Raw genomic sequence first — 60,948 nt, forward strand, 5'->3', positions numbered from 1 at the left:
GAGGAGGAGGGAAAAAATGGAGGTAATCCCTGCTCTCTAGCTCTCTTGTTTCTCTAATATTATCTTCAAAGCTCTCTACAATCAGAGTGCTAACTTAAGTGTCGGAGAGCCCCCGCCGGGAAAATACCCCCGGGTCCTCTGATTCAGTTCTCGCAGGTCCCTCAACTCCCGCTGCCTACAAAGAGGAGGGACAAAATGGAGGTAATCCCTGCTCTCTAGCTCTCTCGTTTCTCCAATATTATCTTCAAAGCTCTCTGCAATCAGAGTGCTAACTTAAGCGTCGGAGAGCCCCTGCTGGGAAAATACCCCCGGGTCCTCTGATTCAGTTCTTGCAGGTCCCTCAACTCCCGCCGCCTACAAAGAGGAGGAACAGATGGAGTTCTCGTAGGTCCCTCAGCTCCTGCCGCCTACAAAGAGGAGGAAAAGATGGAGTTCTCGCAGGTCCCTCAGCTCCCGCCACTTACAAAAAGGAGGAAAAGATGAAGTTCTCGTAGGTCCCTCAGCTCCCACTGCCTACAAATGAAAGAAGACCACCTCATGCTGTGGGCAGTCGGGTTGTGCTGCACCAGGGAGTTCCACAATTATATAAGTCACAGGCCGTCTAGTAGGGAGTTCGCCACCAGGTAGCTCTCCACCAGGCAGTTCAAGCTCGCCACTAGGCAGTTCACCACCAGGCAGTTCGCCACCAGGCAGTTCGCCACCAAGCAGTTCGCCCCCAGACAGTTCTCCACCAGGCAGTTCGCCACCAAGTAGCTCATCACTAAGGCACATCACCACCGGGTCAAATAATGAGGTACTTAGCCAAAAAATGTTTACATCACAAAACATTGGTACTGGCTAGAAACGACTACATCAATAACAATAAAATAATACTAAAGATAAATTAGGAAAGTTAAAATAAATATTAGTAATAATACTACAACAAATTAAAAGTATTAGTAAATATATATGCATAATATTTTATTTGATATTTTAAATTAGCCAACCTTTTTAGCTGAAATTATTATTGGTATACTGCATCTATATTTAGCTGAAAGTGAATAAAGTCTAATACAAATTGATAAAATTAAAATTCATTTAAAATAATCAAAATTAACCATAGTTTATCTAATCATAATAAATACTTATTAAGAAAATTCCAGATTAATACCCTGTAATTTAAAAGTAGTATCAGTTTAGTACCTAAACTTCCAAAAACTTTCATGACATGTAAAAGGACAAAAATGTCCTTAAGATGTCATCTAATTTTCTTTATCTACCAACTTGAACAAATATTGGGGTCAAACAGCGAATCAATAAGCATCCTTGTTATACATAAAAGGTAATTCAGCTCAGTCGTTTGTAAGTTCGTCTTGTTCCCATCCATTTCCGTCTTGTTTCAAATCCTTAGGGGTTAAAAAGTTTTAATTATTTCAAACCTCCAAACCCACGGAGGAGGCTTCTCCAGTCGACGAACTCCCTACTCAAGCTCCGAGAAGGAAATAAGGAAGGTTGCATCGAAACCTCATTAATAAAGCATGCTTCATCGTGGTATTCTCCTGTGTCCTAGCCTCCTCGTCGTCGTACAGTGCTCAAATCCTCAGGTTTGATCGATTCAAATCCCCGAAGCTTACTCACTTTCTACTTCCGTTATCCGATTGCGAAAGCTCTAATCTTTCTTCTCTTTTGAGCTGAATGGCAGGTCAAATGTAGCAAAACTTGTGTAGCAGACAACTGTAACCATAAGCCCTTTTTCTGGTCTGATTTTGGGTTTCTTAATTTCTAAACTTTTGGTTTCATCATTAGTGAAATGTTTCGATCTTGATATTTTTATTCCTTTTGTATTGAATTTTAGCTGTCGGAATTCCATATGGGAAATTCTGTGGAGTAGGGTGGACGGGTTGTTCTGGAGAAAAGCCGTGAGACGTTCTCGATGCATGCTGTAAGACTCACAATGAATGCGTTGATAGGAAAGGAAGCAAGAAAACAAAGAGGAAATTAAATTCTATTTAATTCATTTTATGTTTTGTTCAAAGAAATCGGCGTCTTTATATGCTCATAAATATATCTAGATTCTGCTTTTTCATTTTGTACTTCCAGCTACATTCTGTCTGGTTAAGTTTCTCCTGCTTGGATGACCTCTTGGACGTTGAACATTTGATTTCAATACGAAACTGGACAAATCTCGAAGGCTACATAATTAGTCTGAGTAAACAGGATTCGTAACGACAACTCCTCTTTCATTTTCTTTGTCCTAGTTCATCTAAGTAATTTAAAACGCCTCCCTTTCTCTCTCTCTCGTTGAATTGGTTTGGATTATTGTTTGGATCAGTAGCCGCTGGATTCCAGCGGACAAGAGATTGAACCAGAGGACTTGTTCGAAGTTTCAAACACAACGGGCCGAGGAGCTGTATTAAGCACAATTGAAGTGGATGGAGAGAATCAAGTATCAAGGTCCCTCTCTTCTAGATCTTAAGTTAAAAGATTATGAATCTCTTATGAGGTACAAAATTATGAACAGTGTTTTCTTTTAAAAACCAGTTTTGACATTTTAAAAGTTAAGTCACACTTGTTATAACTGATGGACTCCTGATAACGGCAGGGACTAAATTGATAATTTTTGAACGTTTTGAAGTTTAAGCTTCCAAAATACAAATACAAATTCATTTTGTATATATTTACACTGTACATATTTGTATTTGGCGTTGGAAGGAGTACAAATGCAAATATGTAGAATGCAAAACCTTATATTTTGTATTATTGTGTATGTATTTATGCTGCTCATATTTGCATTTGTACTGCTTCCAAAACTGAGCCTTAGGTACTAAATTGCAAAGATCCTTAAAATACAAGGTACTAATCTGGAATTAATTTGGCCTTGCCCAATTGAAAACGTCGCAAGGGTGCTTCAACTTATTTATATATATAATAAAGGAAGGTCCTCAGGCTTCAACTTATTTATATATATAATAAAGGAAGGTCCTCAGGCAACAGCCCCCCACCATTCGGACATGCGGCAATATCAATTTAGTGGAAAAAACATATGAGAAGTGGGACGTTCAAATTTTCAAAGATAAAACCAATCCCTTAGACATGTGGCACTGTATAACAGGTGTCACACATTCATTAACAGTTCTTTACAAATAGGTGACAAGGGAAACTCTCATTCTCAATCCATTCCTAAAAAATGCAGAAAATACAAAAACAATTATCCACAACCACTTATACTGCCTACATTCTATCAATCTCAATTAATCAACAACCTTTTGCCTATTATAACAAAAAAAAAGAAGAAAAAAAAAACTGTCCATTCTAATCCAATTTCATAACAAACAGGAAAAATTGTAGATGATAGTGATTAATTTATGGGCATGGCTCGCATGGAGGAAAAACGAAGACCCGTGGAGGCTTATACCACTAAAGAGGTATAAGCCAACCCAAGAAAAAGAGGGCATAAATCATGCCTACCGACCCGACACCCTTGGAGCCTTATATTCACACCATACTGAATATAGTGATGTTACATGATCCATGATCAAGACGAAGATCATGGCTACCAACCCAAGAAAAAAGGGCATAGATGTAGGGGAAAACAAATTTATTGTCCATGGTGGAGGCGGTAATAGTGGGAGATTAATGGTTATGATGGGTTTGGCTTGCTGTTATTCTCAGGGTATTTGCAACGGCTATTATTTCATTGACAGGCTTTGATGGATACGAAGATGAAGGTGCTTCTGACTTAGCTGCTCTCTCTCTCTCTCTCTCTTTTGTGTTATAAAACATGATACCATATTCAATTAAGATTACAATTTTTCAAAAAAAAAAACACAATATGTTTCATGTCCTTCACTACTTGGCTTCTCCCTTCCGTACAAGACTACAAGTCCAATCTATGGATGATGCATGTGCCCTTATTGCATGATGTTTAAATATCGAGGATTAAAAGAAAATATTACTATGACAACCCATTATAATAAGTTAATTAATTATGTTAATAACGTAATAAAATAATAAAATAAATATTAATTAATGCAAATTTAATAAAAAATTAAAAACATAAAAGATATTAGTTACATTATTTTAATAAAAATAATACTTAACAAGTTTTATTAAAATTAATAAATTTATAACAATTAATATCAATTTACAATGTTATTGAAAATGTATTTGACAAATATGACCCAAAATCAATGCTTCCATTGGACTTAATGCCCAAACCCATTTCGGGCATTAAGTCAATGCTTCCATTTGACTAACATTTAATAAATCAAGGGTTTAATTTATATGATGTTGACCCCAATTTTTAGATAAAAAACCCAAAGATATATATATATATATATATATATATATATATATATGGGATACGTGGATGCATTCAACATTGAGAGAATATTATCTCCACGTGTGGATTATGAAGTGAACCGTATGAGGATAATCTGTTATTTTGTGTGTGGCTCCCTTTCCAATGTGTGAGGAGATTTAGCTTCACAGAGGCAGAAAAATTTTTGCACCCTCTCTCTCTCTCTCTTTCTCTTTGTCTCTCCCACTCTCCCTCTCTCTACTCCCCCTCATTCTCTTTGTTTTTTGGTCTTGCAAAGGGTTAGGGTTTCTTTGTTCTATTCTATTTGTAGTTTGTGTTCTGTTTAGCAGAGCTTTGGGGGCTTACTCTTCGGTCTTCGGTTCTCTGGCCATAGGTTTTGCTTCAGTTTTGCTCGCTTGCACTAATGGTGGGTGGTTCTTGCCATCACTTGTGCAAGGGATGCTTGCAGACAACACAGTGAAACTCAGTGACAACATGGTTGTTGATAATCTCAATGGTCAACATGGACTCGACGGCAGCCTTTGACGCCAATTTGATCTCAATTTGAGCCAACTATTCGAGAAAACGGTCAAAGCTTGAACCCATAAAAAAATCCGACATGCTTACGGGCAATAGATGGAGTCTTGAACCAAAGCCATCATCGTAGTAAAGCTCAAAGTTTCCCCTCTTTCCACGACCACCTTCAGTGCCGCCATGTAGGCCTCGGTGGACAATAACGGGGTTAAAAGGTAAACAATCCACCAATGTTCCGTCGGCTGCGATGGAACCCTAGATTCGTACTTTGAATGCCTGCACCTACCGGTTGCATGTGCAAATCAAGGGGGCTCGACGGTTTCCCCAATAAATCCCTCATCGCAATCAGGGCAAAAAATAGTTTTCTCAAGTCAAAACCCTAACAAATCGATTGCGTCTGTAGCACTAGTATGAAGATCCAGCCAAAGCCATCTATATAAGCAAACCTAGAAAAACCTTTTTCTGTAGATTAGGGAAGCATGAGAAAGAAATCTGATAACACATAACCCTATTTCTTTTACAACCCGTTCGATAAGTGAAGAAAAGCAGAACAGAGGGTTGTGCTCCACACAATCACTTCCTTGAAACACTGGACTTCGCCACTAAATCTTACATAGAGATTTGAGAAATCAAGCTATAGAAGCCTTTTAAGTTACCTCACTAATTTTCACAAGAGAAAAGAAAAATCCAAGATTTTCACATCGATGAACAAATTCAGGATATAAATGAAGAAAGAAACCATAAAATTCCTTGTGTATTTATGAGATTATAGGTTTAGCTCAGAGGTTTGATATCAAGAATTTTATCTTATATCAAATAGTAATGTGATTTTGTGTTATTTTATTTCACGAAATTTGACAAAATAACTTAAAAACTAGAGTCTACGATTACAGAAGATTAGCACCCAATAACTTCAATTACCTGAAAACTTAGCAAGAAAATACTTTTCTTTCACAAGACCCTGCAAGCAGGGACCCCTCTGCTAGTATATTCCAAAAAAGGTGGAAGTGGTTAACTCCACTCTCTAAAGAAGGGACAATTTTTTAAACCATTCTGTTTTATTGCAGATAAGCAATTATAAATTTCACAATTGCATCCTAAAATGTAGAAGGCATGTCTCACACTTTCATTTTCTGCCTTTACGTTTTGATAGTAGAAACTGAAAATCTAGAAATAGGTCATACAAATTAATTAATTAAATAAGAACCTAAATCATCAATTAAAAAGTAAACTCAACTTAACTTATCAAATTAATTAAATAAGAAGCGTAAATAAAATTTTCCACATAAGTATTAGTGAATCTCAAACCAATAAAATGGCCTATTAGATAAAATGGTGTGAAACCCATTCTTTCGGTTGTCAAACAAAGCAGATCAAATTAATGGCCCCGAACATGACTACTTATAAAGAAAAGGTATTCACCTCAAAATATGTAGGCCCATAATCTTTCTAATTTATTATTTTTTTAATCTGAATAAAAAAACTCTCAAAGGTGTCTGTTCTAATATTTTTTTTTTTGGTCTGAAATAGGTTGTCAATTATAAATTAAACGTTAAATAACAAATTTAAATTAGATATTCCAAATAAATAGTAAATGTTAAACAAAATTATACCTTATGCTTATGCGGCCTGCCAAACAACATTTATCAAAATATAAGAATAAAAAATTATCAAAATACTAATCATATACTTAGTACGGGGTCATTCTCTAGTAAAGTTTAGGAATTTTCTCCTTTTTATGAATTTTTTATTTTTTTATTCCATGACATTTTTTTAAACAACCAATGATATGTTATCCTTCCCCATAAAAAATTATCTAAATTCTTTATCTCTTTCTCTCTCTCTCTCTCTCTCGCACACGTTTTCAACAATCTCATTTCCTAAAATTTCTCCTAAAATATCTCTCCCACTTTCTACTAAATCATCTCCAATTCCTATTTATCCCCTAACTTATCTCTAATTTACTAGAGAGTTTCTCTCCAAATTATCTCTAAATCCTATTTATCCTCTTACCCACTTTTATCTTTAACTATCTAAATAAATTTTAATTAAAAAATTTAAGAATTATTTAAATATTCTAACGGAATTATATAGTAACTATAAAATATTTATTAAAAACACAAAAATTAATTATAACAGATTTAATAATATTCATATTATTAATAAATTTCTATTTTTACAAAATTCATCATGAAATTATGTACTAACAATATAAAATATTTTCTGGACTATTCAAATTAAATGTTAATCAAATAATAGAAATTTAACATTTAACATTAAAAAATAAAATATTACTTAAATATTTCAACAACTAAATATCATAAATCATAAAATACTAAAAATAGATAAATAATTATATAGAAAAATATTTAATATTCTGTAATAACTTTTAAATAAATAAATTCAAATAATTTTTTTAATGTAGTTGCTCTTCTTCCATGGAGATCAAGCGTGGGCTTCACCAGACTGTCATACAACACCATCCTCGCCAAGTCATGGGGTCCCGTCCCTTCCATTTTCCCCTACTCAACATCGCTTGGAAGAAGCTTTGCTCCATCAACTTTTAGAGGATCAAGAGGGGGAATTGATTACTGATGGAAAACATGGACAGACCCAGTTATTGATCCTTCTCTTGTTCCAATCTTCGCCCAGATTTCTATCCTAAAGGTAAACAAACGATGCCAAACCACCCAAGGAGCACAAGGTCACTTGCAATATGAAGCAGCCTTGCTTCACTGTTATATCCACGAACTCGTCTCCCTTGGGGGCTACATTGAATTTGTCATCAGTGACATATTTTTCTGGCTTCGTCCTTTAGAGCTGCAATTTCTTTGTATTTTCTCTCAGTATCTTCATTTGGATTAGATTAGGGTTTCGTACGATATGTTGCCACGACAGTTCCAAATATGGAGATGCTAAGAATCAATAAATCTTCTACAGAATTTGACATGAACTTATTATGTTCTTCCGGACAGGTTGGAGCCGTCGACCCATTGACAGTTCTGGGTCATGGCGATCCAATTGTCAACCATGATCGAGAGAGAGAAACACATTTTCTTTTAGGGAAGAGTACGAGCAGACCCATTGCAGAAATCTGAACAGCAGGCCAATCCGTACAGAATTTATAATGTTTCTCTAATTCAACTTTTGAAATTATAAGACCGATTCCTACGCCATGTAAGCATCACACTTCTACCTATGTTTTTCCTGTGAGGTGGCAATCCAACTGGGATTCCATGTCACAATAACATTTATTTAAATTTTTATTTTGAAATTTAACTTTAAATTGCAAAGACTAAAATGACCCTGCTAGGGTTGTTCTCTCCCGCCCTCCCTCTTCCCTCTCTTTTGTTGTCTCTCACACTCTCATCTCTGTTCTCTTACTATTTCTTCCTGCGACTGAACTTAGGCTGCTCTCTCTCCTCTGTCACTTTTATTTCTCGTCTTTATTATCACCAAGCTCTACTTACAACTGCACCAAGTACTGTACAGATCCACGAATCTCTCCCTATGTCCCTCCCCCTCTCTCTCTCTCTCCAAGAACATCTTCACATAAAAGAACAAAGCCATAAAAAGAGAAGTTATACTTCTCGCTTTGTATCTACTATTGCATTTTCTGCCACCACCCCATCTCTCTCTGTTATCCATGGTCTCTCTTTCAGATTGGTCGGTATGAATCGCATCTCGAGGTTTGGCCCGAGGGAGGATTGTTCTGGCGGGATCACAACTCCGGAGAGGGCTACTGCCCCTAAAGCTGCAGTTGTTTCTGCATCTGCCCCTGAAGTCGCTGCTACTCCTCAGTATGAAGCTTCCCTTCCCAACAATAATTCGAACCCCCAAAGCGATAGGGCTACAGCATGGACGCCGCAGCAACCCCAAACGTCACTTTCACCCTCACCGTTGCAGTAGGTTCCACCTCCATAGCATGCCAATCTTTCGAATGGTTAGGGAATGAAAAAAGGGTCTTTGGCAATCGTCGATTACACCCAAGATGAAACCACTATGTCTCCCGAAGCTGAGGTATTTGGTTCCTCAATATTTATAACCATATATAGCTTTTAACTTGATTATTTGTTTAATTGAGAACTGAATCATTGGTAAAGAGATCGTTGAGAAATTTAATTTGTAGAAATTTATTTATATTCATGAATTCACCCACTTGAGATTAGAGCAGAAATCATATATGCAATTGTAGAATTGAGCTCCATTTTTAGTGGTTGTGATGTTATTTTGTTCCATAAGAAGTTTAGGATAATTCCTTCTATTTACTTATTGAACTATATTCCTTGTATTTTGTCTTATTTCAACTATTTTTTAAACCTTTAGATGCTAAAGCATCATCCATGATTCTATTTACACTGATCCAAAAGTGTTCAGTTTATAATCTATAATTCTATACATTGAAAAATTTTAATTTACACCAAAAATCAATCCATCTGATCGAATTAACCAACTACAAGAATGATTCATTTTGAACCACTGTTTTCAAAACCAGACCGAACTGGAAAAACCGAGAACTATTTTTTCTCCCAATCTGGAGGACACAACAAAGCTGGAAGACACAAAGAGTTTTAAGGGTTCATGCTAGTAAATGGAGGTTGATTCCTTAAAAGTCAAGCTACTTTTAGAACCATCAACCTGGAGGACACAACAAACCTAGAATTACACAAAATCTTCTCAAATTGGTGGTCAACCAAATTAAATCATCCACCAAAATCTGGTAAGCAGCAATTATATGCTTGCAAAAATTCCTCATTGTGCTTAGACTCATATGGGATTAGATAAATAGGAGCATGCATAACAATGATTGTGTATAGCTAATACAGATTTTAGAGTTAATAAAGTCATATCTCTTCTCTAAGCAACCTCTGTCACAATCCAAAAACCAAACCAAGATATTCTTTTATTGTCAAATGATATTGTTTTTTTTCTATGGTTTTTGCATGCCTTTATATTTAAATTTGTTATTTTAATTCCATCATGGTAAATTTATACCATGTTAGATGATGCTTACCAGGTTTGCACATTTGGCATCGTCTCTGCCAATGGGCCATTAAGATATGTTTTTTTTTTTTTGAAAAATAAAACAAAGTTCATTTGAAAAAAGAATGGCTTAGGATTGTGATAAAGCATCACCCAAAGAGGAAATAAACCCAAGAGCCTCACAAGCATCCCAGTGGTCCCATACTAATACCCCTATAACCGAATGACAAAATTTGATAATCTTTTCTCCAAATGACCTTCATCATAGTCCGATAATACAAATCAATGTATTATTTTATTGTCAAAAGATATTGTTTGTTTCCAAAGGCTTTCGGATGTCTTTATATTAAAACTTGTCATTTTAACTCCATCTTGGTAAATTTTTACCAAGTTAGGTGACGGTTACCAGTTGGGCACATTTGGCACCTTATTTGCCAAGGGGCCATTAAGATTTGTTTTTTTTTTTTTTTTGTTGAAGAATAAGATAAAATTCATTAGGAAAAAGAATACATTAGGATGGTGATAATCCATAAAGAATTCCAAAAGCCCAACATTGATCTCACAGATCCCATACTAATACCCGTAGAACCGAAAGACAAAATCTTATCATATTTTCTCTAAACAACTTTTATCACAATACAGAAAACAAACCAAAATATTCATTTATTGTTACAAGATATTGTTTCTTATCTATGGCTTTTGCATGCCTTTATATTTCAATTTGTCATTTTAATTCTATCCTGGTAAAGTTTTACCAAGTTAGATGATACTTACCAGGTTGGCAAATTTGGAAAAATAATACATTAGGAAGGTGATAAAGCATCACCCAAAGAGGAAATAAACCCAAGAACCCCACAATCATCCCACTGGTCCCATACTAATACCCCTAGAAACGAATGGCAAAATCTAATAAAGTACAACAAGCATGTATATGAATTGCATTGAATGATATCCATTAACATATCAAATTAACTTTCATAACCTAATACTCAGTTGTTACAAACTCATACTCAACCATCACATATCCATATCTATAATATGCCTATGCAAATCCCACCTAAGATGTTTACAAACTCATACTCATATTCATACTTAACCATCACCTTCTATACCGTGTTACCTTTATGTTAAAAAAATCCTTGAGATGATATTAGATGGGTTGTATCTGAAACTAGTCCATAAGATGAAATGTTAGTTGTTTGGTATTGAAGCAAACTTAGCAAATCAACAACTTGGGCTAGTGTGAATAAAGACATGATGGTTTAATGAAAGGCAAGAGATTGAGAGCAAAACATATGATGGTTTTTTGCAACTCTACTAGTATTATAGATGCAACTATCAAAGACATGGAGGTGGGCTGGTCTATGAAAAATTTTAATGAATTTTATCATCTTTTTCAAAAAAAAAAATATCTTAATGGCCCATTGGCAAAGACGGGGCCAAATGTGCCAACCTGGTAAGCATCATCTAACTTGGTAAAACTTTACCAAGATAAAATTAAAATGATAATTTGAAATGTAAAAGCATGCAAAAGCCATAGATAAGAAGCAATATCTTGTGACAATAAAGGAATATTTTGGTTCGTTTTTTGTACTATGATAGATGTTGTTTAGATAAAAGATGATAATATTTTGTCATTCGGTTCTATTGGTATTAGTATGGGATCTGTGAGATCAATGTTGGGCTTTTGGAATTCTTTATAGAGTATCACCATCTTAATGTATTCTTTTTTTTAATAAATTTTATCTTATTCTTCAAAAAAAAAAAAAAAAGCAAAACAGATATTAATGGCCCCTTGGCAAATAAGGTGCCAAATGTGCCAACCTAGTAACCATCACCTAACTTGGTAAAAGTTTACCAAGATGGAGTTAAAATGATAATTTTTAATATAAAGACATTTAAAAGCCTTTTGAAACAAACAATATCTTTTGACAACAAAATAATACATTGGTTTGTATTATCGGACTATGATGGAGGTTATTTGGAGAAAAGGTTATCTAGTTTTGCCATTCGGTTCTAAGGGTATTAGTATGGGACTAGTGAGATGATTGTGGGGTTCTTGGGTTTATTTCCTCTTTGGGTGATGCTTTATCACATTCTTAAGGTATTATTTTTTAAAATGAATTTTATCTTATTTTTCAAAAAAAAAACATATCTTAATATTCCATTGGTAGAGACGGGGCAAATGTGCCAACCTGGTAAGCATCATCTAAATTGGTAAAACTTTACAATGATAGAATTAAAATGACAATTTGAAATATAAAGGCATGCAAAAGCCATAGATAAGAAGCAATATCTTGTGACCAATAAAGGAATATTTTGGTTTATTTTTTGGACTATGATAGAGATTGTTTAAAGAAAATATGATAAGATTTTGTCATTCAGTTTTACGAGTATTAGTATGGGATCTGTGACATCAAAGTTGGGCTTTTAGAATTATTTCCTCTTTGGGTGATGGCTTATCATTGTCCTAATATATTTTTTTCCTAATGAATTTTATCTTATTATTCAACAAAAAAAAAAAAATCTTAATGGCCCCTTGGGAAATATGGTGCCAAATGTGCCAACCTGTTAACCATCTAATAACTTGGTAGAAATTTCTAAGACGGAGTTAAAATGACAATTTTTAATATAAAAGACATCTGAAAGCCATTGCAAATAACCAATATCATTTGACAATAAAATAATACATTGGTTTGTATTATTAGGCTGTGATAGTGGTTGTTTGGAGAAAAGATTATCAGATTTTGTCATTCGGTTTAGGGATATTAGTATGGGACCAATGTGATCAATGTTGGGTGATGCCTTATCACCTTGCTAATGTGTTCTTTTTCGTAATGAAATTTATCTTATTCTTCAAAAAATCTTAATGTAGGGCAAAATGTGCCAACTTGGTAAGCATCATCTAACTTGGTAAAGAATTACCAAGATGCAATTAAAATGACAATTTATAACATAAGGAGTTGTAAAAGCCCTTTCAAACAAGCAATATCAGTTGGCAATAAAGGAATATCTCAATCCATTTTATTAAACTGTGATAAAGGTTATTTGAAGAAAAAATTATAACATTTTGTCATTCGGTTCTACTAGTATTAGTATGGGATCTGTGAGATCAAAGTTGGGCTCTTATGTTTATTTCCACTTTGGGTGATTCTTTATGACCTTCTTAATGTATTCTTTTTATAAATGAATTTTATCTTATTTTTCAAAAAAAATATATCTTAATGGCCCATTGGACTTAAAATGACAATTTTAAATATAAAGGCATGCAAAAGACATTGCAAACAAGTATTGTCATTTGACAATAAATGAATATCTTCATTTGTTTTATTAGATTGTGATAAAGGTTGTTTGAAGAAAAGATTATATGATTTTGTCATTTGGTTCTATGGGTATTAGTATGGGATTTTCGAACAACACAACTTAAACTAGATCTGATCCAGCGGAAGGCCTATCTTCGAGTTGAATTGCCTAATTGAAGACCTCCGCTTACAACCTTGCTTATCAACAAGGGAATCAAAAGACAGTTTAGTTTAAGTGGAAAATTTTAGGAGGGGAATACTCCAGTTAGAACCAATCAAACGCGTCACACTCCCCTCCATATATAGAAGACCTCTAAGGGGTCCAATCACTCAATAAATCATATAAGAAGCTTCATTAGTTTATCAAATTGGTAGAGCATAACCATCAGACATAAAGATTATGACCAAATTGCATTCATGTTCTTCCTTAGGCAACACAAACATTCAAGAGGGAGGAGAAATAGTTATGAAGGTGATGTATACCATTATAGTTTTAGAATAAATAAATTTATAAATTCGATGAAATTGAATAGTGATGAACAAGAAGAAATTGGAACATGTACCCTTGATGTCTTAGTTGTGGAAACTGATCTGATCTGACCAAGGAACTACTTCTTGGAGCCAATAAGGTTGGAGGGGGCTCACTTGTATCTGATGAAGAGAAAAGAGGTGTCTCAAGAGGGGTAAGAAGCCTATTCATGGAAATTGAAGGAAACAAACATTAGTTGTCAAATGCTAGTTTGAGTTCAATTTTCTAATTATACATCATCTATTTAAGGATATACTTACACCTATTTATTAAGGGAAAGAAAAACATATACACAATCATACTTGTCAGTGGTAAGATTATATTATCAAACTCAAAGAATTAGAAACAAAAAAAGTTTGTTTCATTTCCATACTATGTCATTGTGAAAACAAAAGATTCTTTCATAGAAATGTGATTCCAGAACTAGATGAGTACAAAAGGAACTTGCAGAACAAACTCGTTTTGGTTGAGAATTGACTCAGGCCTGTTGGGCTAGGTCAAAAGTTGGTGAATATAAGCTTAACATTAAAAATTTAACCACTGTAGCAGTGCAACTTTATGTGGGTTGGCACTTGGCACCTAAGTCAGTACTGTATTTTGATTCTTACGAGGGATAATCTGTGATCCATGATTTGGATTCTAATTTAGAAATTACTTCTCCTTGGTTTTGCATCAGATGATTATTTATTTGTAAATCTTGAGGTCTAGTCTAGAAATGCTAATAGTCCTAGGAAAAATTGTACAGGCACTAGGTGGAACAATTTTGCTCACTTGACTAGAAATAAGGGGCTTCATACAGTTGAAAAGGAAAAGATACAGGGAATTTCAAAAAATGAATAATGAGAAAATTACAAGCATGCCATTAGAGAAAAAGTAACAATCATATGATTCGGGTAGCTGCTAAGAACTGGATAGACTATTATATATATGGTAGTCTATAGTAGTCCGATGGCATATAAATCACCTTTTCACCAAAATAAAAATTAAATTCTTTCATCTAAGGATTTTTTTTTCATCTGTTAAAATCATATCTATCAACTTCTTACCAACTGTGAACTGAAAAGTAAATGAAAAATAAAAGCTACCCAAGCCACGCTATTTCCTATCTTCATTCCACATTGCGTTTACTTAACAGACCATGTAAACTTTACTATGGTCAAACATTCTATAACTTCATTAAGATCATGGCAATAATGTCAAAGTAACCTATAGCTCTCTTTCATGATTTCTTGAATTTTTTTGGAGATGCTACCTGTTACTGATCTATGAACTTCAAGAGGCTTTTCTTATGGTTCAAAATATGTTTCATATTCTGACCACAATAGGCCTACTCTAGTATTCTAATTGGTTCACTTTTCCTATATTAATTTCATTAGCTGCAGAAATGGCGAACAAATCTTCCTTTACGAGTTAATTTCCTTATTACTGAAGAATCATTTACTGAATGATAAAAGCCAAATGAATTCCCAGGTAGTAGCAATAAGACAACCTCGGAGTGCTATCAACAATTGTTGGGTAGCCTCTCTAGACCAAATAATACGAGTGAGAAACACCGAACAACATTCTCAAGCAAGTAGATCCTAGCACCGTTGGACCTCACACTAACAAATTTTACCATGTTAAGGATCTAGACTTCAAGAGGAATTGAATTCCCATTGTCTCTTATTGGTTAGCACTTAGCTAAATAGAAAATGCAATTAACGAATGGAAGACCACCATGGCTAGCCAGAGAGATGGAGAGAATTTTATTCAATATAGAAAGGAGACTATTAAAGCTAGAAAGCAAGTAAATGACAAACAGTGATCTAAAAACTAACAAGCATACAAATTACGTCAGGGAGAAAATTATGGACAAAACGCATACCAGTCATAATCATTCTTTCCGGCCCCCATCCACTAAACAGAGTAGATCGTCGATTCCATTCCTCGCTAGTTTTACTGGTCCAACTGATAATTCTCCCCAATTTCATCGATACTGAAGACATTCATAACCAGAACTATTAACAAATATGATATTTCTTTTATTAAGAAAATATCAAAATAATAAATTTGACTTTGACTAATTTCTTCTCAAAAATTTATTATTAGGAGGAAATCAAACATTGGCGTTCCTTCTTAAGTATTTAACTAAGCAACTAGAGTTAGAAAGGGCGAAATGACAAGCAAAAAATAATAATGATAAATAAATTGTAGAATCAAATAAAAACAAAAAAATGAGAAAAATATTTAACATCACTCTTAGGCTAGAAAATAATACTATCGTAAATATAAAGTTGTAGCAAAGAAATACGGATGCCCTCTAAATTTGCACAGGTGCACATAGGAACATCAACCTAATCAAAATCAACATCAAATTGGTCAGCTCCTCTGACAATTTCTATCGTCTCGTTGAAATAGCAAGAACAGCCTGCTGGAAGCTGACAAATTTTGAAATTGAAAAAAAAATGAATTTTCTATCGTCTCGCTGAAATAGCAAGAACAACCTGGAGAAGAGATTTAAGTTTTCATCTGTATCTCTCGAGATGATGGTGGTGCTCCGACCTCTCCGGAGTTGCGATCCCGTCGGAACAATCCTCCCTCCGACCAAACCTCGAGATGCGATTCATATCGACCAATCTGAAAGAGAGACAATGGATAACAGAGAGAGATGGGGTGGTGGCAGAAAATGCAATAGTAGATACAAAGCGAGAATTATAGCTTCTCTTTTTATGGCTTTGTTCTTTTATGTGAAGATGTTCTTGGAGAGAGAGAGAGAGAGAGAGAGGGAGGGACATAGGGAGAGAGTCGTGGATCTGTACAGTACTTGGTGCAGTTGTAAGTAAAGCTTGGTGAATTGTCACCTCACAGGAAAAAGGAAGTGTGATGCTTAGATGGCGTGGCTGAAAATCGGTCTTATAATTTCAAAAGTTGAATTCGAGAGTCATTATAAATTCTGTATGGGCTCGTCTGGTGTTCAGATTTCCCTTTCTTTTATTATTGAACGGAATAGAACAAATCTCCTGAATAGTCCAGAGGGCAATTTTATCCTATACGAAATAAATACGAAGTGTGTGTCATAACTCATAAGGTGGAAACACCTCGTGTGTTATGCCTTGAAGTTGACATTCTGAGAGCAGCATTCCCTTTAATGATATTAAGGGTGAAAAGTCACCCTTATCGGCTAGAAAAAGCTCAGTTGGAAAGTTGATAAAGGAGGTTCTGCAGGTAGACGAAGAAAAACTAGTTAGTTTATAAAGCTTATCTGCAGGTTGGAGGAAGTAGAGTGCCGTTTTGGCGTGTTAACATCCACATTCTTGTTTTAATCGCCCTAGGTTTGGATGTTATTTTTGAAAATTTCTCAACACTTCGGTCATCACTGATGCGATCGAGTACTATGATCTTATAACGACTCTTCCGTGTGACTTAAGGTTCTTGGCCGGTGTAAGGCTGTTGGGCTTTTTTCCTCTTTAAAGTCAATAGTTTGGTCTTCAAGGAATCCGACTCATACCGTTGAATGGCATGGATCAGTTAGACTTTGTTCTGCAACCGTTCGTTGAGGTTTCAACCTTTGAATATTTAAAAGCATTCCTTGACCCAACATAGTAGATACGTGATAAATTCATTCCTTCCTCCATCCCTCCAGCCATGTCGGAGTAAGTAATTCAGGGAACAGGTATCGGCAAAACGGTTGTCTGCGTAGTACTCGATGTGCAGACACCAGACATGTCGCAGACTCAAAGACCGTATCTTTTCCTTCCTCTGCTTCTTCTGTTTCTCTTCTCCCTCCCATTGAAGCCCTCTACATCAACAACTACAGAAGCCCAAGCTCTGGTCAAGTGGAAGAATAGTTTAGCTTCCTCTGATGCTCTACGTTCTTGGTCCCTCACCAATATAAGAAGCTCCTGCAATTGGGTCGGCATCGTCTGCAACAAAGCCGGAAGCGTCACCCAGATAAACCTCCCCAGCTCTAGTCTCAACGGGACACTCGACCAACTTAGTTTCGCATCGTTACCCAATCTCACCAGTTTTGATCTCAGCGGTAACTCTCTCGATGGAACAATTCCCTCGGCCATTGCCAACCTCTCCAAGCTCACTCACTTGGACCTGGGCACCAATAATTTCGTTGGTTCCATCCCTCCAGAGATCGGAAGGCTGTCGGAGCTCCTCTATCTCAACCTCTTCAACAATTCTCTCGAGGGTCCAATCCCATATAAGATCAGCAATCTCCAAAAGGTATGGTACCTAGACCTCGGGTCAAACTACTTAGAATCCCCTGACTCATCCAAGTTCTCTGCCATGCCCAACCTTACATATCTTAGTCTTTTCTACAACTCACTGAGTATGGACTTCCCGCCTTTCGTACTCAACTGCCGGAACCTGACTTACCTCGACTTATCGTCGAACAGCCTTTCGGGCCCGATACCAGAACTGTTGGCCACCAATCTGCAGAAGATTGAGTACCTTAATTTTACTAGTAATTTCTTTCAAGGGCCGTTGCCTGTGAACCTGAAGAAGCTTGGTCGGCTGAAAGAGCTACGTCTGGGAGAGAACAGGTTCACTGGTACAATACCCACTTGGATTGGTTCTATTTCTGGACTGCAAATTCTCGAATTACAAAGCAATTCACTGGTTGGGCAGATCCCTTCTTCACTGAGCCAACTCAGGATGCTTCAAAAACTGTATCTCGATGGTAACAGATTGAATTCGACTATTCCTTCCGAGCTCGGCCTTTGTACTAATCTCACCTTCCTAAGCCTTGGGGCGAACTTTCTCACCGGGTTCCTTCCTCCCTCCCTATCCAAACTGACCAAGATATCTGTACTGAATATCTCAGACAACTCGCTATATGGAGAGATTCACCCTTACTTCATTACAAACTGGACCCAATTGACCTCTTTGCAACTCCAGCACAATAGCTTTAGGGGAAAAATTCCTCCTGAGATCGGTAGATTGACAAATCTCACAGTCCTCTTCCTCTTGGATAATCACTTTTCAGGTCTGATACCTCCGGAGATTGGGAACCTGAAAGATTTGGTGCAACTAGACCTATCAAAGAACGCTCTCACAGGTCCTATACCTCGCATATTCGGAAATCTAGCAAAGCTTGAGTTCTTGAACCTTTTCGGAAGCAACTTAAATGGGACAATTCCCCCTGAGATTGGAAACATGTCATCACTACAGATGCTTGATCTCAACTCGAATCAATTGCAAGGAGAGGTGCCAGACACCATATCTCGCCTTGAAAATCTTGAGATGCTCAACTTGGTTAACAACAACTTATCTGGTAGCTTTCCGAGAGAATTTGGACAGAGTAGTCCTTCTTTGAAACATGCCTACTTTTCCAACAACAGCTTTTCTGGTGAGTTACCGCCGGGGTTATGTAATGGCTTTTCCCTAGAACGTTTGACAATCCATACCAATCATTTCACAGGGCCATTGCCCGCCTGCTTGTGGAATTGTTCAAAACTGGTTAGAGTAAGGCTTGAAAAAAACCAGCTCACTGGGAACATATCAAAGGCTTTCGGAGTACACCCAGATCTTCTGTACATAGATCTCAGTGGTAACAGGTTTTCTGGTGAGCTCTCCCCAGAGTGGGGAGAGTGTGCAAATCTTACTTATTTTCACATTGATGGAAATAAAATTTCTGGTGAAATTCCAGCTGAGCTTGGGAAGTTAACCCAATTACAGGATCTAAGCCTGTCTTCAAATGAACTGAGGGGACAAATTCCAACAGAATTAGGGAGTCTGAACAGGTTATTCAAGCTTAATTTGAGCAAAAATCACTTGACAGGAGTGATCCCTCGGAGCATTAGCAATTTAAATGGCCTACAAGTACTTGACTTGTCAGAAAATGTATTAAATGGCAATATACCTTCAGAGATTGGAAAGTGCACCAGCTTGATTAAGTTGAATTTGAGTAACAATGAGTTATTAGGTGAAATACCATCTGAGTTGGGGAATTTAAATGCTTTGCAGTCGTTTCTTGATCTTAGCCAAAATTCATTCTCAGGGTCCATTCCTTTGAACCTGGGGAAGCTGACTGCATTAGAGAATCTCAATCTATCCCATAACAACCTCTCTGGCACAATCCCTAAATTGTTATCTGACATGTCTAGTATACAGCATATAGATTTCTCCTACAATGAATTGACTGGTCCTGTTCCAGATGGCAACATTTTCCTGAAGGCACCTGCTACAGCCTTCATTGGAAATCCAGGTCTGTGTGGAACTGCAAAAGGACTACCCCCTTGTGATACAAGTCCTCCTCGCAGTCATTCCAAGAAGCATAACAGACTCATTATTTCTATCATTGTCCCCATTGTCTGTGTTTTACTTTTGGGAGCTGTAATTACTGGAATTCTAATTCTAAGTAGGAAATCAAGACAACCAGGTGAAGAGATTAGAAGTGTCACAAAGGATGAAACTTCTGGGGAATTGATTTGGGAAAGAGAAGGAAGATTCATATTCAATGATATCATTAGAGCCACAGACAACTTCAATGAGGAGCACTGTATTGGAAAAGGAGGATATGGATCTGTTTACAAAGCAGTGCTTTCAACAGGTCAAATAGTAGCTGTTAAGTGGCTAAATATGTCAGATTCAAGTGACATTCCAGCAATAAATCGACAAAGTTTTGAGAATGAAATCCGTACATTAACAGAAGCTCGGCACCGGAATATAGTTAAGCTGTATGGATTCTGTTCTAGGAAGGGAATCGTGTATTTGGTGTATGAGTATGTAGAGAGAGGTAGTCTGGGAAAGGTTTTGTATGGGAAAGAAGGGGGGAGTGAATTGGACTGGGTGGCAAGGGTGAAAATTATCCAAGGGCTTGCCCATGCAATTGCTTATTTGCACCATGATTGTTCTCCTCCTATTGTGCATCGGGACATATCTGTGAATAATGTTTTGCTTGAGTCAAGCTTTGAAACTCGGCTTTCAGACTTTGGAACAGCTAGATTATTGAGCTCTGATTCATCCAATTGGACTACAGTTGCTGGGTCTTATGGTTACATGGCTCCAGGTATGCTATATTTTGTATCCATTTGTTTTTTTATTCATTTCATTATTCTTACCTGTACGAATTGATGTCTCCTGGTTTAGGATAAGAAATCATCTAATGGTTTAGTAACACTGGAATTAGGGATGAGGACATAGGCAACTGTTCTTTACGGAGCTAACTGTTTCTATTTGGATTCTGGATCATCTTCAATGTGCTCAAGAGATGATTATCTCAATGGACCCAATGTATGACAACACTCATTCATCTACTGTTTTCTGCCTTGTACCTTGTAGGCAAACATGCTTGATGATTCAAATTTTATAAAACAGTGAACCTGTTTTCAGTACTGAATGTCTCTTGGGCAACTGTCATTTACTGTGCTATCTGCTTCTGATTGTATTGTGTATCATCTAAAATGTGCTCAATAGATGATTCTTCCATGTTTCAATGGGTTTGACTTGACCAAAGTAGACCAGGCATGCACATAGTTTACTAATTCATATTGGCAAAACCCTACTCAGCTTCATTAGGTCCACCATTAAGCATCTTTTCGATAGTCTGGGCCTTGTACATGATGTATCTTGCTATGTTGGTACAAGTGTTTGGATCAAGTAAATGAAATATGCACGCAAGATATGGACCTGATCCAGACAATCCTCTATTGGACTAGAAAACATCAGCTGACTAATGTTTTAAGCACTTAGCAGAAGTGACTCGTATTGATAAGTTGGCTACAGGATTCTTCTTTTGAGCTTAAGTTAGAAATCCTTTTATATTATTAGAGGCTTCTGACTTCCTATTTAGTATCTATTTGTTAAATATTCTGCGTCAATAATAGTATTATTATTTCTAACCTACTGCCTAGCTTTTCAAAACTTTGGTCAGATAACCTCAACCTGGTCTGACCTGCGTCCTCCCTAACTAATGATTTTTAGCTCTGTATTGGATGCTCAGCACCTTTCTTTTTGGTCTGACTTTTGGTGCATCATGTAGTGGATAAATATAACAATTTCACCATAAACCATACCATAAATATCTAAGTTCCATTTTCTGTTTAAAAATGAAACCTTAATAAGTTATCTCCTTTGAATTGCAGAGCTTGCATTTACAATGAAGGTCACTGAAAAATGTGATGTTTATAGCTTTGGAGTGGTGTCTTTGGAAGTTGTGATGGGAAGACACCCTGGAGAGCTCATTTCTTCGCTGTCATCACCATCAATTAGTAGTGATTTTGACTTGTTGTTGAAGGATGTTGTAGACCAAAGACTTCCACCACCCACAGGTCAATTGGCAGAGAAGGTGGTGTTTGTAATTAACATGGCACTGGCATGCACACATGCCAATCCTGAGTCACGCCCTACAATGTGTTTTGTTGCACAGGAACTGTCAGCTCGCACCCATGCATTTCTATCAGAACCACTTTGAACAATTACAATGAGCAAACTAATAGGCTATCACAAATAGATCATGTTAGGTAACTGTATTGATTTTTTCCAGTAGAGTCCATGTCCCTTGGATGAATGTATGGAGGAACAGTATTGTATCGATGAATAACCTCATTTTAAATATTTTCTGTTATCTGAGGTGTCTTATCAGGCATATTTCTGAACCATGGGACCACTGCATCTTGATTATCATAGATGACAAAATTTCTATGCATATCACTAACAACAAATCAAGTTGTAATGAAGTTTTCTTCTTTTTTTTTTTTTTTTTTTTTTTTGACATACAAGAGAGGTCCCAATCACCTCATTAGAGCAAGGAAAACTTAAGATGCCACCAATGCCATGCCTATCCATGTAACAATGTCTGTCATTAACTTGTCTAAGGGGATATTGTGCAATTCTTACTGGGGTGATATAATGGTCCCGGAAAGCTCTTGGTGGCTGCAGATTATTAAAAAGTAAAAGGTTACTGAGAAAGGAATATAAAGGCTAGATATGCCAAACCTGAGAAATCGGAATTTGGAACTTGTCCAAGATGAATTGGATGATCCACTAACTGGAATTCAATCTAAAGATGTCTTCACACTGGATTTCCAGCTCACAACTCTCTACCCCCAATCTTGTATTGTGAGATGTGTAGCTGCAATGTATTGTGGGCAGAGAGTTTGGGCAGGAAATCCGGATTGTCTAGTATTCCTTGTGAAAACTCTTTAATGGGTTTTAGGAGATGATATAGACCTTAAAGTCTATCAGGTCATGGACAGTCAAGGAATTCAAGTTTGGATTAAGTTGGCTAGCCTTCTGAAATCACTGATGGACTATTAAACTCAGGTATGAAAACCACATGTTGGACGATGAACTTGTTTGGAAGGAAACTCCAGGATAGTTTGATGTAAAATCTGCTCTACAGGTTTTCTGGCAAAGAGTTAATTTGTCAATAGGTTTCAACATAAATATTTGTTATATGAGATGACAAATTTACAACATCAAGCCCTGGAGTTTCCTTCCAAGTATACATGTACGCCCACAGTCTTGATATTCCACTCCCATTGACTTAATAGTTGTTATAGACTTGGAACAAAACAGAACAGAGATCATTTATTCAGTGCAGGTGACTTTGATAGAGAAGGTAAAAACGTATTAGCTAGCATTGTCTTAAATGCTTCCTCTGTCTCTAATGAGCTCCATATATGATTTATGCATGCTTTGGTTTCAGAAAGTGACATAGGAAAATTATTTAACCTGTTATTGGGCATTACTCCAGCAACTGTAATGCAGCGTTTATTGAATGAATTAAGTTCTCTCAAGTATAAAGAGGCCTGGCGTCATGATGTATCTGAAGCAGGTTGGAAGAAGTAGGGAATTTCTTCTATAAACAAATAGAATAACAGAGAGATGGAAGAATGACTCAGTCAAATTGTGACTAGTCTCTCATGTATTTAAATAGATGGTTGTTACAAAGAGATTGCTATGTACAGTGTTTGAGTTCAAAAAGGAAACTAGTTACAAGATATGATAATGTTAGGTAAGAGATTGGGTTGGGTTGGTTTATCTAAGATAATTATAACCCTGTACATAATCTGCCAAATCAGTTATATATATGTGGGTAACTGAGATTTCTCTAGCATCCCCCCTCAAGCTTAGCGGTCCCTTAGAGATGGTAAGCTTGACTGTGAGCTCATGAAATCTGGTTGAGGGAAGAGGTTTTGTAAGAACATCAGAAATCTGATTGTGACTAGATACATTACTGACAATGAGAGACCCAGCTGCAACCTCCTCTCATATAAAATGAAGATCTAATTTAGTTCGAGCATGGTGAACAGGATTGGATGAGAGAAACTTGGCTCCCAAATTGTCACACCAGATTACCGGAGGTCGAGGAAGCTTCAAACCAAGCTCTCGTAGCAACATCTGGAGCCAAATAATTTCAGTGACAGTGGAGGCAAGGATATGGTACTTTGATTCCGTGCTGGAGTGAGTAACCGTGGACTGCTTACGAGAGCTCCATGAAATTAGATTACAGCCCAAATAAACACAAAACCCTCCTTTGGAGCAGCAATCAACTGGGCAACTAGCCTAATCAACATCTGAAAAGGCCTCTAGATCCAATTCATGAGAGAAACAAAAAAGAATTCCATGATCAATGGTAAAAAAGAGTTCCATGATCAATGGTGGAATTCAGATAATAAAGGATCTGCTTAACAGAACTCCAATGAACATCAGTAAGTTCCTTCATAAATTGGCAAACTTTATTAACAAAGAAACTATTGTCTGACTGAGTGAGAGTAATATACTATAACGCCCCTACCACACTACGGCATTGAGTGGCATCAGAGAGAGATGAACCTTGAGTGACGTCAAGACGGGTAGAAGCAGCCATAGGCGTATAAACAGGTTTAGCTTCATGCGTCTTGGTCTTATATAATGCCCCTACCACACCATCTGCAGTATGCTGGAACTCCAATCCTAAGTAATGGGCAACACGGGCTTTTTTTATCTTTTATCTTTTGTACAGTCAAGACCCCATGCGACACGCGGGCTTTTTTTATGAGCAAAATTGAAGATGGAGTTCTATGACATTTCCAATTAAATGGTGTCCATCTAAGTTCAATTCAAGTTCTCTAAATAAATTTGTATTATTTTTTGTATCTTAATGCTATTTTTTATTAATTTTTTGAAAAAATATTTTTATTGGTTTATTATTATTTTTGTATTATTTTTAGATAAAATTATAAAAATCATCATCTTATAACAATTCTATAAACCAGCTTTGTGCTTGACCTAACAAAGGCCTACCCCATAGTTTTGAGAAAAAAGTGCAAATACCTCCTTTCCCTTGACTCTTCAGTAACAAAAATATTGAAATTATCAAAATACCCTTATCATTGTCAATGCATTATCATACATAACTTAAAGTTTCAACTTTACCTACCACTAATTTATTTTGCTAGACAACTTTCAAAGAATAATTACATTTTTTGGACAAATGTAAAAAGGCTGAAGTGAAGTAAAATTAATGCATTACATCAACATTTTTTAATTTGGAATCCTTACTAAAGGTATTTACACCTTTTTTCAAAACAGTAGGGGAGATTTTTGTTAGGGTCAAAACACTTGGGAGTATCATAGGATTGTTAGAAAACCCAAGGAGGGATTTATAATTTTCTTATTTTAAATGGAATTTAAATTGGTTTTAAAATAATTAAACTATGTTTAAAACTAATACTGATTATTAATTTTTTAAATTAGAAAATTTTGAATTTATTTAAGTATATTACGTTTCTATTAAATTTAAATTCCTTATGAAATTTAATTAACTATATAATTTTTTATTTAATTAACTATATTAATTTTTTATTTAAGTATCTTATTCCTTTTATTAATTAATTTCTTTTTATTATATTGATAAAAATACTTTTTATTAGTAAAAATAATTAATAATTGTTATTATTTTGTTTAAGTAACTTACTAAATTATTTTTATTATGGTTAATTAATTTTTATTATTTTCATATGAAATCAAACGGATTATAATTTTAAATGGAAGTAGATTATTTGGTGCCTAATATATTATTGGATATCTCAATTTCAATGAATATATCATTGGTTTAGGGCAAGATAGATAGATAGATAAATAGATAAAGTTAATGAATTTTGTGCAATTTAATGGAGTAATGGAGATGAGAGAGAATTAGTGGCATGAGTTATTAAAGGAGATGGTTAATGGCATAATTAATGATGTTAATGAGGAGTGTTAAAAGTCTTAAAAGTGATTGGTAACTCATGTTATTTTAATCAATTTTAAAATTAAAAAATTAAAAAAAAACCAGAAAAAAGATATGTGCCTTTGAGAAGAAACCAGAAAAAAAGATAAGTAGTTTGACAATAAACCATAGAGGATGAAAGTGCCAACTTGGCAGATTGCATTTTAATATATAGATATAGATGGAATGAGGTATGCTTGGGATCCCTTTATTTCAATATCAAATCTAAAAGAACCTTAATAAAGAAAAACATCACAAAATAGGAAAGCATTAGAGAAGACAAAGATATATATTGGTTTAGTCTCGCCTATATCAGAGAGACATGTTCTTCACTAGCTATGCCAAAGAATGAGATGCTAATATAAGATATTGGGAGAATGACGGTTCAGCCCAGGGTCAGAATTTTTAGGCCCAAAGTACAGTTGAGGTGGGTGTCAAACTGGAATTGATGTCAAATCACGGGCTGGCATTGGTGTATAGAGTAGGGGTTTTTGACATTTTGAATGTTTATACCTCTGCATTGGAATTCAGAAATCTGCATTGGGCTTGTCTGTACTTTTCTAAAAGATATTTTTGTATGTCATTCTCCCTTCTCTCTCTCTCAAAATACTAGAATAATAAATATTTTATTCTTGTGCAAAAAGTACTGTGAAAAACACTTTTTTTTCTCTCCACATGTAAAATTATGTCTTTTGGTAATTACCATATTTATACCCTTTTAATATAGACAAAAAAAATGCTGACTTTTATAACAAAACCATATATATATATATATATATATATATATATATATATATATGTAACACCACAATGACTTTCCTTTTGGCATGGTTATAATGTACACAACTAAACACAAAAAACAACAATCTTCACCTTATTTTGTAGTTACCTTGAAGGTTTCTTGTTGATGTCTCCAAGGATGCAACTTGGGCAGGCTTGGATTAAGCAATTGAAGGAGACTATTGCTATGTTATTTTCTTGGTGTATGAAAAATAATAGGAATGTAGAATGACTATGTACCAAACTTCAACATCAATATATTAACATGGGCATTTATGAATAGGAGTGCATGTAGGGTTGAGTTAGGTTAGGTTAAGGTCAACCTTACCCAACCCATTCTAAGCCCCCAACCTTAGGGGGTGCACATGGTTTGGTTAACTGAACCAATTTTTTTATTTTTTATTTTTAAACTAAACCAGTCCTTCGATTTTTGTAAAATCTCTAGCCAAAATCAAATAACTGGTTGGTTGGTTTGGCTCTTCTATTTTTTTTTTTATATTTATAATCAATGATTAAAGTATTGATATCGAGAATTATATCAGACAACTCAGATACAAATACAATTTGGAAACACATGCATATGGGTGAAAGATATGAAAATTCTTGGATATACTAGGGAAATGCATACAAATTACTTAAATACGTTAATAACACTAAATCTAAAGCTGAATTCACTATGAATAAGGTATAAATACATGAGAAATGCACACTTCAATAGATTATATGAAGAGAAACATTAAAATCAACAATACCGGGACTTTGGAATATGTACATATCATACAATAATTATCACTCTATTTCAGCTTTTATAATTATAATTTTTAATGTTTATTAATTTTTGGGAAAATTTTTATTTAGTATAGTTATATAAATAATCTTTATTTTTCAAAATAATAAGTATTTTTATTTTTAACAACAATTGTTTATTTTACATATAATTTTAAAATAAATGATATAAATCATTTAAGGTAGATATAATAAAATAAATTATTATTATTATAATTTTCAGTTTTTATTAAAATTTTGGGGAAACTTAACTCTTAAATTATTTGGTTCAGTTTTTATAATTATAATTTAAAATTTTATTAAATTTTTGGGAACTTTTATTTATTTAGAATTTTTATATAAATAATAACTATATTTTTCAGATAATAAATATGTTTTCAATTTTAGCATATAACTTATATGTAAAATAAAACATATAAATCATTTAAGATAAATAAAATAAATTAATTTTTATAAATTTCAGTTCTTATTAAATTTTTGAGGAAAATTAAATCTTAAATCAAGGTTTGAATATGTCATAAAATTAGGGTCCAATACGCTTTTGTATCAGTGAGTGTTGAACCGTATCCATAGATACAATGCGATACATACCAATACAATGGCATATTGTGCTAATATGCACAACTAACAGGATATACACAATGTCGTAGCATATCCTTTGCCGATGAGGATGGATATGAATAACGAATACAATATGCCTTGTATGAGATGAATCGTATTGATACTTTAAACCTTGTTTATAATACATATTATAATATATATATATATATATATATATATATATATATATATATATATATAATATTATAAATAATATTTTTAACCCAATATTTTATAGGGGAGGATGTAGCCCATCTTGTCCCAAACCCTAATCCATTGTGCTCACTGCACTTAGAAAAATAAAAAACCCAAAGCCTATTTACAACGAAGTCTAGGAAGACGTAAAGCACCATAAAACATATGACATGGAAAATAATTGTTGTAATCAAAATGGAGACTTTCAAAGGCATCACAAGCTAAATTTGCTAGACTATATTTGCTCCTGCATTCCCTTCACGAAGAATTGAGAGAATTCAATTTGCTTGTCAACCGCTAACTCTGTGATGTCGTCGATCCAGGAAAAGATGGTCGAAGGGGGTGGGGAGGAGCCTGAAAGGCAAGGACCTGCATTACCATGGTAATCAAAACTGAAGTGGACCAGATGGTTGGACTGGAAAAACTGGGAATCGGTCAGGTAATCGGTTTCATTTTACCCCAGAACCGTTATTTTGCCAAAAACCATTGATTTGGTCAGTAAATCGCTGATTCAAGTGGTTGAACCATTAGAACCATCCAATAATTTTGACCGTTTTTATTTTTTTTAATTTTTTAATTTTTTTGCCAGAATGGGCCCGTCTATTCGGTTTGAATGATCAAACAGTTTGACCCAAGAACCAAACCCCTAACCATTCATTATCTGGTTTGATTTTAAAAACCTTGTGTATTACTACTACCTTGGAATCGCAATAAACAATGAGTCTCGAGATGCCCGGAGACTTGGCATAGAAAATAGCAGCACGGTTTACTCTTTTCTCAGCCACAATGTTGGTTGTAAAACTACAGAGGCAAAAATAAATTGCCCATGTTCATTTCAATATATTATATTATAAATAATATATAATATATATTAAAAATAATATATATATACACCAGTTGATTCAGTTAACTGTCAGTTTTTTAGATTAATTGAGACGAAATTAGTACCTTTAGTTTTTGAAAACTATTGAACCAAAACCAAATTGATTAGTTCAATTAACGGACTTTTGGTTTTTCAGTTTTTGATGAGCACCACTCCTCTAAACAACCCTAATATTAACCCAACCTAAAATCCCTAATCCATACCAACCCGACGTTAACTTTGAGTTAGGTTGGGCTCAAGTTGGGACCAGCCTAACCTCTTAAAATCTCATAAAATTAATATCTTAATTTTTGTTAGCCTTGGAATAAAAGAACTAAACTCAACTTTCACAACCATATATTAACCATATTTTTTATTGGTATTTGTTTGTTTGATGTTTTTATTAGTTATTTAGTATAAATCTGAAAAGAAAAAATGGAATGCTTCAAATGGTTGTTTTTTTGGTAAACATGTTCCAAATAATTAGAGTATTATGAATTATATGATAGGCTTCCTATAAAATCAAGAAATCAGCAATAATAAAACATAAAATTATGGATTGAAAATCACTAATGACAATTAGCTAGATCAAACCGGTAATTTGATACATCATGAGAAAGAAAATTATAAGAAAACAAAACATGCAAAATAAATAAATGAAAAAAAAACAATACTTATAAATCCATAGCCGGATCATATATAATATAAAATATTATATGATATAAGTTTTATTATATAAAACTTAATTAGTAACCTAGGCTCAAAATTCGATCCATGATCACCCTTAGGGATGAATTTGGAGAGGCCAAAGTACAGCAGAGGTTAAAGAATTTGTTAGAAAAAAACAGAGGTGATTTAAGTATTTTACCAAAAACAGTAAAATGCACTATCCCTACACTCCATCATGGAATCTTCAATTTAGTATATTATGATGTATACACAACCAATATGAACTTCTCTTCATAAATAGTCATTGTACAACAATCTGTTGAAAGTATATTTTTATATCATAGAATAAAATTTAGAAACTTTATTCCCAATTCTGAAAATCTTTAGTAAGCTAGATTGATCAAGTTTACTAAAAGGAATAATCAAGTTGTTTTCTTATCTCATGGTAAGATCTTGAATAAAATTCTGATCCCACAATTAAGTAGGGGGTTATTCTTTTAATTGGAGCTAATTATGTCTTATTGAGAAGAAGCAAAGGAATTACTCCCTATACTTTGGAAGCTCAAGAAAAGTTGAGACTTTACTAGTTAATGTTGAAGGAATATTCGTAAGGGGTGACTAAGCCTTCTTTTCAATTAAAGTAGACGTTTTCTTTTCTTAAGGAATCTTAAGATCTTCTAGTCATCTTTTCTATACCAATATAAATTGAAGGAGATTAATTTTCCTATGTCCTTTTCAGGATATTGTGAATGGGGGCATATCTAGAGAATGCGAAAGAGAACTGCAGATTCATTGATCATAGTCATAAACATCTTCTTTGGGCAAATTGGAAGCTCTCTCCTAAGAGATTTAAGTGAGACAATAACAAATCCAATTTAATTGTTTCTCTTTTAGATTTTAAACCATACATTAGGGGAAATGGCCGCTTGTCATTGGCAGCATTAACAACAAAATTTCATCTTATGACCATAACATTGTACGTTCAAAGACTATACAAATCAAAGCCACTCTTTTTCAAGGACATGAAAATTTAAAGAAACAATATCTGACAAGACCAAGAAGAAATAGATAGAAGAAGAGAGGAAGATATGGGTCCCAAGCATTATTAGCACTCCACTCCACATTGTCTAAGAATTGGGCCTGTCTGCTTAGGCAAGAAAGGATCAATCCGCACCCAAACCAAGGAGAAGATTGATGCAAGAAGAATTGACCAGAGCACTACAATGGTAGGTGTTCTGTTCTGCCTTCCCATTAGTCCTTTGAGGAAGGGATAGAGATGAACAATGACCCAAAAGGCAAAAAATAGCTTCCCAAATAGGGGGCCCCATGAGCCATAACCATTGTTAATGGCATCCGATACTCCAGCAACAACTCCAACCATGTTCAAGATAATCAGTGTTGTAGGAGGAATGAGAAGTGTAGTCCATTTGAAGAGGTACAGTTCACCAAACTCTGCATCATCTGCAGCCTTTGAAGTTACAGTGAAGTTGGTGTCAACTCCTGCAAGAACTTTAAGAAGGCCTTGGAAGACGGCAAAAAGATGAGCTGAGACACCTCCTATCACCCAGAATTGTTCATTGCGCCACCAATCCTGAATGCTAACACCGCTCCATCGGAGCTCAAGCACACCAGTGGCTATGATGGACAAGAAGAGGGCGATGAACCATATGCTAGCAAGATTATTCAGCTGTAAATCATGGAATCTGGTTAGAATGGTAATGATGATTTCAACCCCTATATATATAATAGAATTTCTCCAAAAGAGATAACTAGTTTTAGTAGACTGGAAATATGTTCTAACATTACTTACAGTGGGAATGATGAACTTTCCAGTGAGAAGACAGACAGCAGGAATGGTGCAGTAGGCAAGCAAAGGAATGGAAGTTAAAGGGTAAACAATGGTGTTAGTATAGGCCAGCCTCTCTAACCATTTTAGTTTTCCTCCATAGCCATACCATAGAGGGCAATGCCGACTAAGGAATATCTCAACTGATCCAAGAGCCCACCTGAGAACTTGGTGCAGACGATCTGAAAGATTTATAGGAGCCGAACCTTTAAATGCAGCTAGTTTAGGAATACAATACACTGACTTCCATCCTCTGCAGTGCATCTTGAATCCTGTCAATATGTCTTCTGTGACTGAGCCATAAATCCATCCTATCTGTGAAGAAGAAAAATCACAAGCTAACCTCTTAGTAGGAATTACAAACTCTACCAAAGCATGATCATATCATCTTATAGAGCTAGTTTTATAGAAATTGACATATGATTGATCAATCCACTAGATTGGATTCTGATCATATTTTGGTCTTAAGAACTAAATGATCCATAACATTTGGAGTCCTAAAGATAAACAGTACACACCTCTTTTCCCCATTCAGTTTTCTCTTCATAGCCACAGCTAATAACATGAATAGCCTCCTTAATGAGGGTTGTGTTGTTGGTACCCTCAGGAAGACCACCTTCTTCCATAAGTGTTGAAGCAATGAAGACAGGTGACTGTCCAAACCTCTTCTCAAAGTTTTTCTGAGACATGAGAGATGATTTCTCTAGCTCATCGTATCCTTCGAGCCCTTCTTCAATCTCTTCAAGATCAAAGATAGGGGCAGAGCCTTTCTTGGAATAGTTCTTTGTCATCGTTTTCTTCTTCTTGCTGTAAAACCCTCCAAACAAACTTCTTTCTCCCTTCTTTGACTTGAACTTTTTCCTTGATCCACCACAACAACAGCAACACCAAGAAGGCCAGCAATCACAAGTCATCTTTGGTCTTTTTTCAGACACTGGCGGGTCATAGCCATACAATGCTTGCCTGTTGAAGACACAACCAGTTCCAACATAGACTGGTCCTTGAATCCCATCCAAGCCTTTCATGTTGATCTACAACAAAAAGCAAACACTCGGTGCATTATTTTCTTATGAGAGCTTGATCACTTCCAAGGACTACAAATCCATTGATTAATAAGCTAGTATTTGTCTCAAGTTGCATGGATTTGTTTTCAACTCAAATTCTTATTTCTTTGTTGGATAGATCGGTAGAGTTTCTAGTGGCCAAGAAAAAAAAGGTAGTAGGCCAACTTACATCAAAGAACACTATATTGCGATTAGCGTATCTATCATGGCGATCAATACCGTCGAACCTCTGTGGAAACTGGACATAACATAGCTTCTTTCCAAGCTGAGGATCCATCAGAAAGCACATGGCTTCCCTTACAGCCTTGCTGTTGTTGATGTAGTGGTCACAATCCAGGTTCAACATAAAGGGTGCATTTGTTAGCACTGCAGAGACTCGCACCTAGTATTTGTATAAAACAATGCCATAACACAACAAACTTCTGCATCAGTACCCAAGGACCTTCTGTTAATAATTCACACAACGAACTCAGAGAACCCACTCACCAAAGCATTCATGGCACCAGCTTTCTTGTGGTGTTGATATCCAGGGCGTTTCTCTCGTGAGACATACACCAGTCGAGGCAGCTCCTTGCCTTCCACATCTAGTGCACCTTGACTTCCCAAATAAACCTACAAAGTTATTAATTAGCAATGCAATTGCATCAATTCCAATGGTTTAAATTCTCAAGTGACATAGAAAGATTAAAATCAAAGAAAACTCTTTCAAATGAAACCTGAATCATGCCAGGATGATCTCTTGTATTGTTGCCAGGCCACGGTGTTCCATCTTGCATGACCCAACCTTCTTCTGGTTTCTTCTGTGCCTTTGCCACTAGTGCATTAATCCTCACCTTGAACTCCTCATATTCCCTCTGAAAATTCAACACCACAACAAACAACCACTCATGACAACCCAACCTAACAAAAATAAATAAAAAGCTTAAGCTTGAGCCTAGCTCCTCCTAGAGAGCTAGACAATTGAGACAATACGTAGCCAGATTGTGAATGATCTTCTCATAACAAGTAGTCCCAATAAGCCAGATTTGAACCTAGTTGGGGTTTTGACTTTTGCAGCCAGAAGTCAATTAGCCCAAAAACCAATGATCAATCAACCAAGCCTTGGGTTGGGTGGGCTTGACCTGTTCAAGTATGGATTCATTGGTCCCCTGCTAGAGCCTAGAGGTGATTGATAAGGGCCTGGGCCTGGGCCCGGCCCAAATCATCTAGTAATCGTTACAGATTGCTTGCTTACTTTCATAGCTCTACGTTCTTTCACAAAGGTTGGCTGGACCTTGTCCTTCAAGTAGTCAATCTTTTGAGAGAAGTAGAACTCAGGAGCCCGTGGTTCAATGTTGTATTTCTTGCAGAATGGTACCCATCTCCTCGCAAATTCCGCAGTTTCTGATAATGTGTCGAAGAGAAGCATTGAAGCACCATCATCAGACACATAGCAACTCACCTTCTCCACCGGATAGTCCACAGAGAGGATGGATAGGACTGTGTTAGCTGTTATGATGGGTGGTTCCTTAAGTGGATCAACAGTACTCACAAAGACATCAACGGGAGAAAGACGATTGGGCTCGCCTTCTCGCTCGAACCGCAAGGAAAGGCGGTCTAGGTACGTTTCACGGGTAATGGGGAACCACTTGGGGAACTGATCTAGTATCCATGATAAGGCGAACCATATCTCACAGATTACAGAGATGAGCCACAGTGGGTAAGCATCATTTGCTGGGGTCAAGATACGAAACCGCAAGAAGAAGCAGAGTACAATGAGCCTCAGGACAATCACTATGCGGTAGGGGTTGATTTTGCTGGACGGAATTGGGACTTTCCTCCACAATGGTTGCCGGGCTTCAGCCATCCTGGTGGACACAAGGAATATCCAATTCAATTCAATTTGCAAGGCAAAAATAGATTTGTCTATATCCCTATCCCTCTTAAATATATATATATATATATATATATATATATAAAAACTTAAAATTAAATTTTATATGGTCAAGAATATAAATGTATATAGGAGTGCAACTTGGGTGAGGCCAAACCGAGTCTGAACTGACCCAACCCAAAATTTCATATGGTCTGGGATTGAGTTTTTTGTTATCAGACTGGGCCAAGGCCCAACCTGAGCCCAACAGGACTACACAGATACAATAGTTTAGATAAGTTTCTGGCATTAGGCCCAAGTTTCAGTTTCGGGCCTACGCTGGCATTAAACAGGGCCAACGTGACCAAGTTGCACCCTAGTGAATCGAGAATTCGAGATAAAATCAAGTAAGATCTGAATCTGATTTGATTTATAAATGGATCGAATTTCCAATACTTTCTGGTTATCATATTCAAAGGCGATATAAATGAATCAAATTTGATAAATTTGAATCAGATTATCAGATTAAATCGGATCCATTTGCAGCCCTACCCATATGATTAAGATATACATGCAGAAACCCGCATAAACAATGAAGAACAATGAAGAAATTCTTACAGAATGTCGTCTTCATCGTCCTTGTCATTCCCTCCATCATCTTTGCTCACCAAACCTCTCTTTTCTTGCTTGGCTTTCCACTTGTTTACCCTCTCTTTCCATTCCGCATTATTGAAATCCTTCTCTCCTTCAAAATCCTTTCCAACAACTACAAAACAACAATAGAAATCCTGCAATTAATTGTACTGGCTGAAGAACTTACTATATCAAATTTTGAATTTACTTACCACTTCCAGCAATGGAAGAGAAACCCTGCCCATTGGGTTGCCATTGTTGTGGATTGTAGTCCCCATTTTCCTGCAAACGGAGATCTCTAGTTAATTACGACTCAATTTCCGTTGTTCTTTTAGCTTGATTATACTAGAAAACTCGATCGACAAGCTTATTACCAATAGTAAGGTTAGAGATTAGTTTTTAATAAACCGGTTTCAGTTTTCAGATTTTACAATAAGTGGGTTTTATTTACCGAGGGATTAACGACATGATGACGATCTGGGGTGTCTCGGTTATTCTTAATCTGAAATTCATCTTCGAAGTCATCAGCATCGCCATTGCTTTCATCGTCTCCCACAACTCTAGGACAACCTACAACAACAAGAGTTAATTAATTTAGAAGAAGAAGAAGAAGAAGAAGAAGAAGAAGAAGAAGAAGAAGAAGAAGAAGAAGAAGAAGAAGAAGAACCTTTATGACGTTTATAACGAGTGTTGCACTGAGGACAGCACTGGCTCCCTTCACTCCTCTCGTACTCATAGCAAGGCCTGCACACCGGGAATCCACACTCGTGGCAGGCCACGAACAACTCCCCATTCTCTTTTAATCCGATCTCGTCGCCACAAACTCGGCAGATTTTCGAGACTGACTGGCGTATGGCCGGCCGAGGCTGCCGAATTATGCATGAACACGACAATGCAAATGAGATGAAGATATCCGAATACAGATCACAGAGACTGAAAAGATTATCAGTGAAAGATCGAATTAAATACAACGCGCACCTCTTCAACACCATGCATTGCATGGAGCTCATTCCTCTGGTGAGAACCGGCGATTAGGCCGGTCATGGTGTGCAAACGTGAAGCAGAGGCTGAAGAGAATGTGAAGGCGAGAGTCCTGTCTCCTAAGCGGAAGAGAGAGACGGAAGAGATCTTTTTTATGGGTGGTGAAATGTAAGAAATCTTGTTTCTTTCTTTACCAACCGTGAGTTGAGACGTCCCAAGTTGAGTCGAGGAGACGTTAATAGGATGGACTAACACCTAGCTTCGACTCTAAGCCAGGGGTTGGGTGCTTGGAGAGTTGGACCTAACGCTCTTCTGTTCTGCATTTCAATTCCACGCATCCTGACCCCCAAAGCCAAAGGCCCACAAACGGCAAACTCAGACCAAGAGCTTCTGGGTTTTATTTATACCAAATATGGTTGCTAGAGAGAGATTGAACATCCACCAAATGGTGTTTGTTTCTTCAACTCCAATTTATCCTGTAAATAATGTTTTTTGTTTGAAGAAACCCTCAATTTTTATTAAGATTATAGATAATATTTCCATAACTATATTATACATATTTTAGGATATGTTTATATATAGCATAAATATTATATGTATGATATACATATATATATATATATATATATATATATATTAATAATTATTATATAATTTATATTAAATTCTCAGGCCAGGCCAGACCGGCCCGGCAATGTGAGCCCAAGCAGAAAGGTTCAATCTTACCACAGGCACTGTTTTAAAAGGCTTAAGCCTTGAGACGTGAGGTGTATGCCTTAGGAGAGATGCACAGATTTTGTCTATGTGAGGCTTAAGCCTTTACCAAAAATGAGGTGTAAGCCTCAAGCCTCAAGGCATGAGGCATACAAAGGCGCATGCCTCAAATATCAATGATTAATTAGTGATTTAATGTAAAAATATATATTTTTATAATTTAAAACATATAAATAAATACTTCAATAATTATGGACCAAATAAAAAAGTAAAGTGAAAAATTAATAAGGCAAATCAATCACTCTATTAGCTTTTCTTAGTGTTTTAAGATAGTTCAATACAAAAAGGATTAATCAAGTTCTTAGTTTCTTTTAAATAAATCAAATGGGATTATTATTATTATTATTATTTTTATTATTATTATCACCATCATCATCATCATTATTTACATAGATCAAATCAACAAAGTTATTTCCTTTCTTCTAAATTATTTTTTTACATGAAATATAAAATGTTTATTAATTGTTAATTGATTAATTATTATTTTATTTAATGCTTAAATACCAAAACTTATTGCTTATAAACATCTATTTTATAGATATGTGTACCTTCTATCATGTTAATTTAGTATATTATAACTTCTTTTCATAAATTTACAAATTTAATTTTTTTTTTCTTAAACTTTGAAGCTTATGCCTTAAAATCCCTTGAAGCTTAGGTCTCAGCTTTTTGGGTCATTACACCTCAACAAAGCCTTTAGCTTTTTTAAAACCTTGACCACACGGGCAAGTTGTTGTATACTAGACTACTAATAATAGATGTAGCTACTAGGATAATATGCGATTAGTAACTTAATTAATTGATGCATATGAGACCTGATCCGCTCACAACAAAAAAATGTTCTAACGTGATTTGTGTCGCCACATCCACGGTGGATCCTAATCTTATGATGGTTCCAGTTTTATGGTGAGATATGTGAACACATATCATTATGTTAGGACCATATATGTTGGCACAATTTTTGTTGTGAACATATCCCATGCAACTTGGTGCATAGTGGGAGCCCAGATCTACTTAGAGGTGTAAAATGGCCATGCCGGCCCACAGACCATCCCCTAGGATAATTTGGGGGGTTAACCTCGCACAGCCCATGGCCTAAGCCTATGTGGGCCCGTGCAGTGTCGTGGGTCGGGCTGATCTATCGGCTAAGCCTTGGGCCAAGTCGGGTTGTGGATCGGGCCAAAGCTATTTATTTAAAAAATTGAAAAAAAAACTTAAAATTTTAATTTTATATGAATTTGATGTATACAATGCTTATATATACAATAATTAAATAAGTTAGTATAATAAAATTGAAAACAATTGTTTATTTTAATTATATATAAATATATAAAATATATACAAATAATATATATGGGCCATGCTGGGATGTGCCGCGGGCTGGGCCACTCGATCATGTCATGTTTGCCTGACCCATGGATCTAAAACCCTAGACCCAGTATAACCCACACAATTATACCGAGCGTGGCACAGCCTATGGACCATTATGTCGGACCGGTCCAAATTCATACTAAGCCATAGGCAACACGACTCGATTTACACCTCTAAATCTACTGCTCATAATGTAGTTGGGATCCCTTATCAACAGGACACCATAGTTGCACATCAGAAATATCTCCTCATGAATTACAACATAGAAGTATGGGAGTATGCTATGGATACGTCATAGGTGTGGGTAGTGTAACCAATCATGATTGGTTGTATAACTCATTACACAGAACATTGTGAACAGGGTCTACTGGCACAATGTGAACTGCCCACCCTTTTCATTATAGTACAAATGCACCAACAATTATAGTATAGTATCCCTTAATACCTTAACCTTTTCCTCCGGACCATAAGCATAGTATTGGCAAAGCCAATGCTAACCTATACTTGATAAGAGATGACACCTTTTAAAAGTCAAAAGAAGTCAAGAAGCTGAGGCAATCAGATCAAGCCCATGCCAACCCTATTAGAAATATACAACTTTTGAGTGGTGATTAGACGAAGATCAAAAGAGCTTTAGGGTCAATTTGGTTTACAGTTGGAATTGGAACCGAAATCAAATTGGTTATTCCTTTCACCTGTTTGGTTTAGTCTGGAATCGGAATTAGAAGCAAAATTAGTTGCAATGGATCTCATTCCCAAAAAAGAGGAAGGGGAATGGCCATTCCACTAAGGATAAAAATGAAAATGAGATTTCGGTTTCATCCAATCAAACATTAGAGGTGAACCATTCTGATTCCCATTCCAAACTTCTAATTCTCACAAAACCCTTCAAATGTATTGGGTTAAGTTTGGAATCATAGCGTGACGTTCAAAGGTTGGGTTGGGGCTGGGGTCCACACCTTAGCCACAGGTGGGACTAGGGTTAACTTCAGCCTGAACTAACTCAAACAAACTTGGACCCAACTGTAAAGCCTCATAAGATAAAAGGAAAGAGGTCTGCAAAACACGTTTCTATATCTGAAATATAAAATCATAAAATCAGCTAAGAGTGATCATGGCCCAGGCTTTGAGCCAAAACCAAGAAATTTCTAGGCCGGGCTAAAAATGGAATAAAAAATCTGGTGCGAACATAAGTGTGAATATGGCTGAGTAGCCAATCGCATCACATGTTATTCAGTCACCAAACCCTCGGGTGAGACATGACATTTTCTCTAAAATGGTTTTAATCATGTTGGTTCACTCGGTTTTGCATTTGTCACAAATTGGGTAAACTTATTCCTGATTTTCCAGATTTGGTTTTTGCCATAAAATGAATCCAACCAATTAACCGTATATGATCAGGGACGGTTTTTGTCATGCAATCCGGACCGTTCGAATTTATCCCTGTCAATTTTAATTGATGAGCCTCGCGAACTACCTCCTCCTAACCCCGAATGGCTTTTTTTTTTTTTCGTTGGTGATGCTTTGCTTTCAGCTACCATGACCACGCAACAATTAATACACTTTCATGGATTTTGGCTTGACAAGGGCCCATCAGAAAAGCTATAAGCCCATGTAATAATGTTCTGTAAAAATGTGAAAATTTTGGTCCGGAAGGGCTGAGCAGAGGATTCAGCTATGATAATAATCCATCACAAGTGAACCAGTATTGTGTATGATTTTGTCTCTAGACAATCTGTGTATGTGATAGTGGTTCATTTGCACTTGGGACGTAATGGTTGGTTCCATAACTCATAAACATAGTTTTCAAAACTGGATAGAACCGGAAAAACTGGGAATCAGTCACCTGACCGGTTCTGATTTTTCCAAAATCGTTGATTTTGGTCAATAAACCGCTGAATCGGCCGGTTAATCACTCGAACGGTTTTGACTGTTTTTTATTTTTTTTTTTAATTTTAGTTTTAAAATTTTTTATTTTTTTTGTCCAGATGGGTTGACCATTCAGGTCAAAGGTCAGATATTCGACCCGGTAACCGGACCCATGACCGGTTCGGTCACTGAATCGGTTTTAAAAACCATGCTTATAACTGACAAATAAGTAATTTGGACTCTCGGGATTTTTCATCAAACATAACTTATAAGCTGTCCACGAAGGTATTGCACTTCAGAGCTCCCAAACAGACACTTATGATTGCTAGCCAATCGGCTGCTTGGCTGGCTTTTTCTATGAGATTGGATCTGTTGCTCACAGAACGTGTCTCACAGCGCAGGTGTGCATTGAGAACATTTCCCATGGGAAAATGTTCCCAATGCACCGTAAAGATGGTGTGAGGCACTCCTTCCCTACATACATGCACATACTTATATTTAGGGGTGCAACTTTTTCTGGTTAGGGTTAAAATTTTGTCAAAATTTTAATAGGCCCAATCTGAAACCTGAGTCCGAAACAGTATAAACTGTTAAATCGGGTCAACCCGACTTGCACCCCTATCCTACCCTAATCATATGCAGAAGGTCCTCACATCATAAGGGGGAGGATTTCTCTTCAAAAGACATTCAATTATAACTCGAAAGTCTCCTTCAATTTGGATCTACCTGAAACTCTGCAACAAAAGCTGATGAAAAACACACTCCGGCCCCTTACCATTGCTTTGTTGATCCTGCCTCTGAGTCTCTAAAAACTAGTTGCACACCCATTAGCTTGAGCTGTTACAAATTTTGGTCCAGACAAGCCTCTTCCAATAGCTCATTGAAAGCTATATATAACCCAGGTATTACATGATCTTCCCTTTAGTCAAGTCTGCATGCAAATTTACTTGCTGAGGTTACTCAGTAGTGCAATGTTAAAACCTTGAGCTGACAAGTGTGAGAATGAATGTTCGAGTTTAAAAGTGATCACTTTGTAAAGAAAAAAATGAAAAAGAAATTCAAAGTTTAGAATCATATTTAGGGTGGATTCGAGTCAAGCCGAGCCAAATACTTAACTATTCAAGCTTGATTTGCAGGAATAGTATCAAGCTCGAATTCGAGTCCGAGCTTGATTCAAGCTAGAGACTTGAGCTTGAACTCGACTATAAGCCAAGTTTTTTTTTTTTTTGAAAAATAAAAATTATATATATATAACTATTTTTTTATTTTTCAGACAAAAAAATAAGAATTATAAAAATTATTTACTGTTACACATAAAAAATAAAAATATTATATTAATAAAATTATTATTATATATAATAAAATTATTTATTATATATATGTACATATGTATATATATATAACAAAAATTATTTATTTAATACTAGGCTCATGAGCCTCACGAGCTAAGCTTCACTAGGCTCAAGCTCGGGTCAATCAGCAAGCAAACTTATATATCAGGCTTGAATTCGACTCAAAACTCAGTTTAAACTAAACCGAACCGAATAACTTGTAAAAATCTCGACTCATGACCACCCCCTGACCATATCCAATCTATTTCCAAGACCTAAGATAGCCAGAACCAACATTGGATAATGGCCTAAATTGAAATGAGATTCAAATCAAAACAGATTGGCCCATTTGATTGATCGTGCCATGAATGCTAAATCGGTGACAATGTGAAACCTGGTTGGCCCACGAAGAGAAAGAGAGAGAGATCCAATAACTAAATGAATTAAAATTTCGATCCAAATCTGATCCAATAAGAACATACCTAATTGGATTGAATTTGGATCATATAGAGCAACGTCCGGTCCATTGACAGCCCAGATATAACTAGTGCGATCCATGAAATTTCAGTTTCAAAACGGAAATGAAAATCATAATGTCTCAATAGTCTCTCAGAAGAGAAATATTCTTAACTAAAACTTATTGTAATTTTGGATAACCAGGTAACCTAACATTGTCACAAAGTATTTACTCAAGTTACATACCAAAAGTCCAATCACTTTTTGAGCAAATTTTGAAGATTCTAAGAAATTAATTAAGATAAAACCTCAAAATTTTAAATTTACTTCCTCTGAAATTGAGAATTTCAGAATTTGATTGTAGAAGCTCTCTTGGTTAGCAGTTTGGCATATCGACTTAAAATAGGAAAAATTATATATATTTTGGTAGTTTTGATTTATTTTCTTCCCTAATAAAATAACACAAAATTATTTATTTCTCTATTGAATTGAACACAGAAAAAATATAACCCATTATCATGTCATATAGAATATAGAAAATCAGTAATAAGTAAAATGAATATATTAAATTTGAATTAATTAATTAATTAATTTAATTTTAAAATGAATTTTATCTTTAATTCATTTTAATCAAATGAAATTTTTTTCTATTTCAGAGATTTTAAATTTCAGTTTTGGAAACAAAGCTTCTGAAATTCTGTTTCATGAAAAGAACAAAAATCCAAAAATTTTAGGTGTACAGTGGTGTTGTGTTGTGGTTGCATTTTGGGTATAATTCAATACAAATATTATTTCTAATCCAAACGTTAAATTTGATGTTTCTCACACGGGTTCGACTATGATACCAGAAAGACATAATACCAGAAAAACTTCCGGCCAATAAACCAGTACGATACCATAAAAGAGATGATCAATCAGGTGGTATTCATCAAAATTCATGAGGTGCTTTGATTGGTCAAAACTCTTTTGTTTTGGTACCATAGATTTTACCTTGTTACCAAGGTTCAAAATATTGATACGCCCGATACATCGGTATGGGCGTATCAGTCGAATCGATACTTATTTTTTTTAGTTTTTTTATTTTTATTTTCTGAAACCAATTCAGGGGGCTGGTTTAGGTCTCCTCCATCCCCTGAACCAGTCAGACCTCCGATACACCTACTATAGGGGCATATCAATGGAGTCCCGGAACGATACGTATCGGCCCGTATCAACCAATACGTGTTGATACTTTGAACCTTGCTTGTTGCAGAGATGCATCTTTTAGAAATAAGAATTGAAATCACACTCATATATGATATAACAATACATAATCCTCACAAATTTGTATAGACCAACCCAAAACCCAAATGGCAATGCAACACCTCCATACCAAACGGCCCGTAATCAATTTCGAGCCTTAAATCCATCAAACACAAAGGGGTCTATTGAATTCTCGAATGCTGAAGTTGTAATCAATCCAGTGCTAACAGAAAGCTACATCATCAGATTCTGAATCCGATTCTCTCCATTTCACACTCCTGCATTCCATCAGGAACCTTCCAAGTTCCAATTTCCAATGGTCCAATTCAATCCACGGAAGCTATTTCCCAATTCCCCAATTTGTGGTGGACATCAGTTAACAGTTCCATCTCGGAACTGTCACTGCTGGTCAAATGAAACGCGGGGATTCCTTACCGCCCATGTTGCATCTTTCCCTGGTCAAACAAAAGCTAGCACTCACCGATGACCATCCGATCAGAATAATTCTCTTCTTGATTCTTTGAATGGTTGGCCCACACCATGACATGTGTGCCACGTGTCCAGCTTGAGAAGCCTGATTAAGATCCTGACTAAGGGAGAGGTTCACAGAGAAGAGACTGTTGTTTTCTAGTCATATGTTAAATGCATCTAGAAGACAAGAATTGGCCCCCACGTAATGCTAGATTCTAGAGACCAACTCAAATCCAATCCTCCTAAATGTGTGGCTCCCTTTGCTTCTCCAGCCTCTCTTTATAACTCCAGCCAAAGAAAATTAAAGGCCCTCAGAGTTACACAGAACAACTCTAGATTCTAAAGCAACCTGAACAGAGGCAGCAATTCTGTTACAATAAACCAACTGATCAGGAAACAATCCCCTTGGGTCTCGGCGTAGCTGAAGAACTAGTCATTCTGTGAGTTGTTCAACATGACTACAGCAATTTCGGCAACTGGGTTCAAAGGAGAACTCTGTTCTTCCTTTCATGGAAGCTGGGGTACTTCCTTGGTGGGTGAAGATTACAGCACTCTGGCCAGCAAATCAGTTCCAGCAGTGGTTCGTGTTGCAAAGCCTGTGAGGTTGCAGCCCATGATGAAGAACGTCAATGAAGGGAAGGGTCTCTTCGCACCCATCGTCGTTCTCACCCGGAATATCATAGGAAAGAAGCGCTTCAACCAGCTTAGAGGCAAAGCCATTGCCTTACACTCACAGGTACCATTTCTTAAGCTGTTCTTTCTTCATATATCATCAATATCAGTTGTTCTGTTTGAGGTATTCTGCAGACTCAAAATTTCTGGACTAATTCTATTTAAAAGAATCAAATCTTCAAATCTTATTTTGACTTGAAAAAGAAATTATGTTCAGGTCATTACAGAATTCTGTAAATCAATAGGAGCAGATGCGAAACAAAGACAAGGGTTGATTAGATTGGCAAAGAAGAATGGAGAACGGCTTGGTTTCCTTGCTTGAGAGAAATCTACTTTTTTTTTATTTATTTATTCATGGGGGAAAGTGGAAACTGTAACGCTATGTATTGTGTAAGGAACACCAGATGCATATACATTTCTCGTCTGGGTTTCCCTTCTGCTTCATGTGAACTTTCATTTCCCTTCTGAGTCAACCCCCCTCCCCAAGTCTTCTGTTCTCCGTCAAAATATAGAAAATTATAAGAAAGATCATCTTATTTAGTTGGCTACATTCTTTTTTTTTCTGAAAGAAAGACTTCTTCTCTATCGGTCTGTGTGAAAAGATTTTCTGTAGGAAATATATAGTCTTTTGAGTTTGAGACTGAGATCAGGGCCTTCAGTCTCAACTCTCAAGTATCACATGCATCAAAGCAAACGATCGGAAGCATTCAATATGTGAATTTTTCCATTGACGGGTAATTTCTGACATCAAACTGGAACTGTGCAAGGTTTCCAGAACCACAAAAGCTCTGCTGCCCACGTTCAGTCATTGAATCAGTATCACAATGAGAGAGACAGAAATGTAGCTTTCGAGATATCTCCCCAGATTTTTTGTCATTTTATCCCTCTTTCCTGGCTGGAATGTATCGAGATTTAGAGAAAAAATAGGGCTATAAAAAGGTAGGAGGGATCCAGGCTTCCCACGATTGGATCCACTAAAGCTGATGCCCAGGCTTGCAACAAATAAACAGCTTGGCCTAAAGGTGCGGAACACATTCCCATGCCTCATCTGTTAAGCAGCTGTCTATAAAATCAACAGTCTCACTGGTAGCACTACCATTCAAAGAATGTTTTCATGCAAAGCTTTCAAACCACTTCAAGCTAAATGCCTTTTATGCCATAACCTTTTTGCAAGAGCTCCGTTATAATCTGACTCGTCTTCAGCTTCAATTACCCTAGATATAGTAATGCTGCATTGTCTACAAGCATGCGATTGCCTTGGTGTTCATTCCCTTCAGATGTAAGCCTTAGAAGTAAAACCATCACAAACTAATTTTTCATGTCCTAGAAACTTTCCAGTGTTGAAGGCTTGAAGCCCTCCAACCATCAGCTGCCAGAACATGCCTGACCAATTTGTTATCATATCAATTATTATATGATTCATATCATGTAAGTACCAAGTCTCAAAAATAATTGCAAGTCTCCAGGCAATAACATCTCCATTGAATGAAACTCCCAATGCATACCAAAGCATCCATCCAGCACTCCGGGTGATAGCTCCAACTAGATCTGCACTGCTTGATAAGAATTACATCCTTCAATAGTCTCATCACATGCCTAAGAATATGCAGAATTTGGGAGAAGACCAATCAAGAATGCAACACTGTGGGTCTGAATTATACACAAGGTGAAATAAAAGCAGATTGACAAATAACAGCACTTAATCAAAAACTTGGCAAATATAAGTAGAATAAATATCAATCCATTACACTAATTAAGTGCATCCAAGTTTTACATTTCAAGCACTTGATGTTTCCACTTGAAGAAATAGACAAAATAAAAATGCTATCAAGTTTCTCATTGCAGTTTCACAAAAGCAAGGCTGGCCTGTTGGGGTATAATTTTCATGTAGCCCAAGAGTTTTCACACATTGTATCGGCCTCTGATTGATTTGTCCCTCCTGGAATCATCCTGCAACAGCCAAAGGGGTGGTTGAGAGAGAGGAGAGAGGGAATCTGAGCAGGAAGAAATTGTTGAATTTATCATAAATGGCACTCACATGGAAGCTGTATGTGATTTTATCAGTAACATCAACTATTTCCTTCCACTTCCTTCCAATGCTCATCTGCTCGATATGATACGTGTAATGTAAGAGACTCAAATAAAAACCCGGAGATAATTGAAATAGCAGTTGAACTAGGGCTCCATATCCATAGCATTTTGTTTTGTGCGTGCGTGTATGTGTGTGTGTGTGTGTATATGTTCATTAATGGAGAAAAGTACATGAGATGATGTACATAGGGAAACAAACAAGGCCAACTAGAAAAGCTACAGGTAGAGAGCTATCACAATTGAGACAATCCATTCATGGCTGGAAAGAAATTCAAGAATATATCAAGATAGATCCTTGCCAATAGGAAGATATTTTAATAAAAGCATTGACACAATTCATTCATGGCTGGCAATCAGCAAAGAACTCAAGGACCCCTCCTTTCCAACATCACTTTATTTTGTTTTCATTTTTCCATTTTTTATATAATGCAGCTTAAATAGGTGATATATAGTCTTTCTGATTGTTTGTAACTTTTTGTCCCAAAGTACAGCATCTAGTTATGCAAGGGATATATTTGTACAACGACAATTTTTTGTGGAGTTAATACAATTATGTGTTACCTCATAAGACTTGAGGTCCATGGATTTAAAAGAAATTGTTCACTTATAAAATCATAATAAAAATATAATAGAAACACAAGAACTGCATTACAATTTATAACCACTAGTTCTAGAACTCTTTGACACCTATAAGTAATAGATATGCACTTTTTTTTGTCGTAATCGTATTGCCCCAGGGAAATCAAAAGAAGTGTGGCAGAAAAAGAAATGTAGGCCACAAAATGAAGGGGAAAAAATCTGACAGACAAGTGTCAAACTAGGAAAGATTGCTGTTCTAGGCAACTGGCAACCTATATGCCTCACATGCCATTTAATGCATCTCTGTAAATGAGATAGAAACTCAAGTATAACATGTTAATGTAGAAGCAAAAGAACAATACAATATAATCAAGACAGAATAAAGGAACATCTAAGAATAAGGCACAGAAGCAAATCAGACCTAAAATAAGTATTTCCAAACAATACACACTGGTCCCAGCCTCCTAGGTATATTTTGCCTCACTGTAGAAATGATAAGAACAGCAAATATGAAGCAAGTAAAACCAGAAAATTTACAAATCAAAACTCTCAAAACACTATTAATTTCAGAAAGCACCCTAATAACTCAAATCTCTAATAAACCAGATACAAAAAATGCTATTTGAGATCTGCCTAAGACCTCTATTTATAAAGTCAACTCTTTATCCTACTTCTATTAGGACTGAAATAAGATTCAACAATAAATGTAATCAAAGATATACTTGCAGAGAAAGCTTAACTGCACTTACACCCAAACTGAGAAATAAAGCCACCTCCATGAATAACTTAGAAACCCACTCATAAATAAACTAGGACCATAAATTAGACCAACCAAAAAATTAAAAGTAAAACTCCGACTCAGCACCATATAATACTCCAACTAAGACCAAAAGAGTTATGAGAATGCATCTTTAACCAATTAAAACTATCCTCTTACAAGGTGGCTGGTAAATTCCAAAGCAATGATTATTACTTATGTCCCATTTTGCATCAGAATATCTATAATCTATTTTACATCAAAAATCTTATAAAAACCAATTATCCAGTCACAGTTGACAAGCACAAATATTATATACAAAGAGCACTTCATTTAGTTACTTATTTTTTCCCTGTGGGATTCTTGAGCTTAGGAGGGCAATGCACATTTATCCTAATGACACACTATAAAAAATTCCTTGGATGATCAAATATATGCACCTAGTCAGGGGGAGCTAGAAATTAGGTTTTGTTTTGCTTATGCAACCATAACACCAACAATGAAACCATAAGTCAAACTCCAAAAGAAGGCTGCAGTATGCTCAATCTTAGCTCCGAACTGTAAAACCAGATTTAAGATGTCTAACAACCAGACGGATAGAGTAACTAATAAATGGCATTAATGTATGTGCTTATACTAAGACAATTCAAATATCAAATTGTCAAGTGGAGCATAAATCTAACCTGAGCTGCTTCATTGGTTGATGTCTTAGTCCACAATGCAAGTTTATCCTGTCTCTGGCGAACACTTGCAACAACACCACATATCTCATCACTTTCATCGAATTGCTCTCCAATTAGAGCCATCAACTAGTCAATAAAACCATTAATAACAGAACACGTCAATAAAGTAACTATACCACAAATTTGCTTAAATGGATTATAAATGCAAATAACCACAACATAAAGCAAATAACAAGAAAAGCTCAGACTAATGATCAAAAACAATAAAAGCTCAGAACTTCACAGTTTCAAGCCACATGGTGTCAAGGTTGGCCTTTCTGCTGCTGGTAACAGTCCACTTGCCTCCATTGGCACATTCTGGATCTTCCCATTTAGGCTCGACCCCAGTTTTGAACAGATGCAAATCGCCATTTGCCGGCAACTTGCTAGGCCGAAATATCTGATCATACAAGCTGCAAGGAGAATTTATGAATGTCTAGGTACAAAATTCACATTCTGCTTAAAATTTTGGTCTGGACTAAGTTAATACAAAGGTACTGCATCTAATTCCATAAAAATTAGAAACTGAATAATTTGCTTTTGTAGAAACTAAATAGGGGGAAGTAGCACAAATATTGAACTAGTAAAGAAATTACAAAAAAAAAAAAAAGCAGAAACAAAACCCAAATCTCTAATTTCATAGGAACCAAACCCATATCAGCATAAGACTAAAAGAGAATACAAATGAAGCATTATAGGAAGTGGAAATCATAAGAAAAAAAAATCTATTTTTTCGAACCTAAATAAATCAATTCACAGAAAAAAAGAAATAAATTTAGGTGTCTAAGAATCTAAGTTTGAACTCGTACATACCACCAGAACTCTTCGACGGTGTCGAAGGTGTAGACTTTGCGAAGAGAGGTTCCCCAAGCGGCACCCTGCTTGGACTTCGACCGGTTATCGAACCAAAACGTCCACTTCCTCTCCAGCCGATGCGTCTGCTTCGTCTCCGGCCCTGTCGATTCACGCCCATCCTCGCTAGTCATCTCTCGTCTTCTTGCTTTTTCCACTCCCACTTTGTAGTTTGTTCTCCCGACGAGAAGAAAGAGACCAGATTTCCTTTCGGGCGGCTCGTTATAGTGGGGTTTGGGATGAGGGAAAAGTTACGACTCGAGCCAGTGAACCCATACACACTGAATTAGCACGTGCGAGGGACACGTTGGGTATGAATTATGAAATCAATAAAGATTCTCAAATCTGAGCACTCATTAGTCATTAGGGGCTAGGGCTGTACCGGGATTGGCTTCGGCAAAATCCGAATCGATCCGATTAGTGAAAGGTTTACGTCCGACTTTGATCCAAATCTGATCGGTTTTGAAGATCTCGGATTCGAATTCGGATCCTAACAGATTCAGGTCGGATTCGGATTTAATCCGATTATGCTTTTAGGGTAAATTACAAGGACCTCTGCACTTTTTTTGCGACAAAGACCCCCGAATTATGGCTGTTAGACAAAGGCCCCCTTTGTTAGCATTTCATCAATTAACTTTAGGCCTGTAAATGGTATTCAAAAATTTGACTGTGAATCCAAGATCTGAATCGGCATTCAATAATTTGAATTGGATGAATGTTTGAATTCGAAATGTGATTTTAATATCGATTAATTAATCAAATTGAATTCAAACATTAGGTTATTCGATTACAAGTATTATAAATATATAAATTATATATCTATCTATTGATATTTGTGTTAATGAATATTCATTTTTAAATATTATTTTACTAATGGTTGAATAAAAAACCATGATGATTTTTTATAAAAACCGCTCTTCATAATATATATTATGGGCAAATTTCTTAAACTACCCTTGTGATTTAGCTAATTGATTAATTCTATTCTTACTATTTAAGTATTGTATTAAAGGAGCCATTTTGTTTCTAACAATTGTCTGAGACCTTCTTGTATGTGACCTGACGTGACTAGTAATTTTTTCAAAATTCCTAAAATACCCTTATTGTTCTCTATCTTCGCTCTCACTTGCCACAAACTACTCCCCTTGTTCCACTATGGTCAAGCCGAAGACACTCCTCTCGTTCTTCCAAGTTCTTATTGGCTTCATCGGAATCCAGACCGGCTTCTCCTCTAACAATCACCGCGTCGCTCTTCATATTCAATATATGAATCCAAAACGCCTCTTCTCTCTTTCTTCGTCATAGGTTGTCACGTCCTCACCAGCAAGGAGCGAATATTCTTACAGTTACTCCCTGAAATCCAATCCGATACTAATGATTACAATCAGGGCTCTATGCATTCGGTTATGATTTGATTGATGATGTGTCTATCTGTAGTAACCACCTTCAGTCATAAATAGTAAAGATGTAATAAAGAAGGGCACCTTTGAATCCAAACTATTATAGAGTTCTATTATCCCCTGGCTTGCCAGCACCTTCCCCTTTGAGTGGTGACAAACACCATAGCTCGGGAAACCCAAGCCTCTCTTCTCGGCAATAAGAAGAGGTACATAACATAGTGGTATCAAAGCGGGGGGTCCTTCGAGAAGCTCAGATGTCGAGTGTGGAGGAGAGACTCGGTGGGGTGGAGCACTCGCAAGAGACTCTTCAAAAAACTCAGGAGGCCATCTTGCATCAGCTGGCTGAGATAACGGAGAGGTTGAATCGACTTACCTCCTGAATGGAGTCACAGGAAGGCTAAATGGGAGGGCTAACGAACACGTTGTCCCTGGGGGAGACAGAGAGCCTAGGTGCAACGGCGAAGGGACATCACAGATGGGGAATGGGTTTGGCCACCAGTCCAGATTTTGGAAGGTGGACTTTCCCATATTCAATGGGATGGGGTTGGAAGGTTGGTTGCTGTTGGTCGGGCAATACTTGGAGATCCATGAGGTACCGGAGGAACGTTGGGTGGCGGTGGCTAGTTTGGGCTTCAAAGGGCGAGTGGTGGAGTGGTACAGCTGGTTTCGTGAGTATCAACCCAATCCCACATGGTCTCAGTTAATAGCGAAGATGGAAGTTCGATTCATTGGACCACAAGGTCGTAATTATGTGGGAAGGTTATCCAAACTACAACAGACGACGACTGTACAGGAGTATATGGAGGATTTCCAGAGGCTATCGAGTAGAGTCAAATCCCTATCAGAAGACTATCTCATTGGATGCTTTGTCTCCGGTTTGAAGGTGGAGATCCGAGATGGAGTAGAAAAGCTGGAACCTCGAACCTTGGCCAGAGCCTTCCGCCTTGCCTTGCTAGAAGAAGAAGAAGAACGGAATGCTCGAAGGAAGGCGGTTCACGTGGAACTACCCCGTAGCAAATCCTCTCCTGCTCCAAATAATCCTCCGCCGAAGCCTCTAGGTACTATCGGAAGGATGAACCCACCAGAGATAAAATGACTAACACCGGAAGAAACCAAGGAACGAAGGGACAAGGGCCTCTGTTTTAATTGCAACGAGCGTTTTTTTCCTGGTCATCGTTGCAAGAAGCAAAAATTGTTTTGGATCGTGACAGAAACAGAGGAGCAAGAAGAACCGGAAATTGAATCGGAGCCGAAGGCTAAGATTTCCCTGCATGCTATGAAGGGACTAGAGATGCCCCAAACTATGTGAATCCAAGGTACCCTAGAAACCCATCCTGTGGTCTTACTTATTGACAGTGGGTCTACCCACAACTTTCTTGATCCCAAGGTGGTAGAACGAGCTCGGGTACCCCTATCGGCCAACTCAGTCTTTGTGGTGACTGTGGCTAGTGGTGAGAAGTTACGTGGGACCAGCTGTTGTGATGGAGTCCAGATCCGAACTCGAAGGGACAACTCTAAAGGCAGATTTTTACCTCTTGACTGTACCTGGGTATGATGCGGTTTTGGCCGCACAGTGGTTGCGGACACTAGGGGACGTCACCTGGAATTTTTCCTCAATGACACTCAGTTTCCATGACGAACAGGGACTTCATCGGCTACAGGGGTTAAGAAAGAGAGAGACCATAATGATAAATGGAGAAAAGGCGCAGCAGAAGGTTTCTAAAGCCAGTCACATATTCTTGCTACAAATCCTCAAGGAGCCCAAGATGAAGGATAATCCCCAGCTTGACCAGGTGTTTGTACAATTATTACAGGAATACTCCGACGTCTTCTCGGATCCGCCGGGTTTTCCTCCATGTACACGGTACAATCATGCCATACCTCTCATTGGAGGAGATGGACCGCTTTGTCAGAGGCCGTATAGGTATCCCTATTATCAAAAAGGGGAAATAGAGAAGCTAGTGAATTGTCGGAACATGGTGCCATATGTCCAACCAACAGCCCGTTCGCCTCCCCGGTGGTGTTGGTGAAGAAAAAGGACAGAGGTTGGAGAATGTGTGTAGATTATCGGAGGTTAAACAAGGTGACCGTGAAAGACAAATACCCGATACCCATTATAGACGCGCTGCTGGACAAACTTCATGGCTCTCGGATATTTTCAAAGCTAGATCTCCAGTCAGCGTATCACAGATCCGCATACGAGAAGAGGACATTGCCAAGACGACCTTCCACACCCATAAAGGCCATTATGAATCATGCCTTCTGGGTTAACCAAAGCCCCTTCCACATTTCAAGCATTCATGAACGAAGTGTTCCAAGACCTTCCAAGAAAGTTGGTGTTAGTTTTCTTGGACGACATCCTTGTTTACAATAAGACAGAAATAGAGCATTGACAACACCTCAAATAAGTGTTGAGAAGGGTTAGTGCCACAAGTTGTATGCGAAACCCAACAAATGTCTCTTTGGGGTAATAAGGTGTTATGGACACACCGCCCGGTAGCGCATTGCGGCGCAGTCATAGGCAGTAGCACGCACAGCGGGCCGCCCTACTGCACGCACCGCCTAGCAGCGCCGCCCAGTAGCCCGACAGCGCACAGCACGCATCGCACGGCAGTAGCACTAGGCAGCAGCACGCACCGCACGGCAGCAACACGCATTGCACGACACCAGCACGCTCCTCACGGCAGCAACACTGCGAGACGTGCGCACCACCCGGCAGCAACAATAGGGCAGGGCCCACATGACATATCATCAGGGTGGGCCCACACTTATCTTACCACATCAGCTCTGCCCGCTAACTCGCCGCCAGCTACACCATTCCTTATCCCTTATCTTATCTTATCTTTATCTTATCTTATCTTAAGTAAGAGTTGTGTTACCATTAGGAGTAGCTAATTAGGAGTTTGAGTTCAAGATTGGAGTTTGAGTTTAATTAGGAGTTTCCTTCTGTAATCTCCTATTTAAGGAGCCACGAGTTGAAATAAAGTATTCAGTTTGCAGTCAAGAAAAGAGTGAGGAGAGTTCAGGTGGTCTCTTGGACAAATCACCCATTCAGTTTTCGCAATAGGGTTTGCACTCAAGGGAAAGCAGGGCTTTCTCCCCATGGACCGACCCGTGACGAGATCCTAAGCGTGGGACCATAACAGAAGGGTGAGTTATTTGGGGGTAGATCCCGAGAAGGTGGAATGCATGCAAGCTTGGCTGCAACCTCAGAACATATCAGAACTCAAGGGATTCCTAGGTTTGATAGGTACTACCATAAATTCATCCAAAATTACGAGAAGATCACCAAGCCTTTGACAAACTTGCTTAAAAAGGGAGCCTGGAGATGGATGAAGAAGTAGATGGGGCTTTCCAAGCCCTGAAAAGAGAAGTCACTACTACTCTAGTGCTAGCTTTGCCCAATTTCACCCATCCATTCACCCTGGACTACGACGCCAGTGGAGTCAGAATAAGTGTTGTTGTTAGATAGTGTATGCCCTTATCTCCAATCAAAATGATGTACATTATGACATTTACTGTAAATGAATAAAGTACATATTTGATTCATGTTATTATGGTGTGTTTCTATGTAATACCCTTAAACTAGACACTTATGAGACTCGTGTTAGTTTAGAATCTTCACAGCCGTTGGATAGATCTGGGGAGATTTATCCTGCCAAGGCTGACCCTGATGTGCCGCCAAGTTGGTTGGGGTGACTTGTCTCAGCTGCCAGGGTGAGACTTGAGGTACATGTAGTGTGAGTTTCTTGAAACCTGAGCCAGACCAAAATTCTAGTATTGCCCTGGACCTTGGAGATAGATGGAAAAAACTAGAATGTTACACCTAACCCCTAGACTCGATTATGATACTACACTAGGTGTCGGATTGGGTTGTCTTTGATATGCCAATCAGTGAGATCCTTAGAGGGGGTCAAAACCTATGTATGTTGGAACAGTCCGAGAATTCATCTGAGTGGGTGATCATAGTGGCGGGATCAACCCCTTTGTCGGACAAAGTGAATGATCGGGGATGCACTCTCTCTGATGAAAACCAAAACTACCGGTAGTCAATTTCAACCGTTGAAATTTGTTTTGCAAAATATATTTATATAGAAATATACATATATATATTATGGTTTCAAAATGTTTGCAAAATGTTTTAGTTTTTAGGATCCATGTGAGTAGAGAGTGCAGCACTGTACCTTGTAGCCGAGGGAGAGGTCATCTTTTGTCGGGCAGTGTTTGATCATTATGGGCTGAGAGGTTAAGTGTAAGACCATTGAGGGTAATACCTGATGGGCTAATCTTGCATCTACCCACAGTCCATGGGTATTTATAAGGTGGTTTGACCCAATGACCATTTAGTATAAGTGTTGGGCCCATTAAGAGCCCATGGTGATGGACTCAGGGGTTCATTGTCTCCTACAGTGAATTCGTCCAGGCCTTATAACAGAGGCTGGTCTGAACCCATGTGGCTGATGTGTAGATCAATGTTTGGGTTCCACGCCATACAAGGATATCCAACTGGGCAACAGTTTGGAGAATAAGTGAGCACATAAACTTAATGGGTCTAAAGCCCAATTTGAACTAGCTTAATAAGATTAATTAAAGAGGGGCGATTCTGGGATTTAGATCAGCAGATAGGATAAGGGATTGTCCCTATCCACTCAAATAGTCTATATCCAAATAGAGATTTGGATAAGGAAATTCCTAATTAGATTAGGAGGGTTGATCTTTATCTACAAATAAGATAAGGGATTATCCTTATCTCTTAAAGAGAGTCTAGATGCAAATACAAGATTTGGATTAGGAAACTCTTAATGGGATTAGGAGATGCTCTCTTTAAGGCTATAAATAGAGGAGCAGGGCGAACCTCCAAATCATCATTCAGTCTTACTGATTCAAGAGAGAAGACAACATACAGTTGGATTGACGCCATCTTCTGCTCTTGCCTTCTCCTACTATTGCCGCCATTACCAGTTTGATCTCCACCTATAGGAGCGATTAAGAAGAGTTCTTGATATTATCTTTTAGAGAAAAGATAATCAAAAGTCGTGCTCACCTACCCTCCATCGAGTTCTTGCTAAAGAATTCGGTTCTTGCTGAAGAACCACCCTGCTGATTCTGCTCCACCTTACGCTGTGTCATCTTCAGTGGGAGCAGTTTTTTGTATTCTCCTTGGGCGTGAACACATTTGTTGGGGGTTACTACTATTCCGTATCAGGTATATCCCTCTCCACTTTTTGGTTTCAGATCTGGTCTGTTTTAGGTTCAAGATTGATCCTTGAAAATGCAGTTTTCTAAAATAGGGTATGTGATTCCCAATGGGTGAGAGAGAAATTTTTAAAATTTCGCCCAACCTACCTGCAGAATTCGGCCATCCATATGATGGATCTCTCATACCTTCAGTAGTATTATCCCAATCTGGAAGGCCCATTGCGTTCTTCAGTCGGGCCCTCAATCTAGCCATGTCCACTTATGATAAGGAGTTGTTGGCAATTGTGATTCGTTGTTCAGAAGTGGCGCCCCTACCTCCTTGGCCACAAATTTATTGTCCATTCTGACCACCAGAGTCTACGGTACTTTCTGGAACAGAGAGCAACCACACCATTCCAGCAGATGTTGTTGAGTAAGATCCTCGGGTATGATTTTTAAATTCAGTATCAGAATGGGAAGGAGAATGTGGTCGCAGATGCCTTGTCACGATGTATCCAAGGTGAGTTGGCCGCTATCTCGGGACCAATACCTGGTTGGGTAGAGAAGCTACGGGCAGAGGTGGCTACAGACTCGCACATGAAGAGGTGGAGAGAACAACTCGAGTGCAAGGGGGATGGAAAAAAATACACAGTTAAAGAAGGATTAATATGGCGGAAGGGAAGGTAGGTGATCGGCCCCAGTTCTCCGCTGTGAAGGCAATTGTTCGATGAGCTCCACACTTCACCAGCAGGAGGTCATGAAGGTTTTCATAAAACTATGCACCGACTCAAACAAGTGTGCTACTGGCAGGGGTACAAGAAGCAGGTTGAGGAATGGATCAAACACTATGAAACATGCCAAAGGAACAAGGGAGAAAACTTACTGATACCGGGTCAACTTCAACCGTTACCAATACCAGAGCAAGTTTGGACAGAAGTCAGTAGGGATTTCATTGAAGGTTTTCCACCCTCCGACCGGAAAATGGTAATAATGGTGGTAGTTGATCGTCTTTCTAAGTATAGTCACTTCATGGCCTTACAGCACCCCTATATGGCCTGAGATGTAGCTCGGGTATTCATGGTGGAAGTATTTCGACTCCATGGTATGCCCAAAAGTATTGTCAGTGATCGAGATGTATTCACTGGCCTATTTTGGAGGGAACTTTTCAGGTTACAGGGGACCCAACTTAATCTAAGCTCTTCTTATCACCCCCAATCTAATGGGTAGACCGAGATAGTAAACAAGACACTAGAAGCTTATCTGAGGTGCTTCACCGGAGGACAACCACTGACTTGGGCTCATTGTTTACCACTAACCGAATGGTGCTACAATACTTCTCTGCATACCTCTACCAAGATCACTCCTTTTGAAGCGGTTTATGGATACCCTCCCCCAACGCTTCTAACTTATGTACCGAGAACCACACTGGTACAAGTAGTCGAGGACCAACTTAAAACCAGGGAAAAGGCGTTTCGATTGTTAAGGGAGAATTTGATCAAGGCTCAGGTACGCATGAAGAAGTTTTCCAATGGCAAGAGGACGAAAATAGAATTTTAGGTGGGAGATTTGGTCTTTTTGAGGTTGTAGCCTTACCGACAAACTACAGTGTCTGTCTGCCAATCTCAAAAACTCACCACCCAGTGCTACGGGCCCTTTAAAATTCTGGCTCGAATTGGACCCATGGCTTACCGTTTGGAGCTTCTAAAAGGGTGCAAGATCCACCCGGTGGTACACATGTCTTGGTTAAAAAGGGCAGTTGGGGACCCGACTCGGATCTAGTCAGTTTCTGCCTCTCTTAGCAGATGACGGATTGTTTCTTCCTCACCCGCATAAAATCCTGGGCCGTCGCATGGTAAAGCAAGGGAACTAGGCCATCACCGAAGTTCTGATCCAGTGGGAGGGCCTAAGCAAAGAAGATGCCACATGGGAACTACTGCCCCGACTCCAGCAGCAATTTCTAGAGTTCAGTCTCGAGCATGAGACTGTTGCCAAGGGGGAAGGAATGTCACGTCCTTGCTATTAGGGAGCGAATATTCTTACGGTTACTCCCTGAAATCTGATCCGATACTAATGATTTGAAGACGTGTCTATCTGTTGTAACCACCTTCAGTTATAAATAGTAAAGATGTAATAAAGAAGAATCCAATCTACTACAAAGTTTTATTATCCCCTAGCTTGCCGGCACCTTCCCCTTTGAGTGGTGACAAACACCATAGCTCGGGGAAACCCAAGCCTCTCTTCTTGGCAACGAGAAGAGGTACATAACATAGGTCTAGTCACGAACTTGGATGAAGGGTCCAAACTTCAGTTCGACACAAAGGATGAAAGGGAACAAAGTTGTCAGTCTGGTTGCAGACTTGGATGATGAAGGGTCAAGCTTATTCCTCAAATGTTCAAGATAAAACCCATCCAAATCCCATTCCCGCTTCGACCCTCTCTGACCTCAACCCATGTTCTTTCTCCTTACGTCTCCATCTCTCATCTAGGAGTCCAAAACGAGTTCGGAATCCACCTTCTTTGGCACCATTGTTTGTTCCGATGGTCACATCTAATGGGTTGAAGTTACTGTTAATCATCTTCAATATCGAAACGAAAGTACAATGGCAGTGACTAGAACTCTCTTCCCTTCAATCTGATTTCTCTCCATTTTATCATCCTCTTTGTGGCACTTTCTTAGTGTTCTCACCTGTCTCCGGTCTACATCGCGTCCGTTTGCAGCTACTCTTTCCCCATCACCGCTTTTATTCTTCCCTTCATTACTTTCGGGCCCCTACAACCACCCACCTTATTCCTTCACTAGTGGAGTAGAGATACTCCACTCCTCGCCCCGACTATGTGGTTTATCCCTAGAGAACACCATCACCAGCATTGAGATTGTGTACCAAGAGTGTTTCTCCATTGGATAAACTCAACCCAGTCGATGCTCTGAGATTGCTATTGCAAATCAGATAAAAAAAATCCCAAAATGAATTATTAAGAAGAGAAAAAAGCTTATTGTCAACCTACAACTTGCTAATGATTCTAAATATTTTGTGTCGATCTCTCTGCTAGATTTGTGGCTTTGAGTTCCTCTTCTTCTGATATTGAAGATAATGGAAACAAATTTTCCTAACACAGTAGAGATTTTGGTTTCTTACTCAACAAAAAGGTGTGCAATGATTTTGCTGAATTAAATTTGCGAATGTTGTTTACTGAATGAATGTCGTGTTTTTGACTTTGGTCTCAAGTTTGAACTCTGAACTTTGTAGCTTTCATTTCCGACTCTCCGACCGGCTTGGGGTTTTTTCTTTTTTCTTTATTATGTCTTATTTCAAAACTCGAAAGAAACATTCATTGCCTGCATAGAGAGAGGCGGCCCCATCAATTTTTACTTCCGGTTATGGATGTCAATTGATGCATGCTTGCCTAGGATGAGGATATTGGCGATCATTGACAAGGATTTCGTGGTTCCGTGGTATTGTCTCAAGGATGGCTTGGTAAGTGAGTAAACAACTTTTGATAAGGCCGTAGGATTTCTTTGCAGACGAACAAGTGAACAAGGGAGAGAGGCTTCACCAGTTCGGTCGATGACTTACTGGGCCAAGAGATTTATCCGCTTTTAGATAAAGCTTTTCTCCAGTTTTTGCTTAATTCCATTTTTCACCTCGTTTGGGTTTTATTTTGAAAATTTAAAGTATTTTAGAGGGTAAATTTGAGATATTCTAGAGGGTAAACAGTAAGGTAATAAGAGTAGAGTTAGCCAATTAACTAAACCAATACTTTAAGAAATTTGCCCTTTTTATAACTTTTAAAAGAAAATTTGATATTTTAATATTTTTAAGGGGAAGCCCGCCCATCTCTTTTGTCTTTACTTTTTATTTGATTTTCCTCTTCATTTCTCTCCATTTCCATTTGTCTATGCATCCCAGCTGCAGATCTTGAAATCCCTCTTACCTCCTTTCATCTCTCTCAGGTGGTGGTCAGCAAGAGATGGAAGCCATCTTCTCTCTCTCTCAGGTGGTGGTTGGCAAGCCATAGGATGGCAGCCATGGGTCACAACTTAAATGTTTGATGTACCTCACCGGAGAAGTACCATTGGTCATAAGTTACAGCTATGTTGAAGAAAAGGCTCTATGACAGAAAACCTTCAGCAAAACCACAATTGTTCACATCGCCATCACTCTTGGCATTGAATACCTCTTTGGATCCATTGTCGTTGTCCTTCCACCCTACAACATAGGAACATTTTTTTCCATTCTCGTATGGGATTAAGAGACCAATCTTGTATCTCTAGTTTGTTTATATTTCTGTACTTGAAATTCAAAGTTTATTTCTTTGATTTGGAAATTGAGATTGTTAGGAACCTAATATCTACTATAGCTTAATGGTTTATTACAGCATTCACCAATATGTTTTTATTTTTATTTTATGTCAATCTAATTCGTATATTCGACTTACTAGACGAATTCAAATTCAGTTAGCTATTTTGAAGATTCATCGAATATCGAATCAAATTCGAATTGTCTCTTGTGTAATCGGTTTTGAATTAGAATCAAGGCATATTCAATTCGAATTCGCTCTACTTACAGGCCTAGTTAACTTTGAAAAATATTTTCATCGCTGTTTACAGTTTTTTAAATGCCCAAACTACCCTTTTCTAATTCATTTTACATTTTTCTTTAATTTATGAAATCATCTAACACTTTCTACTATTCATTCTTGTGCTTTCCTTGGGACCAAAGTGACGATGCCGGTGGACTTCTACTCCATTGTAACATGGTTAAATCACAAAGAAACAATAACAAAAACATTCATAAGTTGCTCTAATGGATTTTGAAATAATCAAGAAATAACTAGCTTACCAGATACAATGGAAATGTGAGAAAAGGAACCATGAAACGCAGCCTTCGGGTAATGTCACCCAAACTCCTATAGATCTTCTCCAATAAGTGTAAAGGAGGAGATAATCAAATATAAATAAGAAATTAACAAAGAATACTCTATCTAACCAATTCAATTGATTGGATTAATGCCTCTTCATTCTCAACCTCCAAACACGGCTTATGAGTGTTGGGGTTAATGCCTCTCTGTCTGAGTTTCTTTCTTAATACAAGAGTTCCAT

The 60,948-nt window shown here is 37.3% G+C and overlaps 5 protein-coding genes and 1 long non-coding RNA gene across 8 annotated transcripts; 3 read left to right on the top strand and 3 right to left on the bottom strand.

The window, feature by feature from the left end:
* Nucleotides 1-13,399: 13,399 nt before the first annotated feature.
* LOC148865078 (uncharacterized) lies at nucleotides 13,400-16,413 on the bottom strand. The gene is made up of 3 exons (XR_016109135.1): nucleotides 16,111-16,413; nucleotides 15,492-15,602; nucleotides 13,400-13,790 (listed from the first exon to the last, which is right to left on the bottom strand). It is a non-coding gene; the product is annotated as an uncharacterized LOC148865078 (long non-coding RNA).
* A 699-nt stretch (nucleotides 16,414-17,112) lies between these two features.
* On the top strand, nucleotides 17,113-22,184 carry LOC148865079 (uncharacterized). 3 transcript variants are annotated; one of them, XR_016109290.1, is made up of 3 exons: nucleotides 17,182-20,627; nucleotides 20,708-20,851; nucleotides 21,703-22,184. XR_016109290.1 is itself a non-coding variant. In XM_088975412.1 (2 exons), the coding sequence occupies exons 1-2, from the start codon at nucleotides 17,330-17,332 to the stop codon at nucleotides 22,029-22,031; spliced, it is 3,627 nt and encodes a 1,208-aa protein (XP_088831538.1). In that variant the 5' UTR covers nucleotides 17,113-17,329; the 3' UTR covers nucleotides 22,032-22,184. The 3 variants fall into 3 exon arrangements, 1 of the variants encoding a protein (XP_088831538.1); XR_016109289.1 differs by having other exon boundaries at nucleotides 20,748-20,851; XM_088975412.1 differs by lacking the exon at nucleotides 20,708-20,851 and having other exon boundaries at nucleotides 17,113-20,627.
* An 8,376-nt stretch (nucleotides 22,185-30,560) lies between these two features.
* On the bottom strand, nucleotides 30,561-36,525 carry CESA4 (cellulose synthase A4). Its single transcript, XM_088976150.1, has 12 exons — nucleotides 36,080-36,525; nucleotides 35,769-35,967; nucleotides 35,553-35,671; nucleotides 35,314-35,383; nucleotides 35,087-35,234; nucleotides 33,851-34,463; nucleotides 33,333-33,470; nucleotides 33,103-33,228; nucleotides 32,786-32,998; nucleotides 32,071-32,583; nucleotides 31,517-31,867; nucleotides 30,561-31,393 (listed from the first exon to the last, which is right to left on the bottom strand). The coding sequence occupies exons 1-12, from the start codon at nucleotides 36,143-36,145 to the stop codon at nucleotides 30,812-30,814; spliced, it is 3,138 nt and encodes a 1,045-aa protein (XP_088832276.1). The 5' UTR covers nucleotides 36,146-36,525; the 3' UTR covers nucleotides 30,561-30,811.
* Nucleotides 36,526-43,779: 7,254 nt separating this feature from the next.
* On the top strand, nucleotides 43,780-44,816 carry LOC148865081 (protein PROTON GRADIENT REGULATION 5, chloroplastic-like). Its single transcript, XM_088976152.1, has 2 exons — nucleotides 43,780-44,332; nucleotides 44,486-44,816. Exons 1-2 carry the CDS (start codon nucleotides 44,051-44,053, stop codon nucleotides 44,588-44,590), a joined length of 387 nt encoding a protein of 128 aa, XP_088832278.1. The 5' UTR covers nucleotides 43,780-44,050; the 3' UTR covers nucleotides 44,591-44,816.
* Nucleotides 44,817-45,967: 1,151 nt separating this feature from the next.
* Nucleotides 45,968-49,466, bottom strand: LOC148865082 (eukaryotic translation initiation factor-like). The gene is made up of 5 exons (XM_088976151.1): nucleotides 49,231-49,466; nucleotides 48,662-48,830; nucleotides 48,379-48,504; nucleotides 46,307-46,372; nucleotides 45,968-46,218 (listed from the first exon to the last, which is right to left on the bottom strand). Exons 1-5 carry the CDS (start codon nucleotides 49,401-49,403, stop codon nucleotides 46,171-46,173), a joined length of 582 nt encoding a protein of 193 aa, XP_088832277.1. The 5' UTR covers nucleotides 49,404-49,466; the 3' UTR covers nucleotides 45,968-46,170.
* A 1,678-nt stretch (nucleotides 49,467-51,144) lies between these two features.
* Nucleotides 51,145-51,765, top strand: LOC148865083 (uncharacterized). The gene has a single exon (XM_088976355.1). The coding sequence runs from the start codon at nucleotides 51,145-51,147 to the stop codon at nucleotides 51,763-51,765; it is 621 nt and encodes a 206-aa protein (XP_088832481.1).
* Nucleotides 51,766-60,948: the final 9,183 nt, after the last annotated feature.

Source organism: Nelumbo lutea, chromosome 3, assembly GCF_056320005.1.
Source record: "Nelumbo lutea isolate HS-2025 chromosome 3, American lotus-T2T, whole genome shotgun sequence".
NCBI classification, from domain to species: Eukaryota; Viridiplantae; Streptophyta; class Magnoliopsida; order Proteales; family Nelumbonaceae; genus Nelumbo; species Nelumbo lutea.

What these genes read in the sequence shown, in the direction of transcription:
- LOC148865079 (XM_088975412.1), top strand. Translation starts at nt 17,330, where the DNA reads ATGTCGCAGACTCAAAGACCGTATCTTTTCCTTCCTCTGCTTCTTCTG. An exon ending in TTATGGTTACATGGCTCCAG is followed by an intron (nt 20,628 to 21,702) that starts GTATGCTATATT and finishes TTTGAATTGCAG; the next exon opens with AGCTTGCATTTACAATGAAG.
- CESA4 (XM_088976150.1), bottom strand. Translation starts at nt 36,145, where the DNA reads ATGACCGGCCTAATCGCCGGTTCTCACCAGAGGAATGAGCTCCATGCA. An exon ending in AAGAACGTAGAGCTATGAAA is followed by an intron (nt 33,471 to 33,850) that starts GTAAGCAAGCAA and finishes TTGAATTTTCAG; the next exon opens with AGGGAATATGAGGAGTTCAA. An exon ending in ATCATCCTGGCATGATTCAG is followed by an intron (nt 33,229 to 33,332) that starts GTTTCATTTGAA and finishes ATAACTTTGTAG; the next exon opens with GTTTATTTGGGAAGTCAAGG.
- LOC148865081 (XM_088976152.1), top strand. Translation starts at nt 44,051, where the DNA reads ATGACTACAGCAATTTCGGCAACTGGGTTCAAAGGAGAACTCTGTTCT. An exon ending in CCATTGCCTTACACTCACAG is followed by an intron (nt 44,333 to 44,485) that starts GTACCATTTCTT and finishes AATTATGTTCAG; the next exon opens with GTCATTACAGAATTCTGTAA.
- LOC148865082 (XM_088976151.1), bottom strand. Translation starts at nt 49,403, where the DNA reads ATGACTAGCGAGGATGGGCGTGAATCGACAGGGCCGGAGACGAAGCAG. An exon ending in ACCGTCGAAGAGTTCTGGTG is followed by an intron (nt 48,831 to 49,230) that starts GTATGTACGAGT and finishes TTCTCCTTGCAG; the next exon opens with CTTGTATGATCAGATATTTC. An exon ending in AAATCACATACAGCTTCCAT is followed by an intron (nt 46,219 to 46,306) that starts GTGAGTGCCATT and finishes TGGCTGTTGCAG; the next exon opens with GATGATTCCAGGAGGGACAA.
- LOC148865083 (XM_088976355.1), top strand. Translation starts at nt 51,145, where the DNA reads ATGGGGAATGGGTTTGGCCACCAGTCCAGATTTTGGAAGGTGGACTTT.